This window comes from Engystomops pustulosus, chromosome 4 (assembly GCF_040894005.1).
Source record: "Engystomops pustulosus chromosome 4, aEngPut4.maternal, whole genome shotgun sequence".
Lineage (NCBI taxonomy): Eukaryota > Metazoa > Chordata > Amphibia > Anura > Leptodactylidae > Engystomops > Engystomops pustulosus.
This window is the reverse complement of record NC_092414.1, coordinates 116,366,377-116,438,465: the sequence shown is the minus strand read 5'-3', so window position 1 is coordinate 116,438,465 and position 72,089 is coordinate 116,366,377. Positions and strand designations below refer to the sequence as shown.

Here is a 72,089-nt window from a genome sequence, read left to right as displayed (position 1 = left end):
TTAGCGTGGGCTCCCAGTAGCCGCGGATGGGTACGGGTTTTCCGTTTGTAGCAATAATGTTCAAGTAAGCCTTTGGAGGCTGGACTAAGGATGCTCCTCCTCGGCATTTCTCGAAGGCAGCACTCCGGAGGGTGGTCACTTGAGAGCCGGTATCAATTAAGGCCGGTAGGATAACTCCATTGATGGTTACATGAACCATGGGGCGAGTCCCCACGAACCTAGGCATCCAGTTAGCATCTCGGGGACTTACAAGTTCTTCCCTTGGAGGTCGTCCCTTCGTCTCCTAATATGTCAATGGCAATTTCCTTAAACTCCAGGAAAGAGGCCTGGGCATGTTGGGAAGAGATGATCTTTAGTTGACACCTTTGATTTCTATCAACAAGTCAATTAATAAATTGTTCCCTTAAGGTTTGATCAGAGGTTTCAGCGTCTTTGGGCTCAAGGCATGTGATGGCCTTCCATGTCTCCTGTAGGGAGAGGGCAAAGTCTCGGAGGGACTCTTGGGGCTTCTGTCTTTTCCCGAAGAATTTCTGCTTCAACTCGGAGACAGTACACTTGTCAAAGGTGTTGCGTAGCCTATCAAGAATCCGGACCACGTTCTGACACTGTTCTCGGGGCCAAGACTTGACTTCCCGGAGAGCGGGTCCTTTCAACTGCCCGATGAGGATGCCCACTTTCTGTTCCTCTGTGAATGGGAGCAAGGCGAAGGTGGCTAACAACTTGTCCCTGAATTCAGGGAGAGTATGTGATTCTCCCTCGTAGTAGGGTAACCAGGGGGCCCCCAGATAGTAGGGCATAGTCAGAGGCATCATGGTGGGAGTCCCAGGGACACTAGCGGTAGCAGGGCTGAAGGGACTTTCTGGAGGACTTAACATGCTCCGGTACCCTGAGGAGGGACCAGGGGACGGGACTTGCTCCAGTCCCGTATCTTCGTCCTGGGCGGACATGACTGGCCTAGCTGAGGGAAGCCTGTAGGGTTACACAAAGTCCGTTGCTATGGGCGATGGCTAGAATGGGACGTGGGCACTTTAAGACACAGTCACTATTCCCTGGGAGGTGAGCCAATAACCTAGCGTCGGAAACAATCTCTACCCCCTTTAACTTCCCCAGCGGTACTCACTCAGGATCAGCCGCGGTGACAGGACAGCTCCGGTGCACGAAGGTCTCCGTTCCCGATGTCCGGCAGGCAGCAGGGCTCGGTGATGCTCAGCGGTGTTCTCCTCCAGTCGCAGGACACGTGCGCCGGATCTCCGGATGAGGCGCACACTGCTGGCAGGCTTCAGGCGCGGCCTGCGCCGAAATCCAAGATGGCCGATTAACCCTCTTCGTTGCCGGCCGCACACGCTCCAGCTCCTCCTCTACGGTACTTCGCGCCACTCGCGCAGGGGGCGGAGCCTAGTGACGCCTCTGGAGTTCCCGCCAGTGAGGATTTGGCAGGCTGGAAATACTTGCTGCGCCACACGCCTCTGAGGTAAATGCTTCAGGCGCAGCAGCGCCGGATGTAGCAGAGCTGAAACAATTCTTGCAGGAATTAACCTCTTGAGTGCTGGAGCGGCGCTCGACAGCACGTGGCAGCAGTATAACAGTTCAATGTGAAACACACAATCACTTGGGCCTAAACCCGGATGGCAGCAGGGTTAGGCAGCACAGTCTTTTTAATAAAGGAAAGTCTTTAATGCCGTAATAAGGCACAGAAGTATCAATCCTGTTCGTGACGCCACTTGCAACATCCCCCACCGGGGCCTAGCCCTTGAGGTGAGGCCTGGAGACAGCCGGGGCCCGCGGTACCGGAGTGGCTGGCGGTTGCGGCCTAAGCATGCTATTGTCACGGTGCTTGGTACGGGGGAACCGGAGGGCTGTCCTACAGCCTGGCAGGTCTCCAGCAGGGTGGTGTTGGCAAGAAATGATGAGGGAGAGGCTGCTATAGCGGATCTCCCTGGGGCAACCCCTTAATGTCCCGAGTGTGAGTCTCTGGGTGATGGACAGGGTGCCGGTGATGAAGGCAGCCGTATTAGCAAGGACCAGACGGAGACAGAAGTTGAAGAAAACAACTTACAGTTCTTTATTTGAACCGCAGGAACCGCAGCAAACATGCCTTTAACAGGTAGATGGAGTGCTGAGATGTGAGTTGGAGGGATCCTCAGGAGATAGTTCACCAGCCTGGATGTAGAGGGCAGGCTGGGAGGCAGCTGTGTCCTGGTAGGAAGCTTCAGCTTGTCCTGTAGGGCTTCAGGTATCACCTTTAAAGGTAAGATGATACCCCTTTCCTCACTACACTAACTCTAGTCTGATGCTCCACTCTTCAGAGGCAGGGGCTAGGCTCTTCCTGCTCTGGTATGGGCTAGACAGAGATTACTCACTCACTCACTCACTCTATAGACATACTAGAATAGTCATAGAACTGAGAGACTTCTCTCTAGACTAACTCCCTCAGAATCCTCCAGAACATTCCTGGCCAGAGGTTTTATTACCTCCCTTTGGTCAGGTGGTGGCTGCTCCTCCAATCACATCTCAGCTCACAAAGCACAGGATGTAACACATATCATTGGACAACAGCATCTTGCATTATACAAAATACTTAACCTCTGCCTTGCCAGGCAGGATTCACCACTGCAATGTCCCCTGTGTGATGTGGTGACATGTTATGGGGCTTATTCGCAAGCACTACCTCGCCATTGCATCGGCGAGGGTGTTGCACACTTCTCTCACAATTAACGGATTATGTGGGAAGGGGGAAAAAATAAGTGGACCCACATGGGATTTTGCTTGTTCTGTGTGGTGTTACACTAGAATTTTAATCTTGAAAAAACTTTCGTAATTTAATTTACAGGTCATCTTAAATAATATCTATTTCAAACCAAGTAAAGTCAAATTCATTAGTCATTGCAAAGTTACGTCCTTTTGTTAGTAATGACACACTGGCTGCATCCAAGGACAAGTTAGTCATATTAAAAATGTTAGTGTCACAAATAGGGTAACTGTCACGGGTGCTCCCGCGATCCCTGTCTCGGATTGCGGGTGCACCCGTGTCCCTCTGTGTGCCCCTGCTCTAGCCACAGCTCTGGACTCACCTGTCCCGGCTCATGCTCCCTAGTGGACTGCCATGCGCGCGCCCCGCCTCCTAGGGCGTGCGTGTCCCCGTCTCCTAGGGCATGCATGCACCGGCTGTCAGAAATTTAAAGGGCCACCGCTGAATGGTGAGTTGGGCTGAATGCCTCCACCTTATGAACCGACACCTCCCTTCCTTCCCCGCCGGACCTTTGAGCCTATGCCATTGAGAAAGCTCCCCTGTGACATTCCTGCGTTCCTACTCTCCTGTGTTCCCATGTTCCTGGGTTCCTGTTCCCGTGCTCCGGTGTGTTCCAGTCCGTTTCTGTGTTCCCATTCCCGCTTTGCGGCGGGCTCTGATGAAGACCAGTTGCCACTTAGATTCCGGTCCCAGGTTTCGGTTGGTACCACCTTCCTTGGTGCTCCAGAGGATCCACTGATCCCAAATCCTGACAGTGACCTGTCTCTTCTACTGCCATGAGACCTGTTTTTTTTCTGGCCAAGCCAAGGACCTCATCATCTTCTTTCCTCCTCTCTGGACATGTTCTCTAAAGGGACAATATTTGTGCTTTTAGTGGAATCCGATGGATTGCTCATGCCAGGTCGTGTATCTCTCTACTATGTCTTTTTTGAGTTGTCATCCGATGGATAGGAATCTGTGTTTTTGGATTTATTCTTTTGTGTCCTTCTTGTTGCTATCTTTTTCTGGACTGCCATCCAAAAATTGGTTTACGCTTTCAAGGTCACTCCTCCTCACTCAAAGCGGTTTTTAAATTGGCAGCTGTCTGAGCAAGCTGGAGAGAAGCCATGCTTCAATCGGGATGCCTTACCTAGATAGTAGGAGAGAGCTTATAGCTCCCTACTCTGCCACTTTCCTTGCAGTATGCCTGTGATATGGGGAGCTGACATCCTTCTGAGCATAAAACTAATAATACTGAGGACCCTTGGAGAAGGCAAAAAAATATATACAAATCCTCCCCAGCTTAAGGTATAAACTGGCTTTGTCCTGAAGGGGTTAATCAATACACTGATCCAAACGTGAGAAGAAACAGAAACTGCAACTCCGGGTAACCATACATGTAGGAATGCAGCAGGTTTAATCAAACAGCAATGGGCTGCACATCTGCTCCAAGTCCTTATCTGGCATATGATATTGCTTCAAAATCAGAATGGACAGCTCATTATACTTTCCAATTTGTTGAACATGAGTGATGATCCCCATAATAAATGATTGGCCTGCTTCCTCCAGTTTCTAGATGAAGGTAAGGATATCCAGATGATCCCTTTCAGTGACCAAGTGTAAAAAGCAAGCTTGCAGCTTCCTCAATCTCAGGCCTTACTGCTTACACTCCTAAAAAAAAAAACATTTCTGAAACTCACCAGAAATGAATACTGCCATCAACTTGTCTTTGGTTGGATCATACTGGTATGGTAAGTACAGATAAAAAATAATTGGGTCATCCATTGCTGAATTAAAATATCTCAAGTTTTACTTCACTGGTGCCACTTTTTGTGTCCCCGGGTAATGTTTACATGAGGTACAATCAGAGGTAGATCTCGTTTACCACACACTCAATCATCTCAGCAGATCAGGATGGTCCCTCAGACTCAAGAAATTCTTCATTCATTTGTCTTTTCAAAATTGATTCTCAATTTTAACTTTTTTGCAGATGGAAATACTCATCTGGCTTTTGTGCTATTAACCTGTCAAATTGTCTTTTAAAAATTGATTCTCAACATCCCTTTTTTCGAAAGGGCAAATCAACAAAGAATGTTAGAGATGTTAGTGGTGACAGATCTGAAGTAAAATGTGAAAATTGGTTATTGTGGGTACATGACTATTGGTTAGTGAGGGCTGCATGACTAATGCCTTAATGGTCTAATAGAGGATGTGTACATGTTGCTTAATGGAAGCTGCATGACTATTGGCTACTTGGAGATCTGTGACTGTTTTACTACCAGAAAGGACTAGGAACTGCATTTTGCAACAACATACAGTTACAGCCACACATACACACTCCCAGTTCTTTAATATAGCATTTGTAAAGCACATATCATGACAAATTAATTTGGATTTTATGGATCTTATTAAATTTAGTGAACCGGGCGCATTAAATTTTTGAAAAGTTCATTCATCTCTTCTTCCTCTAACTTACAAGTGGCTGTCATCTAGGTACCCTCTCAACCTCCTTTTCAATGATGAAAAGTGTGTAACACTTCCTCTCACACGCCCATTTAAAGTTACTAAGCATTTTTTCCCTACATTTAAAATTAGGCTTTCTTTATCACACCATGTAACATACTTGACTCATCATTGTTCTTAACCCTTACACACACCACAATGTAATAGTATGTCAAGGTGCGTTAGTGGGAGTATGCAGAGAGCTTTCTCCATACACGGAGGGCGCCTGCTGTATTACACGCTGACACCATCCTTTAACTGCTCCAGTCAATGTTGACATTGATCACATCAGTTAACCTGTTTTCGCATTACGCAACAATAAGTTTAATAAAAAGTAATTAGATGGTCTTACAAAACAAAAATGGTGTTAACAAATATGTTGGCTTATCCCACAAAAATTAAACAGGTTCGTATTCCGAAGTATAAAAAAGTTATTGCCAGAAGATGGCAAAATGGCACACTTTTTCAAATCTACTAAAACATAATTAAACCTGTATCTCTGTGATCTTACTGATCCAAAGAATAAAGGGGAGGTGTAATTTAGAGTGCACAGTAAAAGCTGTAAAAAAAGAGCCAACAAGAAAATCCTGCATTTTTTGTCACTTTTACCTCATTTGGAATTCTTTTTCCTGCTTCCTAGTACAAGGCGTGAATAGTAAGTGGCTCAAATGAAAAAATACAATTTGTCCTGCAGATAACTGAAACTGTAAACTGAGAAATAAAAAAATAGGTTTAGAAGGAGAAGAGTAAAAAACTGAAACACAAAAATTAAAAAGGGCTGAGTCCAGGAGTTAATATATGCAACCACCTCAGTGTTAACTGAAAATGTTTGCATAAAAAAGAGGTCCGTATTATGCTGGACATCTAAGTTGCATATAAAAATTAGAGAAGGTTCATATCACCCAACTGGATCTCTAGTACAGAATCATGAGGATCAGACTTATGCATGCACGTCATGTACTCCCTCTGTGACTTCTTAAAGACAATCAATCCTGTTATCCCAGTCTCTCTAAAATGATTGAAAATGCATTCCCAACTCATTCCCAATCTTCTTCAGCAATCTTAGCAGTGACACCTATAATCTTCTAAATCCCATCCCAGAAACCCCATTCTTGATGGGTTGCTAATTCATCATCCAGTTACCTCCTGTAAAATTCCATGACTTTCCTAATCTTTACTCTGATTTCTTTCTGCACTACCCAGTATACCCAAGCATTCTTATTTACAAATACAGTATTTTTCGGACTATAAGGCGCACTGGAGTATAAGGCGCACCACCATCATTAAATGCCTGATAAAATGTCTAGGTTCATATATAAGGTGGACTATAAGGCGCACTTGATTATAAGGATGAATGACCAGCAGGTGGCAGACCTGTGCACAGTTCAAGGCAGCTGTTGTCTGTAAGTAAGGTTCATATATAAGGCGCACTGGTCTATAAGGCGCACTTTTGATTTCTGAGAAAATCAAAGGATTTTTTGAGCGCCTTATAGTCCGAAAAATATGGTACTTTCCTCCTTTTATTCAAGAGTTTCTTCAAGTCTGGGGGAGTGCTAAAAATAGCTCTCCTGGTGACAGGTTCCCTTTAAAGGGGTATTCCCATGAAGACAAGTTTCTTAAATGTATTCAGGATAGCAAAATAACACATTCTCTAATTCAATGTTATTAACAAAAATACAGCATTTCACTGATATAATTACAACCGGTCTCTATCAGTTCTGGTGTGCACAATTTTGGTTGCCGCTGGACCCGACCCTGGATCTTCTGCTCACACACACACACACTGACTTCCTGCCAGCAAGCAACAACCCATCCTGAGGAGAGTAAAGTTACAAGCTACAGGCAGATAACGTCTTTATCAAGGGGAGAGGGAGGGAGGCATAAAGCAGAGCTGTGTATGTAATGGCTGTCATAGTAGAGCTGAGAATGTCATGTGTTAAAAAAAAAAAAAAAAAAGCATCACTGAAGGGTTTACATTTGAGAAATTTCTTTCATGGGCAAACACCTTAGTTACTCCATAAATAAACTACAGGGGAATGCTCTATTTTGGTCTGTTTGCTGTGCTAGTCTTTTGTCTAAGTTTGCACGGTGTCTTTGGAGCTTGCACATGAATTTATGAAGTGTTTGCACCACTTTTGTTTTGATGTTGCACTTTCGAAAACTTTGCACCTTACGGGGCCTGTTAGTGCTTAGTAAGAGTTTGCGCCACATTTATTACTGAGCTCCATCACAATTCTATTGCAACTGCATGAAGCAAAGTGCACCAAAAAAAAAAAGGTGCGACTGTGTGCAGAAACCAGATTTACTAAGAGTAAGCTGTAGGACAGTGCGACTGAGTCAGACAGATCGTGGGATTTAACTTTCAAATTGTGTTGCAAGCCCTAGCCCTAACATGAACCCCTAAAAAGATGGTTGGATCTGAGCGGGGAAGAGACACATTCATGATATCGGGCGCACTATCTTAGTGAATTGCGACATAGTGCATTATAGTCGGACAATGCACTTTCAGTGAACTCCAGTGGCCGGGTAAGTGCCCCGTAGTGTGCATTTAAACCTCAAATCACAAGTTTGAGTTTTTTTTGTGAGTGCACTATTTTTTTCACACAGAGCATTAGTGATGTCTCATCAGTCTTATTATGGATACTTTGTGTTGGAGTGTTTCATGGTCTGGATATGCACAGAGTAATGGTAGGTAAGTATATCAATAAGTGCTCTTAAAATACGTCCTGCAGGTCTATTACACTCAGCATAACACCCCATATTTCCCACTTCTCTTCTACACTGATCGATCCCTTTCTAAAAATATTGCTAACCCTATGTCCCATTCCTATGCCAGTTTAATGTGCTGGCTCATCAGGGAACCGACTGGTAGTGGGACAGGATTAAACAACGTAATGGCATTGTCGCCAACTGCTGTGTCTTTTTATGTCTACAGGCCCTACCTCCATTGTTTACACACCTCAGTTCCGTCCAATTACAGGGGCCGAAGGAGTAACCTGTGCTAAGGGAAAATCTTTCTGCTCCTATTACAAATCAGCTGAATAAACACACATGCAATAGTGTTTTTATCTGCATTTTTCTTGCTTATTGGTATGTCTGCTTCTATCCAAACCTGAGAGCCCAGCCATCCATTGTCATACTATTTTGATCTTCACCTTTCTTGTTTATTGGTATTTGTGAATGTATATTTAATTTGTATACTTAATCACCATCCCCCTGCCCACTCACCTAATGACCTCTGCTGAAACTTAATTAAGAGTTAGACTTTGGCTTTTTAAATGGACAAACACCTCATTCTCTATCCTTCACCCCAAGGGTGGAAGGGAGCGTTATCGGAAGTCAATACTCCCCACTGCAATCAGTCTGTCCAACCAATAAGGCCCAAACAGTATTAAGCTGTGCTCACCAACTAACCAGTCCGGCAGGTCCTGTCCGAAGATTGAATATCAAACTGACAATCATTTCTTGTCTTCTTCTTTGTCTTTTATAAAATATTTTTTCTTTGATTCACTTATCTCTAATATTATCGTTCGGTCATTACTTGGACTGCACTCGCTCTGCTGCTGTAAAGCTTTGAATTTCCCCGACTGTGGGACTAATGATTACCTTATCTTTGCTGATGGTGATATCTCTCCCAATCCAGTGTTCTCTAAACAAATCCCCACCATAACTTCTGCCTTCTGTCAAAGATCTATCTCCTCCAGATCTTGTAATCAATGCACTCTACTACCTATCCATCTGAACAACTCACTGCCGCCAACTCCTCTTTCCCTCGCTCTCTTAAATGCTATGGAACGAACTGTTTCTGTTTTCAATAAACTCTCGGATATTCATGGCTTTTTTATTTCTCAAAAACTAACAGCCTAACAGAAACATGGCTAACCACTGTGGACCGAGCCTCTCTTGCTACGGTCTGTAATGGTGGCCTTCAGTTTACTCATGCTCCCCTGCCCTGCAATAAAACTGGTTGAGGAGTTGATGTGGAGGGATTTACCCTCCCTCACCTTTTCCGTTTTTCACTCCATCCGCTTCTGTGCTACTTCTAACCTCCAAGTGGTTGTTATGTACCAAACCCCAAGCTCTGCCACTGCTTTTATTGACTACTCTAATACCTGGCTTCTTTACTTCCTCTCATCTGTCATCATGGGTTTCTTTCACATCCCTATCGATATAACTGATTCTGCTACCGCTAATCTCCTCTTACTTACTTCCTCTTTTGGCCTCTTGTAGGAATCTAAAACATCTGGACATCCGCAAACTCTCTGGGAATCTCCTCCTTATCTCTACCATATCATCATGCAATGAGATAGAAACTGTTGTCTCTATTTACAGAACCACTGTTTCTTCAACCCTGGACTCTGCAGCCCCCCTCACTCCACTCTCTACAACTAGACAACCCAACTGGCAACCCTAGCACACCCAACCTCAAAAAACGTCTAAAGTGCTGAAGTGCAGTAGTGCTGAACAGTGTTGGAAGAAATTCATCTCCAAGTAAGACCTTCTGTCATTCACCTACAAATCTGAACACTTGTGTTGTAGACAGGATCACTTGATTAATCTTTTATCTTCCCTATCTCACAATCCCAGACATCTTTCTTGTACCATAATTTCCCTTCATGGCCTCCTCCAGCTCCACCCACCTCAATTGGAATTTTGTCTCTTTGGCTCTTTGAACACAAAATAGGCAGCATCACGGTAAATTTCAACTTTAAAGGTGTTTTCCCATTACAGAAAATTCTCAAATTTCAATACCCTAGTGATTACACAATAAACAGGGACTCTCTAAGCAGACACATTATGATCCCTGTGTACTGACATATTGGTTAGATTGTCAGCATTCAGGTTTATCTACACTTTTATTTAGCTTCTGAACATTCACTAGTATCTAACACAGAGAAAAAGAGAGATGAGACAGGTCAGAGATGAGATCCATGAGAAGCATATAGCACACAATGGCACTCTCAGCCCTGCTAAATCTAACCTATATCAAACACTGTCAGCTGTGCTAACTCAGCTATATCACACACACAGTAATCTCTGCTGTACATTCTTCCCCTGATTTAAAGATCTTATCTTGCCTGTAGCTTACAGATTTACTCTCTTGCCGGCAGGAAGTGTGAGAGTCTGTGTGTGTGCAAACTCATCTTAGAACGCAGTGTAGCAGTAATGCTGCTGTGTTGTTGCCCTCCTATGGTCTCCTCTACATCTCCTGGTGCACTGGCCTGTCTCTTGGGAGCAACTCGAACCTCTGAAAACTATGCTGACAGACAGAGCAAACCTTCGGACCACAGCTCGCCTTGATTGCCATTCTGGATGAGCTGCATTACCTGAGCCACTTGTGTGGGTTTTAGAGTCTGTCTAATTTTACAACGAGTGTGAAAGCACCACCAACATAATTGACCAAGACATCAGCCAGAATGCATGGTACTGAGAAGTGGTCTGTGGTCCCCACGTGCAGATCGACTCCTTTATTGATTATGTCTTGCTTAGTGCCTGCAAAATTGATTGTCAATCAGTTTGGCTTCCTAAGTGGACAGTTTGATTTTACAGAACTTTGATTTACTTGGAGATATATTGTGTTGTTTAAGTGTCCCCTTTATTTTTATGAGCAGTGTAAATACTGTGCCCCTCTCTATTAGATATATGTATGTGATGACGCATCTGTATACGTATCATTAATCACATGCTGTATACCACTAAAGCATCACCCCTGCAGGGCGGGAGCGCTGCTCTGGTAACAAAAGGGAGAAAGAGAAAGAATCGAAACAACAAATATTCAGAACAGCTGCTTAAAAACATGATACCTTTCAAGTATAGTACCCTAGTACAGGGCCGGATTATAGGAGGGGCTCCCGGTGCTCGAGACCCAGGGCCCCCACCACTCCACTCTTCAAGGAGCCCCCACCAGTTTCCGACAGTCAGTGACTTAGCTGTCAGCTGTTTCTGTGTGCGATTTGCAGCGGCCCGAATCGCACATAAGGGTCTAGGATGTCAGCTGTCTCAGTTAGACACAGCTGCCATTGCTGGTGAAGATCAACAATGCACTGTTTCGGCAGCAGAAGGTTGTGATGAGACTCCAGTGGCGAGTGATGACGTCTCGCTGTTGACATCTGATCACTACATGCTGCTGCCGAAACAGTGGATCGGGGATCTCCCCCAGGGGTGGCAGCTGTGTCTTCAGAGGCCAACGGCTACCTGAAGAATGAGGAAGAGCCTGAAGCATCATGGGATCACTGGAAGGGAAGGTGAGGTAAGTATAAAGTTTATTATTTGGTGGCTATTTTCTACAGGGGGCTGGCGGCTGTATACTACAGGGGGATGGCGGTTGTATACTACTGGGGACTGGTGGCTGTATTCTACAGGGGGCTGGCAGCTATATACTTCAGGGGGCTGGTAGACTATATTCTACAGGGACAGGCAGGCTATATACTAACAGGGGCTTGCAGGTATATTCTACAGGGGGTTGGCTATATACTACAGGGGGCTGGCTATATTCTACAGGGGGCTGGCAGGCTATATACTACAGGGACTGGCAGGCTAGATTCTATAGGGACTGGCAGGCTATATACTACTGGGGTCTGGCAGCTATATTCTACAGGGGGCTGGCAGCTCTATTCTACAGGGACTGGCAGCTATACTCTACTGGAGGGTGACAGCTATATACTACAGGGGGGTGGCAGTTTATATTCTAAAGGTGGATGGTGGCTATAAACTACAAAGGGCTGGCAGACTAAATACTACAGGAGCCGTCAGTCTATATACTACAGGGGCTGGCTGGCTATATACTTTCAAAAATATTGTTGGAAGGGCCCCCATCAGTTTGCGCCCAGGGGCCCACACCACCTTTAATCCGGCCCTGCCCTAGTATATGGGTATCCAGCACACTGCAGTCCCCAAACGTTATATATAGGTAGCCAAAACACTGCAGCCCCCCAACATTATATAGGTAGCCAGCACACTGCTGCACCATCAACAGTATATAGGCAGCCAGCACACTGCAGCCTCCCAACAGTATATAGATAGCCAGGACACTGAAGCCCCCCTACCCCACTATATAGGTAGCCAACATACTGCAGCCCCCAACAGTATATAGGTAGCCAGCACACAAAAGCCCCCATCCTTCCAGTATAAAGGTAGCCATCATACTGCAGCCTCCCCACCCAGTATATAAGTAGCCAGCACACTGACGCTTCCCCTCAACCCCCACATGCAGCACACTGCATTCCCAGTATATAGGTAGCCAGCACACAGAAGCCCCGCCCCCCAGTATATAGGTAGCAAGGCAACAAACTGCCCCCAGTAAAAAAATCAAAAACAACATCATAGTGTGCGCTTGGAGCAGAGCACAGAGCAGGGTTGTGACACTCTAAAGTAGAGGAGAAGATGAGCCATGGGGGAGCCGGAAGGCGAGTACTTTGTTTTTCTTTTTTACTGGGGGCCGGGGAAGTAGAAGGCTTCCGGCACTCCTGTCTCTTCCACCGGTCTCATATAGGCCAGGCCAGGTTCTCATATAGTTTGTGAGCCCTCATGGGCAGGATTCACCATCCACTTGTCTCCTGATCACTGTAGTCTTGTATTTGAACTTGCTTTGTTCTTGTCTTAATGTTATGTATGTGAATCCCTTATTGATTGTACATCACCATGGAATTAATGGTGCTCAATAAATAAATAATAATAATCAAAATGAACATAAACTAGCAATAAATGTTTTGAACACCAGGGCTGCCATCAGGCGTGCACAGACATCACTTACTGCTTACATTTGGTTGTAACTGTTTCCTTCTCCCTCAGTGCTGGCCTTGCCGGGCCTGTTCTTCCTGGTGGATGCACCAAAGCGCTCCTTATAACATTTGACCTTCAAAACTGACCACAATGTGCCCGCACATGTGCCCATTAACAGTTATTAAAGGTGTCTGCAATTAAGCTTTATTGTTAATCCTGGTTCTTAGAGAATCCAACATTTTTAAAATTCAGTAGTCACAGTGACCAAAAAACAATTTGGCTGTGGTTATTATGAGGTATACGGTTCCGACTTACATACAAATTCAACTTAAGAACAAACCTACAGACCCTATCTTGTATGTAACCCGGGGACTGCCTGTATATATATAATATATATATATACCATATAGTTTCTACAGAAAACACATTATAAATGTAGTTAGCACAGAAGACCCTTACAAATGCAGCACAACAATCCATTAGAAATGCTGAACAGCACTCCCTCCAAAATGAAGCACAGCACTTCACAGTACTTAACCCCTTAACGCTCTGCGCCGTAGCTCTACGGCGCAGAGGTATAAGGTGTGTATGAAGAGGGCTCACGGGCTGGGTCCTCTTCATACACCGCTAATAACCGCGGTCGGTGCTTGCACCGATCGCGGCTATTAACACTGTCATCTTTTTTACGATCGCCGCGTCCCCGAACATCATCGGGGGCGGCGATTGGTTGCCATGGTAGCCTCGGGTCTTCTTTTGACATGTGGCTACATGAGCCAGTGGCTCATTGTAATGAATGACCTGCAAAAATGCCATATATTGCAATACAGAAGTATTGCAGTATATGGTAGGAGCGATCTGACCATCTAGGGTTAATGTACCCTAGATGGTCTAAGAAATAGTGGGAAAAAAAAGAAAAAAAAAGTTAAAAAAAGAAAAAAAATTAATAAAATATTAAAAATTCAAATCACCCCCCTTTCCCTAGAACTGATATAAAACATAATAAACAGTAAAAATCACAAACATATTAGGTATCGCCGTGTCCCAAAATGCCCAATCTATCAAAATATAAAAACGGTTATGGCCGGCGGTGACCTCCGAGGCAGGAAATGGCGCCCAAATGTCCGAAATGCGACTTTTACACCTTTTTACATCACATAAAAAATGGAATAAAAAATTATCAAAATGTTGCACAGACCTCAAAATGGTAGCAATGAAAACGTTGCCTGATTTTGCAATAAATGACACCTCACACATCTCCGTGCACCAAAGTATGAAAAAGTTATTAGCGTCAGAAGATGGCAAAATTTTTTTTTCTTTTTTGTACATATTCGTTTAATTTTTGAAAATGTATTAAAACACAATAAAACCTATATAAATTTGGTATCACCGTGATCGCACCGAACCAAAGAATAAAGCTGAGGTGTTATTTTGAGTGCACAGTCAAAGTCGAAAAGACTGAGCCCACAAGAACGTTTTTTTTTAAATTTTTCCACATTTGGAATTTTTTTCAGCTTCGCTGTACACAGCATGTTAAAACAAATAACATTACAGGAAAGTAAAATTAAGTAAAAGCACAAAATAAGCCCTCACACAGGTCTGTACACGTAAAAATGAAAAAGTTATGGATTTTTGAAGTTGGAGAGCGAGAAATGAGCGGAAAAACCCTGCGTCCTTAAGGGGTTAAAGTGTATAACAGCACTTCCCTTTAAAATACAGAACAACCCTCCATTTTAAAATGTAGCACAATATTCCCCTTTATAATGCAGCAAAGCACTCCACTTTAAAATGCAGGACAGCACCTGCTAATATCAGTATAGCACAGCAGACCATTAAAATAAATTTAGCATAAAGAAGCCCAGCACCCTACCCCTTTAGTGAAGTAGCTCAGCACCAACCTTTCTGTTGCATGGCATCACCCCCAATTTTAAAGCTCAGCACCCCCTTTCTGTAGTGCAGCCCCAGTTTGTACCTGAGCACTTTCTTTCTGTAGCACAGCCCCCCAATATGTATACCAGCTCCCCTAACAGCAACCCAACTTCCTACAGCGCTGTGGCCAGTAAAGTAAAAAAACTAAACAAAACTGAACACTCACCTGCAGCCTCTGATGCTTCCAGCTCTGTTGGAAACCCTGTGCTTCTCACACAGGACACAGGCAGCATGATGATACTACTGCCTGTCTACTACATGACTATATAGTCCACGGAACCACCGGTTGACATACAGAGAGTGCAGGAAACAAATCTATCGTACCACTTGCATCTTGTAATCAATGGCATGTGTGTCTTAAAGATGCACACGCTACTGATTACTTTATAGAGCCAGAACAGTGCCCTCCCCAAGGTGGATAAAAGGGTGCCACCCTAGGTGATCACCTATGATCGTCTGTCCATGGTCTAGGATCTGCTGAGAGGTTAATTTTATACCATTTAGCGTGTTTCTTTTAATTTTTAATTAGTAAAATTACCTTAATCCTAAAGATGTATACTTTTGTAACATGTTAACACATTGGGGCAGATTTACTTACCTGGTCCATTCGCGATCCAGCGGCGCGTTCTCTGCGCTGGATTCGGGTCTGGACGGGATTCAATAAGGCAGTTCCTCTGCCGTCCACCAGGTGGCGCTGTTGCGCTGAAGAGCATCGGAACGCACTGGAGTTCACCGAGCCGGGCTGAGTGAAGGTAAGTGAAAGCTCCGGAACAGATTTTTTTTTTAAATGCGGCGGTTTTTCCGACTCTCGGGTTTTCGTTCGCCCACGCCCCCCGATTTCCATCGTGTGCATGCCAGCGCTGATGCACCACAATCCGATCGTGTGCGCCAAAATCCCGGGGCAATTCAGGGAAAATCGGCGCAAATCGGAAATATTCGGGTAACACGTCGGGAAAACGCGAATCGAGCCCTCAGTAATTGCCCTTAGCCATTGTATTTTAATTTTTTACTAGTTGTAGATCCCGTTTTAAATAACTGTTCTTAGCTATTACAAAAAAGAATGGGGTTACAAAAAATATTTTATGTCTATGTATCTTTCTCTCCCTGTCTGTCTCTCACTTACTCTCCCTGCCTGTGTTTTACTCACTCTACTTGCCTGTCGCTCACTCTACCTGCCTGTGTCTCTCTCACTCACTCCCTTACTCTCCCTGCCTGTCTTTCAGCCACTCTCCCTGTCTGTCTCTCAATCACTCTTTCTGCCTGTCTTTCTGTCACTCACTTTCCCTGCCTGACTTTCACTCACTTACTTTCCCTGCCTGTCTCTCACTCACGCACTCTCCCTGCCTGTCTTTGTCTCTCACTATCTCTGCCTGTCTCTCTGTCACTCACTCTCTCTGCCTGACTCTCACTCACTCACTCTCCCTGCCTGTGTTTCTGTCACTCCCTAACTCTCTCTGCCTGTCTCTCACTCACTAAATCTCCCTGCCTCTCTCTCAGTCACTCTCTCGGTCTCTCTCTCATTCACTATCTCTCACTAACTCTGCCTTTCTCTCTCTCTCTCTCACTCACTCTCCCTGCTTGTCTCTCATTCACTCACTCTCCCTGTCTGTCTCTCACTCCCTCTCCCTGTATGTCTCTCTGTCTTTCACTCACTCTACCTGTTTCTCTGTCACTCACTTGGCCTGTCTCTCACTCACTCACTTTGCCTGCATGTCTCTCTGTTTCTGTCCCTATCCATCTTACCGCACACATAACCTGCATTATACTCATTGCCTATAGCAGTGATGGTGAACCTTTTAGTAACGTATTGCTCCCTTTCAACAACTTTCGATCATATTGGCCTCCTGAGGACAAGATGGAAAATTTGCATAATTTTAACTTCTTTCCAGTGTCCCTCTGTACACAGAGAATCATGGGGGCAGCAGGAGGTCCTCCAAAGATAATTCAGCCCTGTCTACTTATCCCCCCTCTTCCAACAGTCCCAAATAGCGAAGTAAGTATCACTTTGAAATATGCCCTGTCTGGTCTGCTGGGGTGATGGCCTGGGTGCCCACAGAAAGGACTCTGAGTGCCGCTTATGGCACCCGTGCCATAGGTTCGCCACCACTGGCCTATAGTAACCAATTACAGCTTGGAGCTCATATTAATGACCTGTGGTAAAACAGCAATAAATCACAGCTCAGCTTCTTTCTGCCATAGCAGCAGCAGTAGCAGACAATGGCTTCTTGTATATAGTGGTTAATGACTGTATTTTGGAAAGGACGGGGTGAGAATTTTGAGTTCAAAACCTAGGCTATGATGTTCCCTGATTAACTGAGAGTGGCTGTGCAAAATTTGGTAATTGTAAATGCGATGGTAAAGATTCCTTTAGCGGACAAACATACACACACGCATACACTCACCTTTATATATTAGATGTAGCCACAATATCTACAGGGTTAACTGTAATCCTGGTCTTTAAAATGTCAATCAATGCCAGACTCCCTTGTTGATCATGTGGACGCAACATATCTGAGATCATGCAAAATAACAAAAGCTGGGTCCTTGACATATGTAATGGTGGCTTAAAGAAACCATCAAAATCAAACATGATAAACCACCAACACGGTACTCATCGATTAAGGCACCAAGTCTTTGGTAATCTTCTTATATTTGTTACTCATGGCCCCTTCCTTCTAAAATCATTGTTTAAAATTATGCTAATGAGTCTGAAGGACTCTGTGTGTTTCCATAGCCTCTCAGTGCTGTAACATCACAGACCATTACAGTGATCAGAGCAGGTCTCCCCCCTGCACTTCCTGCTACTGCTATTTTAAACCGGCAGAGTGAGGAGGGAGAGAGCAAGAGATTGGGAAAGACCTGCTCTGCTCATTGTAACAGCCTGTAAAGCAACAGCATTAAAAGTCTCTGCAAACACCCACCAGAGCCCTTAAGATTCTATAATATAATTTTAAAAGTTGATTTTAGAAGGAAGGAGGCCATGCTTAACAAATATACTAAGATTACCACAGTCACGGTGCCTGGATCTATAAGTGTTGATTTTGATGGCTGATTTCCTTAATTATCCTTTATTAGTCCCACAGTGGGTAAATTCACAAGGTGTATAAATATGGAAAAGAATAAGTTTGAAGTAAAAAGTCAAAATAATTTGAATAAATGATCAGGTATTATAATAAAAATTATAAAGTGTAAATTTGTCTTTACTTTTACACAACCATGGTCTGACACAGTTTGTTATTGCGCCAAAAGGAAACTGTTATCACTTGGTAATAAATGGAAATAACTTTCCATCACTAATCTTATAACTGTACCTAAATTTAAACAACACTGTTTTATTGCCTATTTCAAAACAGAAGGTTGTATGACTATCAAGTGGAAAAAAGAAGCACACCATTACTTACTACAATCTCTTGCATCATAGTCATAATCATCTGAAAACATGGTTAACCCATTCTATCAGGCAACAACTTTTCATACCTGGTTTTAACTTTTAAATAACTATCATTATTAAAAGAAATAAAACTCAGAAATACTCACTTGTGCTCCTCTTGATGTTGATCCTGACGCTGTCCTCTGCTAGGACACGCCAGGACCACCTAGAGAAGAAACATATAATTAGAAGCGTGAGGACAAAATGTCCGGTGCTCCAAGGTGTGAATTATGCACAACCCTGCACCTCCCTCTCCCATACTCAGGCATGGGAGACGGAGGTGGCGAGGGCATGCATAATTAGCAGCCCGGAACGCCTGACATCTTGCCCCCGTGCTACTGGCTGCTAATTATAAGTTTCATTTTAGGTCTTCTTGGCGTTTCAAGAATAGCATAGGACAGTACCTTTTTTAGCCTCCCCCACAACCCTACAGCAATTAATAGCATAACACCAAACAGTTTTTATCAAAATACTGTCATTTGTGTATCATGCGGGTGCGGGTATTTAATATTCCATGGCATATTTATTTTATATATTTTTTCAGGTCCCCTAGGTCCTTGAACCCTAGAGCAGTGATGGCGAACCTTTTACACACAGAGTGCCCAAACTACAGCCAAAACCTATTTTTATGTCGCAAAGTGCCAAGATGACAATTTAAGCAATAACCTATTGATCCCAACTGTATCATAAGTCTTAATCGTATTGGTGTTCTGAGGACACCAATACAATAGAAAGAAAATTTGGATTGTAGCTTCATTCCAGTGTCCCCTGAAGAGGAAGAATCATGGGACCCAGAGCAGGAGCTACGACCATAATCCATCTCGGTCCATATCTTCTCGCTTCTTTTGTAGTCCTGGCAGCCAAGGAGGTGTCGCTTTAAAATAGCTTTGGACCACAGGAGGAAACCTTGAGTCATGTCTACCAAATTTTGTGCTGGGGTGAAGGCCTGGGTGCCCACAGAAAGGGCTCTGAATGCCACCTCTGGCACCCGAGCCATAGGTTCGCCACCACTGCCCTAGAGGGTCTTGCTGAGTGACACGTCTAGGAGCTCCTAGGCTCCTAACTGTCACAGTTATCGATCTGCGCTTGCTGTTGACTTCACAAGGGGAAGCCCAAGCACCCCTATTGATTAGGCTACTAACAGGGTAACTGTTGTGTCTGGTGCTAGTGGCAGGTGTCTGTTGTAAAATACAACATACATCTGCACTGTATGGAGAGGACTTAGCGCGTGAGCCTTTTCCTTATACTCTTGAATTTTATGTTTACCAGTTGTGAAAGGCTAAAAATTTAAATATGTACATACACATTTTAATGTATATAAACTAGTGCCCATCACAGGCCAGCCATGGTAACCTTATGTCCCAATTCCATGTCATATGACACGGCATCTGATCTGCAAATACATACGGCACATGAATGACACCTGTATTGCATCAAAACTTCCCACTTTCCACTAGAATACTATTGGAGGGCAGATCTGAAAATATGATCAAGAATAGAACCTGCTCTGAGTTTTTCCTCTCGCCCACTAGGCTCATACACAGGGCTGTGAAAATAACAGCCATGTGTATGAACCAACAAAACAATATGAGTCTAGCATGCGTCCTGCAAAAACATTCCTATCCAAGTGGCCTTCAATTTGAGAAATCCAACTTTTCTTTAAATAAAGAAAAAGAGTTATTGGGGGATATTTATCAGGACCTTTGTGCACCGCCAGTGGCGCAGAGGCCCTGAAATAATCGCAAATGCTAGCTTATTGCTAGCTTTTGCGATTATTTGCCCCGATCTGCCACCTTCACGCCAGTGGAGCATGAAGGGGCGTGAAAGGGGGGTGCGGGGGGATAGGAGTGGGCCGGTGCGGGGCGTTACTGTCCCCGCACCTGCGCACTTGCTGCTTCCAGCGACTTTTCATACGTGAAAAGTCGCCGGCTGCGTTTCTTTCTACGCCAGGCCCTGCCTGGCGTAGGATAAATGCTGCGCTGCAATCAGCCCCAATAAATCAAGAGCCTCTTGATGTATCGGGCTGCGAATTTGCAGCGGCGGGGCTATATAAATATCCCCCATTGTGTGTGTATAAAATAGTAAACATTTATCAAAAATGACATTAATGTGGTATCATGACAAAATTGATGGTTTTTCTATTTCCCATTAGAAATGGTCAATAAAAGATACTTTGTAAGATATGTGTAACCAAAAATAGTGGAATAAAACACTACCTACAGTTACATACAGTTACATTGATAAAAAAGTTTATATCTGGCAATGACTGAGGAGTTAAAGAGAAGCAAATGTACAACATGTTATTACATTTTACTGATAATTGTAGAGTATGGCAACTGTATTGTCCTTTTCTCCATTGTAGTTGAAGAGTTTAAGGTTTTCCTTTAAAGAAGACTTATCAGCTGTCATATTATGTTTTTTAAATTATATGAAAAATCTGGATCATATTTTTTTCCAATGTTGTGTCATTCCTTTGCTATTCTTTCTTGAAATTTAGTTTGCCAAGTGGTTGTTACTTACTGGATGTGTGTGTCCTGGCACGGTCCACCAATATCAATCAGCACTGTTTGAACAGTATCTGAATGTGCAGAGTTGGCTATAGGAATACCAGAGGGAATAGATAACTGATAATTTTGGGAAAAAAATATTTTTTCTGACCAAACACAAGAGTTGAAATGACAGCTCAAAAGAGTAATACCATTAACATTATACAATTATGAAGCTTGAGCTTTGATCATCTCCAGGAGTTGTAGACTTCTAAAATTTCCACATTATGCGGTTTTATTCAATACACAATATATAATGCTATCTCCTAGAATGTTAGTTGGATTAACAATAATCAATGATTGTAAATTAGTTTCTTAGACGTCGTAAACTTATCTTTAAATATATTATATAACAGTCACACGGAAAGGTTACATTGGGAGTCTGACTCAGAAAAATATTTTGCTTTGATTGGAGACATTCTTCAGAATCTTTATTTTTGCTTGCTTAGCTAAGAATACAACCTGAGCACACTGTATTTATACATCAGTAGGTACAGATACGGGTCTGTTCAAATATAGACTTGATCTGGGGGTTCCACTTCTGTTCAGGGTGTCTCACTTCTGACAAAACTTTCCATATATGTCTAATTACATCACTGGGGCACACTCTAGGTCTCATTTTAGCAAAGGTTAGTGATGGATATTAGTCAAACATAAATATTTAATATGTTTATATATTTATACTCTTTGTTGTGCAAAGGCCAGTATTCTCTTCAAGGTAAGAAGCACTTGATTTCACATCAGGAAATTCATACAAAGATTTATATTATGCAACTCAACTCTAGAAATTGATCTCAATTGCATACGAACTAATGACAGTACTAATGACATAAGAATAGTATCTGTCAATATGTTTGTGCACAGTAAATAGTGGAGAAATTTCATTTTCTTTCTGATATGGATTTTGATCAATAACTCCCTATAGTTCAAGTGGTATCCGTTCAGATTCCATCTCGAATATAGGGTATGCTCCCACAATGTTGCATGTAGGAAAACAAACAATACACTCTTCCATTGTGTGAACAAGGCCTTAAAGGAATCTTTAGGCTGAGTATATCTTTGAGGATAAGTGTTTGGTATTAGATAGGCTAAACTGAGACTAACACATTATTGAGCTTTTTCTGCAGTATCATGCATAGGAATCTATTCAGGGGTTGCAGTGGGATGCAGATGGCTTAGTTCACTGCATGTTGGCCATTCTTGAATGTTGCAGTAGAGCTCTCCTTAAAGTTAATAGGTGGTTTCTGGCTCTGTTCCCTCTATAGTTTTGGTGCTCAACAAATAACTATTGAGGGGAGAAGGTTACTAAACACATACTTCAATGCCTACATTGCAATTGCTGCAAAAGTTTTCTTTAAATCTTCATTTCTTTTTTTGCAATTTTCTGGGACTTTCAGTTCACCACTTGTAGGTCATAAATCTACTTATTTAAAAACCACTTAGGCCACGTCATATCTTTTATTCCACTACTCAGATTAGTAATGTCTAATAAAAATTCCATTTGTAACGTGTTAGTACATCTGAAAGTGTGATTTAATCATAAACACTTAAGATGTGCTTTCCTTATCAAAGGTTACTATTGATTTTTTACACTTCTTAGAGGTAATGGAAAATACTATGTTTTCAAACCATAACAGAAAAAAAAACTACAAGTTAAATTAAGACTTATTTGTGGATATGTAATATTTCCAAAAAGTTTAATAAAAGTGCTAAACATGTGGCTGTGCAAGATCGATTATAAAAATAACTTCAATGTATAGAAATGCATTTTTTTTGTGCTCTTTGCACAAACAATTTCTATCCCCTATTTTTTAATCATATTAATTTTTACCTTTCAGAAAAGACCCTTTTTCCTTTACATGTTCCAATGTATTAATGTACCCTGCCCAGAATACATTAAAGGAAACCTACCACCACGATTCTACCTATAAAGGTAGATCGGGTGGCAGGTGGATGAATGGGACGTGAGGATAGCCCTTTTTTGGGCTAATCCTCACGTCTCGGCTATCTTTCTGTGCATACTCCGGGCCCGGAGCTACTGCGCATGTGCAGAAAGCCGCAGATGCTGGGGGACTCGGACGAGGGAGCTACGAGGAGCTGCGTGCCGAAGATTAAATGGTAGGCGGAGAAAAGAGGCTACTGGGGCGTGGAGTAGCCGCGACTTGTAGCCTCATGTCCGGCTACTTCATGCCCCAGTAGCCGCTTAAAAATTTTTACATATCCCAGGATTAAAGTTTTCTAAATGATAGCCGGGACGTGAGGATTAGCCCAAAAAAGGGCTATCCTCAAGTCCCATTCATCCACTTACCACCCAATCTACCTTTATAGGTGGTAGGTTCCCTTTAAATGGGTTATCAATGGTTTACAAAGATGGATAACAAAAGGCCCAATCAATGTAAAATAGAAAAAAAGGAAAAGTAATCTAGGACTGTAGTGGAAGCCATCAATGAGAATCACCATAGCAGTACTCACTTATTGGCTGTAGAAGGTCCACAGTTTCCACAGTGAAAAAAGAGACACTTCCTGTCCATTTCTATAATGTAGTTTAAGATCAACAAAACAAACAACTATATTCATATGCTTAATAATAATAGCAATGGAACTGTTAAAAAAATACATTTTCTACATTTTGCACTCGATTTGGTTTAGATTTTTGGTTTAGTCTTTGTGCAAGTTGATTTTTTTTATTCCATGCCTATGCAACTTAACTTAATGGAGATATATTAGAAATATACAAAACAAGATGAAATCTAGAAGTAGATTGATATTTCTCAGAAAATGAGAGCGCATCTTAGAAAACACAATGTGTCACCAAGCACATCATTTATAATCCAGGACTGAGGGTTGAACATCAGAATTTTGTTTCAGAGGCCACCTAAAAGAGAAATCATTATCAGAAAATGACATTTTTAAACACAACCAATTAGTCTCTCTTCATATATACCCCCAACATACACATTCCATTATGATACCCACAAATGTAGTACCAAAACACCAGAGGAAAACTACAGTAACTTTACACTCACCTATAGATATTCAGTATGATTCATGCAATACATATTTATGTCAACCATGGTAGTAAATGGTAGTAACCATGGTAGTCTTCCGAAGACCCGAGGCTGTCTTGTTTTAACTCATTCATTACAATGTGCTATCAGCACATTATAATGAATGAGGAAAATCCCCATATACTGTAGTATGGCAGTATATGATAGGATCGATCAGACAAACCTATGGTTAAAGTACCCTAGGGACTCTGAAAAGTAGTAAAACTAAAAATAAAAAAAAATTTAGATAAAAAATATAATAAAAAAACTAAAATTTCAAATCTCCCCCCTTTCCCTAGAACTGATATAAATATTAATAAACAGTATATATCCTAAACACATTAGGTATCGCCCCATCCAAAAATGACAGATCTATCAAAATATAATAATGATTTTTTCACTGCGTTTAACCCCATAATGGAAAATAGCTTTTTTGCCATTTTGAAAAATATAAAAAAAATCAATAAAAAGTGATCAAAAGGTCGCACTGTCATAAAAATGATAGCAATGAAAACACCATCAAAAGTCGCAAAAATTGACACCATACACAGCTCTGCGCACCAAAGTATGAAAAAGTTATTGGCACCAGAAGATTTTTGTAAATGTATGAAAACATTATAAAACCTATACAAATTTGGTATCCCCGTAATCGTACTGACCCAAAGAATAAAGTAGACATGTCATTTGGGGCGCACAGGGAAAGCTGTAATATCCAAGACCACAAGAAAACGGCGCAAATGGGTTTTTTCAACATTTTCATTGCATTTGGAATTATTTTTCCGCTTCCTAGTACACTGTGCAGAATATTAACTACCATCATTATGTATTTGTGATGCAGAAAATAAGCCATCACAGAGCTCTTTATGTGAAAAAATAAAAAAGTTATAGATTTTTGAAGGTGGGGAGTGAAAAATGGAAGTGAAAAAACTTAAAAGGGCCAGGTCGTTAAGGGGTAAAAGGGCAGAACCAGTACCGAATTTGGTAAAGAGAGAGGTGTCAACTTTCATGTGTGGCTGCAGCTTTAAGGCACAATTCCTATGAGGTGGGTCCGGTGTAAAGGTTTTAATTCATGCCTGAACCTGCATCAATAATTGTAATGTGGAAATTTCAAGCCTGGCTACATACATTATGTATATATATATATATACCTTCATGATTTCTTAATCGTTGGCTGTTTGTCACACTTAAATGTTTAATATCACCAAATATCAACAAATTTAACCCCTTCAGGACATAACCAGTTTGTGTCTGGCATGTGTTGCTTTATATGGTTATAACGTTTGAGCACTTAAACTTACCGGAATGATTTTGGGACTGTTTTTTTTGACTCATTGTATTTCATATTAGTGGTAAATCTTGGTTGATATGTTTTGCATTTATTTATAAAAAAAAAAACATGAAATTTGCATAATTTATTAAGAAATATGTCATTTTCAAAATTCTAAATTATCTGCTTTTGAGACTGATAGTTATCCACCATAATGAGTTACTTACTAACATTTCCCATATCTCAAACTTTATTTTTTTTCATAATTTTCAAAATTAAAATTTTTGGGATATTTTTTTTCAATGAGTTGGAAAAATAAATTATTATAATGCCCCCCATTTTCAGAAGTACACCCCTCAAACTAATAAAAACTGCTTTTATGAAGATTTTTTCTGCGAGGTACAGAAGGGAAGGAAGGCCATATAGCTGCCAGATTTGTCCTAGCAGATTTTACTTTCCTCATTGGTGCCAGTTTGTAGGCTATACACTAGTGCGACCATCTGTCTATCTGTATCAATAGAATTGGAAAGAGTATACAGAAATACACCAAGCACCAATTCACACTGACTTCGGAACATTTTTTTTGAATATTTTAATCGAGTTGTAGCCTCTGTACATAAAAATGGGTATATACCCTTGTTCTCAGAGTATTGTACCACAACACTTCACATACCATAAATAAAATAAATTAACAAAGATAAAAATGTATTATAAAAATGATAAAAAAGTATTATACTTATCAGCGTTTTTTTCATGACTTCTATTTTTGAGGTATAGGTAAGCACGTGGGCATCTTCGAGTGCCACCCTACTTTTTGCCCTGCCTGTGATCACACATTGATGTCTTTTTACGTCTTAACTTTTTATAAAAACATCACATTTATTATTTTTTTGCAGCCCAACATTGCTGCTGATTTATAAAGGATCCCATTTTTTATCATTGTTTAGTATTTAGTAATGGTATGTACTCTAATTTATTTTATGTATGGTATGTGAAGTGTTGTGGTACAATACTCTGAGAACAAGGGTATATACTCATTTTTATGTACAGAGGCTACAACTCGATTAAAATTTTCTAAATTTTTTTTTCCGAAGTCAGTGTGAATTGTTGCTTGGTGTATTTCTTATACTCTTGTAAAGTAAAACATGTCCCACAAAAATCTCTCAACCAGCTCTATAGACAAAAGAATTAAAAGAATTGTACCACTTGGAAAATGGCGATGCAAAAATTATAAATTTTTTCCTCACATGAGGTTTTATTCAAGAAAATACAGTATAAGCCGACCCGAGTATAAGCCGAGACCCCTAATTATACCACCAAAAACTGGGAAAAACTACTGACTCGAGTATTAGCCGAGGGTGGGAATACAGCAAGCCCCTAGTAGTATACAGCAAGCTCCTAGTAGTATACAGCAAGCCCCTAGTAGTATACAGCAGCCCCTAGTAGTATTCAGCAGCCCCTAGTAGTATACAGCAACCCCCTAGTAGTATACAGCAGCCCCTAGTAGTATACAGCAAGCCCCTAGTAGTATACAGCAAGCCCCTAGTAGTATACAGCAAGCCCCTAGTAGTATACAGCAGCCCCTAGTAGTATACAGCAAGCCCCTAGTAGTATACAGCAAGCCCCTAGTAGTATACAGCAGCCCCTAGTAGTATACAGCAGCCTGCCCCCACGGCCCTTAAAAAAATAAACTTAAATACTCCGATTTCAGCGCAGCTCCCCGATGTCGGCGCGGCTTACCGATGTCCCTGATTTCAGCGTGTTCCGTCTTCTTTCTTCTCCGCGGCTCCTCTTCTCTCTTCTTTCTTCCGGCGTCCATGCCGGAAGAAAGAAGAGGAGCCGCGGAGAAGAAAGAAGATGGAACACGCTGACATCGGGGACATCGGTAAGCCGCGCTGACATCGGAGGGTGAGTATTTAAGTTTATTTTTTTTAAGTGGGTCATTTTTTTTTTTGTAATAGACTCGTGTATAAGCCGAGGGGACATTTTTCAGCACATTTTTTGTGCTGAAAAACTCGGCTTATAAATGAGTATATATACGGTAAGTAAAATGTAAGCAAAAAAATAGGAATTTGTTATCAATATAATTGTACTTACTTATAACATGTTACTTAGGGTATACGGTAAACACAAAAAAAAGTAAAAATCTTTTATTTTTACCATCTAAAATGGTATCACTGAACTCATGTGATCTCTAACTGGCGATTGTGCATGGACAGTTGGAGATCAAATGACCTTCCACCTGTGGCCATCCACCTGTGGGATGTCTGGATGATGAAGTAAAAGACAGGAGGTTTTACTTTACATATCAAGAAAGCAGTGCAGAACTTTTAATAGATGTATATTGGTAAATTACCTAATAACCTCCCCCTGACAATTAAACATGCATTACAAAAAACATGAGGCCAAACCCTTTAAGCTATAAACTGTCTGCGTCCTAAAGGGGTTAAATTTGTTTGGTGATCTGAAACATTTACGTCTGACAAATATTCAAAACAATGAATGAGAAATCATGAGGAGGCAAATACTTTTTCACACCCGTGAGCCCTCTCCATAATACTATGTCACATGTCGGTAAGGGGTTAAAATTCCTTGTAAGATGTCTAAGTTAGATTTCAGAGTGACCTGATAAAAATTGCATAGATTTGTGAATCTGACCACAGCGCACTCACTTCCTACAGGTGAACCATACCACACAGACTCTCCACAGAGGAGAACACAAAACATCATAGCAACTGCTGATGATGATAGGGGTTCTTTCATATAGTAATAATGATGGAGAATGCAGTACAGCATCATAATTGTATATTGCTGGTCTCTTACAGTAGGATAATATACACTCATCGGCCACTTTATTAGGTACACCTGTCCAACTGCTCGTTAACACTTAATTTCTAATAAGCCAATCACATGGCGGCAACTCAGTGCATTTAGGCATGTAGACATGGTCAAGACAATCTCCTGCAGTTCAAACCGAGCATCAGTATGGGGAAGAAAGGTGATTTGAGTGCCTTTGAACGTGGCATGGTTGTTGGTGCCAGAAGGGCTGCTCTGAGTATTTCAGAAACTGCTGATCTACTGGGATTTTCACGCCCAACCATCGCTAGGGTTTACAGAGAATGGTCCGAAAAAGAAAAAACATCCAGTGAGCGGCAGTTCTGTGGGCGGAAATGCCTTGTTGATGCCAGAGGTCAGAGAAGAATGGGCAGACTGGTTCGAGCTGATAGAAAGGCAACAGTGACTCAAATCGCCACCCGTTACAACCAAGGTAGGCAGAAGAGCATCTCTGAACGCACAGTACGTCGAACTTTGAGGCAGATGGGCTACAGCAGCAGAAGACCACACCGGGTGCCACTCCTTTCAGCTAAGAACAGGAAACTGAGGCTACAATTTGCACAAGCTCATCGAAATTGGACAGTAGAAGATTGGAAAAACGTTGCCTGGTCTGATGAGTCTTGATTTCTGCTGCGACATTCGGATGGTAGGGTCAGAATTTGGCGTCAACATCATGAAAGCATGGATCCATCCTGCCTTGTATCAACGGTTCAGGCTGGTGGTGGTGGTGTCAAGGTGTGGGGAATATTTTCATGGCACTCTTTGGGCCCCTTGGTACCAATTGAGCATCGTTGCAATGCCACAGCCTACCTGAGTATTGTTGCTGACCATGTCCATCCCTTTATGACCACAATGTACCCAACATCTGATGGCTACTTTCAGCAGGATAATGCGCCATGTCATAAAGCTGGAATCATCTCAGACTGGTTTCTTGAACATGACAATGAGTTCACTGTACTCAAATGGCCTCCACAGTCACCAGATCTCAATCCAATAGAGCATCTTTGGGATGTGGTGGAACGGGAGATTCGCATCATGGATGTGCAGCCGACAAATCTGCGGCAACTGTGTGATGCCATCATGTCAATATGGACCAAAATCTCTGAGGAATGCTTCCAGCACCTTTTTGAATCTATGCCACGAAGAATTGAGGCAGTTCTGAAGGCAAAAGGGGGTCCAACCCGTTACTAGCATGGTGTACCTAATAAAGTGGCCGGTGAGTGTATATTGAGAAGGTTTATTGAAAATTAGTAAAATAAGGTCTATTGGTTTGGCAGAAATCATTTGCAATTGGGTTGAAAACTGGCTGAAGGATCATATCCAGAGAGTTGTGGTCAATGATTCCTACTCGAAATGGTCACCAGTTATGAGGGGTGTACCCCAGGGTTCTGTGCTTGGCCCACTACTATTTAACTTGTTTGTTAACGATAAAGAGGTAGGAATTAATAGCACTGTGTCTATTTTTGCCGATGACCTACCACATGTTCATTAATGTAGATAGTACCGTTGGTAACGCCTTGTAGAGACATAACTGTGCCAGAATCCTGAAAAAAAGTAATAAGGTAGTAAATGTAAAGAGTGTGGAACTTTATTTGTAGCTGTTCAAAACAGAATAAAATGAAATAAAAGCATATTATAAAATATTGAAGGTGTTTCCATGGATAATGGTAATTTAGCCATAGAACTGATCAACAATACGAGTTCAAGTGAGCTCAACCTGGTATTATTTTTTCTTTTAAGCATTTTATTGTTGCTTTTTTGTGGAATGAAGTTTAGGTCATTTTTTGTGATTGGTGATATTTTTCCTGCCTTTTAAGAAACCAATGCGAATAAAAATGGAAGAAACACCACACCCAGAGCATGCTCCACTTAGTAAATAACCCTCCCCAAAACACCAGAAAATAACTCAGCATGTTCACTATTATTAGCTTGCTAAAGGGTTTAAAAATGGCAACATAAATATCCTGAGAAATGCTGAAAACACTCTTTTTAGATCTAGTATGATATTGTTGTCACAGCCAGCAGGTCATTTTAGATCCTATTTCTGGAGCTTTCTGACCAGGTAATCCACCCATACATACCCAAAAATGTAGTGTAATATAGTATATGAACCAGATGAGTGGAATAAAATACTATTATTCTGCTCTCTACTTTCGGGGATCTCAATCCAGTTCATTGCTATAGTTTTTATCTACAGTATAGCTCATATTCTATCCAGAAATGACCGGCATGTACAGTAGCGAAAGAGTGACACCCTCAGGATAGAAAATGAAAAAAATGTATAACCTTGGAGGGTGCATTGCATGGTAACGGATGATAAACACAGTGACACCACATGCTCCTAATCACCCCATGTAACAGAGATAGCATATATCTATATTCTACTTATTTACAACTATGTGTCTCAATAAGAGTAATGCGTACAGTGCTATGATTAAAATATTATTGTGTAACATACAAGAAAATATGACATTTATAGCTAAAACCAACTATGGTTAACTAATTTAAAATTATGAGAAAAATACATGATACTCTGTGACAGATTGTTTTGCTTTTTATATTGTACTCTGCTTCTCTGCTTTCATGCTAAGCATCCATAAAAATATATGCAGGGTCCTGTTTCACAGACAGACCACAACTCAGGATTCCTTACATCATAGCAATATATGATGCAAGAGTCCCTGACTCCCTGCTATACATTAGTGCTGACACTATAACTAGTCGGACATCCTTTTTTATGTATCCTCACAGTCTATAGTCTATAAGTGAAAAACTGTTCTGACTAGGATATGCTCAGCCTTTAACAGATCTATCTCATGGTCCGCTTAAATAATGTCCCTGGCCACTGATCCATTGTTAGGTTTTGCATTTGGTGCAGCTGTGTTCTGTCCATTCAAAAAGGTATGATACATAGCTGATTATTACTTAGTCTTAAGCCACTGTTTGTCTTTGGCAAGGGGCAGAGCTCATCCTTCATTTTTTGCAGCATGGGAAAGCAATTTGTATCCTTTCTACAGTGCTGCCTATGGTAATTGTTCCATGTTAGCAACAAGTAAATCCACTGCTGCTAACCTAAAGTGACGATGCTGAGTGTGTTTGTGACCTTACAGGGGTATTCAAGGGAATCAATATCAGAAAGGCAGATGCCTGACATGTTTTGTGATTTTGTGTCACATCGGGTATAGTGCAGCTGCAACCAAATGAGTTGTGTGCGACACATATGTGTCACTTCTTACATTTCTGTCACATCTTCTCACTAAATACGTGTGCAAGTAGTTTACACATTAAAGAAAGAAAGTGAAAAGTCCGACAGAAAACTGGGGCAGGGGTTTTGCTAAATGTGGCCCTGTGTGTTTCCCAGCTAGGGTTGTGTAATTCAGGGCCTAGCCAGCCAATTGCTGGGGGCAAAATCCAGGTGCTGGATAAATTGCTAATGCTCAGTTTACTCAGGGGCTGGTTATTGTTTCTTTTGTGACCTGTGTTAGTACTGACCATGTAACCTGCCAGATCTGGAACACTGTGGGGCTTATTTACTAAGGGTCCGCGGATCACACTTTCGTTGGATTTTCATACACCAGGAAGAAGAAGGTGAACTCTGACGGACCTGAGCGGGGAAGCAACACATGCAGGATATCGGGCGCACAATCTTCGTGAATCGCGGCTCAGTGAATTCCAAAAAAGATTACGCACTTTCGGGGATCGCCACAGGACAGGTGAGTAAATATGCCCCTGTATTTTGCCAGATCTAAAACCCTGCGTACCCCAGCCTGAGCCAGAACCCTGCTTACTTCCAGCCTGAGATGGAACCCTATATACAGCCAGCCTAAGACAGAATCCTGTATACCCATCCCTGAGCCAGGACCCTATGTAAGTGATCCTTTACCTGGCCTGTTCTCCTGCCTGTTCCTGACCAGGATGGTCCAGCCAACACCGATGATCTTTCAAACTTTTATTAAATCATCTTCATTTATCCACAGTGTCATTCCTTAAATCCATAACTCCTACGCGTTTCAAACGGACTAGCCATTCTTAATCATGGAAGATGAATAAGAATGGCTAGTCCATTTGAAACACATAGGAATTATGGATTTAAGGAATGACACTGTAGATAAATGAAGATGATTTAATAAAAGTTTGAGTTTGAAAGATCATCGGTGTTGGCTGGACCATCAGATTTTTTTCTTGAATTGTATCTTGCCGTTGCAAACAAGGCGGGTGCCGTGCCGACTCCAGAGTGCATTCAGAGGTGAGTTGGGAATCTTTTTCATTTTCCTGCAGTCTGGTTTCTGGCCTGTACTATTTTCTCTTCAGTTGATTGAAATATTTCTCTAGTAATACTTATGCTATTGGTCTTGTTCTAGGATCATGTGATCTATAATACTAAATTTAATTTACCTTTTCTGGGTCACATTTTAGTTCATCTTCCAAACCATGCTTCTCCAGTACATGTAAAACTGCATCGTGAACCGTGAGGTAAAATATTGATGTTTTAATATCTTTGTCAAAAAACTCACTTCTTTTCAATTTATCCAGTACAGAACCTATTGAGCAATAAGACACAATGTTCAATGTTAATAAAGTAACACAATTGCAGGTCATATTAAAAATTATTAAAATACAATAAAGAAGCTTGTTTTATTGAATAATATGCAATGACAAATAAAGGGTCAACATTGTAACATATAGCATAATAGTGTGTATCAGATAGTAATGGATTGTAATGGTTAAATACACGTCACTCCTAGTAGTATATGGTTAAGTTGGTGCTCATGTTAGGGAACCACCCCCAAAAGTAGGTATTAGATAACATACAGAACTTCTACATATGGCTACATGCCGAAGTAGTACACCCCAGAATAGGAGAGAGAGTATAAGCATAGAACCACCTAGCTTATATTTAAAGCCTATAGAATTTAGATCACAATCTTGGATGAAAATAGTCTGTCCTGAAAGACACCCTTGATATGGTTAAACTATTCAGGCACTATTTACATTTATACGAGGTAGGTGTACCAGGGCTACAACAGCATGATGCCACACATTAATCTGCATCAACAATTCCCTCAAAAAGATAAACGTCAGGAGCAGAAGGGACAGATGAGAGGGGTTGGCCACTTCACCTAATGTTTTTGTAATGTGTGTGTAAGTGTGGGTGATCAGGATATTTGGCAATTTACTAATATGTACCTTTTAAAAGTTTTCTACCACTTTTTTTAAAACGCAAAGTGAAGCATCCTGTCTTATACCTCAGTCAGACATTCCTGGCCATAAAATGGCCACAGATGGGGGTCCTGGCAGATCAATTGTTCATGCACAGATAAGATCACATGACCCATCCACCAAAACAAAACAAAAATTAACTAATATCCTGCCCCCCACCCTTACACACTTCACAAACCCCTGAAGGTCACTGACCTCCAAAAGCTTGCAATGGGTATACACACCGACACCAGTTTCTGGGCTTGAAATAGGTTGGAGGGGTGTGACCAAATGCATAGTGGTGGGGCACAGGGCATTCCTTTCCTGTGCCTGGGTGCCTTAATTTGTAGGCTTTTATGCAAAACTATGCCTGGTCGGGTCTAAGCCTCTTAATGTATCCAGGTAACGGGCAGGCTTGGTGCAGCCTAGTATATATGCTTATGCTCTGCGGGTGCCACATCAGGTTGCATCAGTGACTCTCTCCATTTCAAACATACCATCAGAGTAAGGAATGACTGTTGTATGATGTAGCGTTGAATCATGAGAGTATTTATGGACGGTGACACCGAGAGATGAGATGTCATAATGCCTATATTTTGTTTCCAGTTTCTCTATTCTATTACATATTAATAAGATATTCCCTTCCTGCAAACTTTTGAAAAACATGGATGCAAATACAATATCACTGACTGAAAAGTGATATTTATTTTGTGGAACAAACCTGTCTGAATAAGCCCTAAGCCACATTTATACATTTTTAACATTTAAGAGCTGCCTTGTCTAAATTTGCACTTAAGACTAGTACATACTCCCCATTGAATGTAGTGTATTTTATAAAGCATCTAACCATAAAGACATTTATGCAAAAACATGAGATAAAACATTTGTGCAAAGATGGCTGTTATAAAAATAACAGTTAATTTCAAGAACAAAGCAGTATTGTACAGAGTGAAAATAACTGAATGTGAGTGTTGTAATTCTTTACACCACACACTTATGTAAGGAATTTTTACTTACACTCGGCACTGGCAATGTATGTGTCAACTTCAACCTTGTTGAATTCCTTTAATATCTTAAAAAAATGTAACATATATTGTCAGGTCTAATGAGAGCTCTTATATGTAGCTAAATCTTAATAAACTAGCAGCATATATGACATTGTACAATACAAGTTTGTAACTTACATAATCAATCATCTGGATACAACTACCAACTAATCCATTTATGTGACATACCTTATACAGTATATAGGTACATGTATAGTTAAGCTGAATCTGATTTTATTGCACTTTCAAGCATATAGGCAACACAAAAGTACATATATTTCTTGTTAATAGTAAATTTGAATCTCTGAGCTATGTACCGGTAATCAATATCTTCATTTTAGTTATTTTAATGGATCTAATGGATTTATAAATACAGAATAATAGGAACATGAACAAGAAGCTTATCTGAATATTAAAATAACAAAAAATACTAGTGTTAACTTACTGCTTTCAGGACCTTCATTCCTGACATATCAATAAACGACACTGTTGAAAAATCCAAAATCAAGCTATGAAGTTCAATTTTTGGAACCTGGATATTTAGTGGAAGATCCTCACTCCAGTTTACAACAATGGGTAATTCTTCTGGTGGCTCATCCAGCTCTTCGACTCTGTTATTGTTTAGTTCCTCATCATCAGATACTTCATAATCATTTGATGTTGCTACCAAACCTTTCTTAAAAATCAAGAATGTGTCCGATCAGGAGAACAAAATAAAAATGCTCTTGTGGTAGAGTATAAGCAATGATTTAGACTACCCACAGACTAAAAAAGACATGCTAAGGTCGGTGTTTTATTTCACAAAAGTAAAGTAATTATTTTCAATACTGCCTACCATTCATTGAACCAGCACTCTAGCCCTTATATACTAGAGTTATGACTCCCAATAATCATAAAGTGATCGCATAAATTAGCCACATGCCATTACTTTGGGTGGAAATACTCAGTTAAGTAGTATACAGATTATCATGTTAAGAAGCAAATTAATAGAAAAAAAATATAAAAATTGTGTAACATTTAATTTATTAACCAAGTTCAGACAGTATAAACCTAGGCATTAAGAAAATGTGCCAGATTTGTTACAGAGGCTCAGGCTGGATGACAAATCTGGTAGCAATTAGTTGCCTAAATTTGTTGAAATGCATTGCATTATAGCCCATGTAAGCCTCACCCATTATTCCAAATCCCTTTTAAATTATGAAAACATAAGCATCCAAAATATACCAAGTGTCATATTTTGGTGCGGGTTATGCCAAAGTAAATTTTAGCCAGTCTTAAAATGGGGATTTTAATGAGCTTAATAACAACTACCGGTATGTTAACTCAAAGTTAACTCATTTTTAAATAATTTTTTGAATGCACAGCTCAGAGAGAACAGCCGTTGCAGCCACACTAGTAAAGTTCCCCAAAATCTTTTAACATATATAATATTTTAGGTTGTCAATCATAATTTCATGAACATATCACAAGACTTACTGGTGTCATACGCAATTCTCCCTTTTGCACTAATTTTGTTATTTTTCTTAAAGCTTTGTTGCGTTTTCGAAGCAACCACAAAGGATTAAAGCCAACCTGAAATATATATCATGTAAGTATTTAAAAAATTCTTTATGAACTAATAAATCAAAAAGTAATAATCTGAAAATGACTTACAGCAGTTATCAGCTTCTCTTTAAAGGTGTCAATGTTGGCAAAAAAAACAGCAGACGGACATCTGAAAATCAGCACTCCTTTTGGCTCATATTTCTGTGGACAATATAGGAGTCCAGTGAAAATGTCCATACATTATAGCAGTCAAAATGAATGAATATTTATATACTTACATCACTATAGTCTTTTCTGTCTTTATAGATGTCTGTTCGTCCAATATTAGCTAAAACAGCATACTTGGGGCTGTAAAGTCATATTAGGCTGCATTAATTTCATTACAATACATAGCTGCATTAATATATGTGCAAAAAAATTGGGAAAGGGGCTATGGTAAGATATATATACATAGACACACAGTGAGGTCATTTATGACAAGATGGAGACAAACAAAAGCTTCTATGGATCCATTTAAAAATAGCATCTTTGGAATGTAAAAAATGCAAGAAGAATTCACTTCTATGGTTCACATTTGCATGATTAGTTTCCGAACTAACAATGGTCATTCTGTGTCCCAGATAAATAACTGAACAAACAGGGAGTTTGACAGTGAGACTTGTTGATCTATTCACATGATCTTTTCAAATATTTTCTGTTACATCCATAAAACAAAACAAATTTTATAAAAAAAAGTAACAAATATGTTCGATGGAGGGGTAGTGATCAGTTTTTGTGGTATGTAGGATGCAAACAATTACTTACAATTGTACTCGTAATACTACTGTTATCAATTCAATGCCAACACCTACAGCAAGTCCAAGATCCAAGCCAAGAATAACTGACGACCAGAATGTTACTACCCATACCACCTGTGAAAGACATGAGGGTGCTGGTTATTGTAGTAACTAGAATGAATGTAGGAATAGGAAATAAAAGGAAAATGATACTGTATCAAAAACTATAAATATAACACTAAACCAAGAGATTAGCACTAAATAATGAAAAGACATTTGTCCATACGTTCTTTTGCATGAACCCACTCCATTCCTAGCTAAACAAAACCTTAAAGAGCACATGAGTAATATCTGGTCCATATATACTTCATTACACCATTAAAATTTGAAACTTCTTTTATTGATCAATACCATCTAAAAACATCAATGTAACAGTATGACTACAATATATTGTCCTCGGGATTCCACTATTGCATCCACGCAACACAAATCAGCAGTTTAAGCAATATAAACCCAGGTATCTTAACATGTATAGGTTAATGAAAAAATCCTATAAAGTGCCTGTGCAAAAAGAGTTAATAATCCAACCTAACATGGAGTTGTAACATTATAGGGGGGCCTGTGGAAGCGGTAACGCGAAACGCGGTTCGGGGTACTGGCGTCCCCGCCACACACAGCATGGGTAAGCTGATTCTGCCATTATTTTGTTAGGAAAGGCACATAGCACTTTACCATAATGTATAACTATTTAACTATAAATATAAGCACACAAAATGAGAAAATAGGAAGCCAGAATCTTATCTTTAAAAAGGTCACAAAATCTTTATTTTCAATCCATTAAAAATATTGACAACCAAAGTTGAGAGTAAAACAACAACAAGCAGCTTTACTACATGTATCGAACATTGCGTTCTTTTTCAAGCAAGCTAACCTGAAAAAGAATGTAATGTTCGAAGCACATTGCAAAGCTGCTTGTTTTTTTTTTTTTACTCTCCAATAAGTACTTAGGATGAGTTACAGTGACTTTGGTTGTCAGTATTTTTAATGGATTGAAAATAGAGATTTGGGGACATTTTTGAAGACAAGATGCTGGCTTCCTATTTTCTGATTTTTGTGTACCTACAGTATATTCCAGACATCAACAGACTGCTTTCAGGGAGATCGTGTGTCAAGGCATATTTCCTATAGATGATCTGAAATTGGAAGAAGGCAGGCATACACAAAACTTTATATGAGCGTTGTAAAAAGAATATGGAAGTCAAACATGTTTCCTAAGTTAAAGTAGGTCTAACTTTCTGGCAATGAAGCTTAGAGGAAATCTACCATCAAACTCAAGCATGATTAAACAGGGACACTTACTCAAAGATGCAGGCACCCTGACTGTGGTAATTTTCTTATATTTGTTATTCATATCCTCCTTCTTTAAATCAACTCTTAAAATTATGCGGGAGGAAGAAGTTCCCCTTCACTGTGTAAGCTACAGCATGCAGGGGCTCTGGTTATGCCCACTAAAGCCTTTCTGGCTTATTAGCAAAGTTTTAAAAGTTGATTTTAGAAGGAAGGAGGCCATGGATAAAAATATAACAAGATTACCACAGTCACAGTTACTGAATCTATATGTAAGCAGCCATGGTTTATCATGCTTGATTTTGCTGGTAGATTTTAATAATAATTTAATAATTGCATATGCACTGTAAGGCTCCAGGGGCAGATTAAGACTGCCATCCATAGGTCCTGGGATGTATGAATATTATACCCCCTACACGTCTGGAATTCGCTTTCTACATATGGTCCTAGAATCAAGCTTCTTGGGATTTGGAGGAAGCGTCTTTGTGCAGGACCTTTGGAAGACCTAAGGTCTCAAAATGGCTCTTGTGTACATATGTATTGAGAGCAGGAACTGATGTAAGAGGAGGGTGGGGCCTTCTTAGTGTAAAATTTGGTGGGTGGCCATAGGTCCCCTAGATTTCTTGGGCCCTGAGCTACCGCCCAAACCGCTCATATTATAACCCACTTCTGTATGGCACTGTGCTTGGTGAGACCAAAATATCCTGGTAGCCATATCGCCTTTTTTCAAACTATTTGTACCTGTATATATTTCAGGCTCCAAGAACATAATGTGAGGGCATGCAGAGGATACAATTGCACTTGAACGGAAAGAAGGATAAAACTCAACTTTTATTAGGCGTATCTCTAAAAATAGAAGGAAATCACTCAGTAAACGTCTGTCAGTGTAGTTGACAATAACCCTCCAATATGGGACTCTATAAACACTAAACCAGCCCTCCATACACTCAAACACCTATGATAGTTCGGTTCTAGGAAGCCACTACTATATGGAGATTCCAGCTGTCTGCATCACCACACTATATTATACTTGCCCAGATATTCCTTATAGAGGTAGATGCTGCTATCTCCCTCTATTAGCGAGTCCACAGTATGTGGTGTATCTGGCAGATTGCGTGTTGTGCAAACTACAATACGTGGGTAGTACCATCCGCCTGTTAAAGAAAAGAATTTCTGAACACATGTTGGATGCAACTAAACTGCCTGAGAAAAACATATCCAGCCTGTCGAGACATTTTTTACAAGCGCACGCAGGAGACCTCACTAGTTTAGTGGTTACCGGCATAGAAAGAGTTAGTGCTCCAAGTAGGGGCGGGGACAGAACCCACAAGCTCCGCAATTGAGAAATGTTGTGGATTCTGCAATTGGACACCCGTATGCCCAGAGGTCTAAACAGCAAAACTGACACAATGTATTTATATTGAAAATATGAACAATGTCACTTGCTATATTTCCGCATTTAAATATGTTATATGTAGAATACATGTTTTTGTTATATGTCTATCACTAGTAGACCTTGCGATTAGTCTGCACGTAGTGTTATACGCATGTGCTAATTACTTAGTTGTCCATATCACCTGTTACCAGCCTTAATAAAAGGTTAAATAGCATTGGCTTAATGTACATGTAGCTGGAAACTTATTCAGCATATTCATACACATATGTCAATGGTATCTGGAGTTACACATGAATACTTACAAGATCATACTTATCTCTTTTAAATAGGACTGGAATTTCATCAAACTTCATCAACATCCCTTTTAAGTTTATAATAATGATAGCAGCAAGAACAGCCTACAAAAAGACAAGAAGGATGAATAACAGCACCTGATCCCTGTGTGTTTCATAAAATCCAACTGCTGCTTAGATCACTTTGTCTTCACCTAATAACTGATTTTGGGTTGCATTTACAATCTTTTTCAAGGAATCTTTAAGCAATATCCATCAGTAGATTTTTAGATAATACAAATTCTAGCTATAATGGGGGTTCATACAGTCAGGGATAATGCCCCCGACCCACAATGAAAATAACTCCTGCTCTTACAAGGGAAGTCCCATAGGAATTTGTCCATGAAGCAACTGCCCTAGTAGTCCATAAACAAAAGTTGCGTAACCTGATACTTTTTCGTTTACTTCTCAGTCCATTTTCATTGGCTAAGAGGCTGCCAGCTCTGGTATGAGCTGTACAACGCGAGTTCCGCTCAGTGCCAGGCAACCCATAAGCATTTCAACAGATTGAGGGGGTTGACAAAGGCAGCACCCTACCTCTTTCTAACCACTTGAACAGAATAATTAAAAAAACTTGTTATTAAATTTAACATTTTACATTTAAAATTGTAATTAAAGTGTAACAAATATACAGAATAAAAATGCATGTTATACCTACTACATTTTAAGATGTGATGGTATTGGGTTTAATATTAAAGGGGTTGTCTGGGAGAAAAACAAACAACCGAAAGCTGTCTGAGTGCAGCTTCCATGTTCCTGTATACAAACAGGAGCACCGCAAGGATAGACTGCAGTACGGGACACCAGAAAGTTAGTACATGTTAATTTTTTTAACCGTCCCCCCTCGACCACATGACTGGTTTTTAATATCTCTCAGACAACCCTTTTAAAGATTATGGGTCCCTTTCCTTCTACGGACATGAGATAATAAAGTTATAATAACACTTACTTTTGGTAGAGGCTCCAGGAGATATCCAAGGGCTAGTGTTACTATTAAAACTATCACACCTGATAGTATACCAGCAATCTATAGTCATAAAATGTAGTGTATTAAATTCATTATCACATCTATAATTCAATGCAGTTTACAAAGAACAGTAAGTTAATCAAAGTCATAATATGGTACGCATAGATACTTATGGAGCCATACTATTTATCTGTATGCCTCTGATTTCAGGTTGGCTAGTTAACCATACAACTTTTTCAGACTTTAGAATTAGTACAAGAATCCATACAACATGATGATACCACACCCTCCCATTCATAAATACTATGGGGGATATTTATCAGGGCTTGTAAACCAGGCATACAAACCCTGAAATAATTACAATTCCTTACATGGCGCCAGAAATTGCTATTATTTTACCCTGTACACCACCTCCATATCAAAAGGCATGGTTGTGGGGGAATAGGTCAGCATGAGGCGCTCTTGCCCAATGATGCTAGAGCCTATTGATATATAAGGCTCATTGGAGGGACAGGGATGCTGGAGCACCAGAGTATGATGAATAACCCCTATGTGTGCCACTCTAAAGGCATACATTTTCAGACTCTTGCATTGTCAAGCAACAGTTTTTATAGTCATAAGAAATAATTTTGTACAACCTTGATTTTGAAGAGTCTAATATCTTAGAGGAATTTAGGATCTGGCTGTTTATCCAATTCTTTTACATGCTCCATGTCAGTTATTTGCACAGCTTCTTCGGGGGACCGTGGGCATGTAGTGATTACATAGATATTAATAGGAAAGACTTACTACTTGTTATTTGAGTCAGACTGAATGGTAGGCTGTACATCTAGATTAACCATATAGACTCTGAGTGCCCAAACTACAGCTAAAGACCCACTTATTATCACAAAGTGCCGACACAACCCCTTAAACAAAAAGAATCAAGGACCTCCAATGATTATGTAACCCTGTCCACACCTCCTTGATTCTCCTGCAGTCCTAGGAATCCCATTAAGTGTTGCTTTAAAATAGCGCTGAATATAATGCATCCTGGGCTACCCAGGCTTCTTGAGGCACTCAATCTGTCTAGCAAACTCTCTGCTTGGGTGAGAGTTACCTCTAGCACCCGTGACATAGGTTCACCAGCACTGGCCTAGAATGATTATTTCATATAGAGACCGATAGGTAGTTGAATCTACACTGAGAAATCCAGGTAGACTGAGCAGTCATGAGGATCAGAAAGGTCAAAATTACTATTAAGTGGGACACTATGGTGACTACATGTGATTGCCCTCAATTTGTGACCGGATCTAACAATCAATGATAATGATAAGAAGGTGTGAGAGACCTTCTCTATCATAAACATATATCCTACATCAGAATTCAATATGGACCCTCAGTATTAATCATAATTTTTTAAACACACCAGCTTATGAAATAATGACCCTAACAACTGTTTTTCCATGGACCCTTTGGCACACAAGCCAGCCTGGTTTCTTATCATACATATTAATCGTTTGAGGATTATTTACCCAATAGCAGATTTATAAAAGAAGCAGCAATTTCATACCTGGGTTTTGCCACCAGAGCTTTCCTGCACAGATGACCTGGCCAATGATGTACTTGCAACAAATCCTTTGAATGCTCCGCATACTACATTACATAGTCCAAATGCTATTAATTCCTGGAAAAAAATATAAAAATACAACATTGCTATCATTTTGCCATACCATAAGAATCCAATTTCTTATTGAACTGGCAATTAACCTTCTACCTTTAAACATTTTTAGAAAAAAAGTTTTGCGGTTGCACCATTTTATAAACAACAGGGAGAGATGTGTCCAACTTTAAAATACTATTAAGAAACCTAGAGAGAATATTGCAAGGCTATGTTATATTTTCAATTGGCAGAATTATAGTTTATGCTGCTGATTTTTATCATGGAGTTTAACCTTTGAAATTAAAATAGTGGAAATCAGGAGCAATCTGCAGTATTGCTTGAGTCAAATTAACAGCAAAAAAGGCACAATCGGAATAACCCTAAAAAAATTGTTTGGTTTTGTGGCAAAAGTCAAATTACTTTGTGCTGCCTTTATGTTTTAGATTAGCCACTGTTTCAAGCTTGTTTCATGTGTCAATGTCCAATCATGGACTTCAAACAGATATGCATTTTGTGTTAATCGACAAAGAGAATACAAACAGAAGTTATTGCAGTTTCTTCTGCCCACTTTTTTCTTGCTGAAGCGAACACTAATAGGTATTAAGAATCTCCCATTGGGGGAGATTTATCAGAAGTGTCTGAGAGCAGAACTGTTGTATGTATCCATGGAAACCAATCACAGCTTAGCTTTCATTTTCCCACAGCTGTTTATAAAATAAAATCTGAGCTCTGATTGGTTGCCATGGTCAACTAGAACAGTTCTGCTCTCAGATACATCTGATAAATCCCCCCTAATAAGTATTGTCAAATCATAGAAAATAATAGAAATGTATTTACCTGGTTACCATCAATGGTATAATTATGTTTAACTGCATACACTTGCGCTACAGAGAAAGCTACAGCAAAGCCAACAATACCAGTGGAAATAGAATTGGCTATACTCGCTTGGAACACAGCTTTGCTTGGGGCAATAGGACGTTGAAAACTATAAAAAATATAATAAATGCTATTTAGAATAACTATTGAATGTAACAATTATAATAATATTTTTGAAATACAAGTACTATTTAATTTTTACAATTTTATGCTAGAAATGCAATTATTACTCCGTAATATAACTCAACATTAGATAAAAAAATTTTTATAATTTAAATTTCACATTCAGATGTATAATTTATTTATAGATTGATTTATTGTCCGCATGGCTCTGTGTTTGCTCAGTTATGTATATGCACAAAATTATTCTCCAATCAATTTAATATGTGTACACAAGGCAAATACCAGAGTCCAGAAACCAGTCACATAGGAACGACAAAGGAAAGAAAAATTTGCAGATGAAACACACCCCGTCCACTATTTTTTTTAACCAGTATGTGTACAGCTGGTCACAGTAAAAGGCACAGTGCTCAGTACTTCTGCCTCATATATCGAAATCCCATCCCTGCAGTAAGGTCAGCCTGTGACACACAACTCTGCATGCTCTGTGATCATAGGCTGATCTGTGAAGCTGCACTTAAAAAATAAAAAACAATTTGCTTTCTTTCACAAACAGCATGACGCCAGTCTTCAGGATGTACTCCAGCTCTGTCCTATTCATATCAATAGAGCTTAGCTGCAGTAGGAGCTACAACCAAAGGGCTGGAGTGCCACTATTTCTGGAAGAAAGTGACAACCATTTTAAGTGGACACCAAATTCTTGTTGCAATTGTCGCTGCACACACATATTGGACAATAATTCTATCTAATTGAAATAAAAGTAAATCAACCTCTTACCCTCTCTGAATCGTTCCAACAATATCTACACCAAATCTGTGTTTGAAATCAAATGCATAAGACACGCCGGTTCCAATTATTGTCTGCAAAATTAGCAATGATTGCATTTATTTAGAGCACAGGCACATGAACAGTATAATAATTTCTCAGCCGTGAAAAACTGACATTTTCTTCTATTTTTCACAACTGATTTGCATCACTCTGGCATACATTTTTCATGGATCCTCATAAACTATAGTCTGTAAGTAATCCCTGAAAAACAGTTCAGACTAGGGCATGCTCTATTTTTTAATGAACCTGTTGCACGATCTGTTAAAATATCAGTTAAGGACACTGATCCATGGAAAAGTATTGTATTTAGTTCAGCTGTGTACAGTCCATTAAAAAAAAAGAGAGCACATGGCTGATTTTTACGGTCTATCATCTGCCCTGTAACTAAGAAGATGAGTTTTACTTGAATGTGTTGCTTATCTATAATAATTTCATGCAGGACCATAGTTCTTGTCTGCTTAAAGGGAACCTGCCAACACATTTTCACAAATACAGCTAGTGACAGGTTCCCATAGAGCCCTATTAACTGACTGACACCTTTCTTATGGCTAAATTTTTTTTCCTTACATCTGCGTAAATCAACTTTATCTTATATTAACTGGCATCAGAGGGGGCAAGTCCTGCTCGGGATGCCCCTCATATGTACTCTTCCCCATATCCCATGCCTCTTCTAAACATGTCATGTGACCAGGGTGATGTCATCTGAGGTCCTTTACACAGTTATGTTTGCAACATTTATCTCATGTATGTAGATGATCGTATAGCAGTAAAATGCTACAATATTCCTCATCCTCCATGAAGGCTGCTGTGATTTCATGTGATCAGCTATATACACGGGGTAGATTGCGCAAATGTAACAGGATTTTAGATTACCTCACCCTGATCACATGACATTAAGTGGTCAGTGATGTACCAGAGCTCTCCGAACAAGGAGGCAGGGCAATTCAAGTAACCTACTTGACTCACACAGTGCCATTGGACTCACATAGTGTCATTGGACTCACATTAGGTGAGTTGCATATAAGTTTACAAACTGATTTTTGTAACACTGCAGCCATGGAAAGGAACCATTTAGGGATAAGGGCAATGCTTTTTAATCATAATTTCTAATGTAGTATTTCTTTTAGGTAGGTTAATTTGCATGACAGGTTCTCTTTAAACCCTTCATTTTACAACCATAAAAATGTGGTATATTATCACAATTCTGAAGCACCACAGAGTTCATGCAGCAACAATCTGCAGTTTTTAATCAGAAATCTTAGTCATAATCTGCCCAAAATACACAGCATACAATTCTTATGTTGCAGAATTAATTTTTAATTATATATATTTGTGTGCTTTAATCTGTGCATCATTTTTCCGTAATGTGATGCTGTAAAATGATGCAAGCTTTTGCCCTGAAATTATCTGTAGGAATTACAATGGGAAGTTACAGGCCACACACAATGGTGATTGTCTGTAGGAGAATTCAGTAACATGTTCCACAGTAAAAAATACACCAGCATTTAGAAATGAGGTTGTTTGTGCTGTGGCTGAACAGCACAGTTGTGCACCAAAACTACAACTATAATTTAAGAATAACACAAGAACTATAAACTTACCAGAACAATTTCGATTGGGATGGGCACAGGCAATTTAGCTTTAAAATAGTCATTGATTTCTTTCACAACATAAACTAATACCATCACTACAATTGATATGATAAGGGCAGCAATATCTGTTTTTGTTCGTAATTGTGAAAGTATAGCATGTAGCACCTACAACAAATAAAAAATATATCAAACATTAGAGAATAATGCATGATCACTTCAGAGAAAGATTATAACTGCATTTTCTAAAGGTTTCAACAGTCACCAATCAATAAGAGGTGTACAGTAGAGATGAGCAAACATACTCGTCCGAGCTTGATGCTCGTTCGAGCATTAACGTACTCGAAACTGCTCGTTGCTCGGACGAATACTTCGCCCGCTCGAGAAAATGGCAGCTCCCGCCGTTTTGCTTTTCGGCGGCCAGAAACAGAGCCAATCACAAGCCAGGAGACTCTGCACTCCACCCAGCATGACGTGGTACCCTTACACGTCGATAGCAGTGGTTGGCTGGCCAGATCAGGTGACCCTGGGATAGACTAGCCGCTGCCCGCGCTGCTCGGATCATTCTGTGTCTGGATGCCGCTAGGGAGAGAGCTGCTGCTGGTCAGGGAAAGCGTTAGGGTTATTCTATTAGAATAGTGTTAGGCAGGAGTGATTCAACAAGAACCCAACAGCCCTTCTTAGGGCTACAATAACGTTATACTTTTTTTTTTTGTTTGTTTGTGGCTGGGCTTGCTGGCACTAGTAGTGCAGCTAGTACCATATTGTGAGGAATTTGCAGGGGGACTTGCTACCGTTGTGTTTAGCTCTTAGTGACACACATATCCACCTCAAACACCAAAGTGGGAAAATTTATTAGGGGTTTGATTTCAATTAGGCACAGTCTGCCATTTACTTTTTATTTTACGTTTATTTTTTCATAACTCAGCGTCATCTCATCTGGCATAGCAGTGTGCTTTCATACTTGGCTAGAAAATAGCCAAAGGAGAATCCAAACGGCTTACTTACGCCTACAATAGCGTTATATATATTTTATTTCTGGTTGATCTGCTGGTGGCTGTCCTTGCTGCAGTGCATCTACTACCAAATTGTGAGGAATTTGTAGTGAGACTTGCGACCTTTGTGTTTAGCGCTTAGTGACGCACATATCCATCGCAAAGACCGAAGTGGGAAAATTTATTAGGGGTTTGATTTCAATTAGGCACAGTCTGCCAGTTTCTTTTTATTTTACGTTTATTTTTTCATAACTCAGCGTCATCTCATCTGGCATAGCAGTGTGCTTTCATACTTGGCTAGAAAATAGCCAAAGGAGAATCCAAACGGCTTACTTACGCCTACAATAGCGTTATATATATTTTATTTCTGGTTGATCTGCTGGTGGCTGTCCTTGCTGCAGTGCATCTACTAGCCAATTGTGAGGAATTTGTAGTGAGACTTGCGACCGCTGTGTTTAGCGCTTAGTGACGCACATATCCATCGCAAAGACCGAAGTGGGAAAATTTATTAGGGGTTGGATTTCAATTAGGCACAGTCTGCCATTTACTTTTTATTTTACGTTTATTTTTTCATAACTCAGCGTCATCTCATCTGGCATAGCAGTGTGCTTTCATACTTGGCTAGAAAATAGCCATAGCAATAGGATAGCATCGTTTGGTTTTAAAAACTAAAAAACGCAAAAAAAAAAAAAAACACAAAAAAACACAAAAAAAAGTTTAAAAAAAATTAAAGTTATAACTTTCATTTTCAAAATGTTTAACCCGAGGGCTAGAGGACGAGGGTGGGGACGTGGGCGTCCAACTACTGCAGGGGTCAGAGGCCGTGGTCCTGGGCGGGGTAAGACACCACCTGCTGATGAGGGAGCAGGGGAACGCCGCAGAGCTACACTCCCTAGGTTCATGTCTGAAGTTACTGGGACTCGTGGTAGAGCACTGTTGAGGCCAGAACAGTGCGAACAGGTGATGTCGTGGATTGCCGACAATGCTTCGAGCAATTTGTCCACCAGTCAGTCTTCCACGCAGTCCACCCATGTCACCGAAATCGGCACTCCTCCAGCTCCTGCACCTCAGCCTCCTCCCCCCCAGTCTGCCCCCTCCCACGAAAATTTGGCATTTGAACTGGCATACTCTGAGGAACTGTTTTCTGGACCCTTCCCACAGTCACAAACCACTTGTCCGGTTGCTGCTGAGCAATTTTCCGATGCCCAGGTTTTCCACCAGTCGCAGTCTGTGGGTGATGATGACCTTCTTGACGTAGTGGAAGAAGTGTGTAAAGAGGTGTCCGACGATGAGGAGACACGGTTGTCAGACAGTGGTGAAGTTGTTGTCAGGGCAGGAAGTCCGAGGGGGGAGCAGACTGAGGGATCGGAGGATGATGAGGTGACAGACCCAAGCTGGGTTGAGAGGCCGGGTGAACACAGTGCTTCTGAGACGGAGGAGAGTCCTCAACCAGAACAGGTTGGAAGAGGCAGTGGTGGGGCCAGACGGAGAGGCAGGGCCAGAGCAGGTGCATCAGCGCCAAATGTGTCACGTAGTGAAGCTCCCGTGGCGAGGGCTCCCGCGGCGAGGGCTAGATTTTCAGAAGTCTGGAGGTTCTTTAAGGAAACACCGGATGACCGACGGACTGTGGTGTGCAACCTTTGCCAAACCAGGATCAGCAGGGGTTCCACCACTACTAGCTTAACTACCACCAGTATGCGCAGGCATATGAATGCTAAACACCCCACTCAGTGGCACCAAGCCCGTTCACCTCCGGCCGTGCACACCACTGCTCCTTCCCCTGTTTCAGCTGATAGTCAGCCCCCTGCCCAGGACCCTTGCACAAAAACCCCATCGTTGCCTCCACGATCCTCCACAGCATCCACCAGCGTTCAGCTCTCCATACCCCAGACGCTGGAGCGGAAACGGAAATATAGTGCACGCCCAAGCCCTTAATGTCCACATCTCCAGATTGCTTAGCCTGGAGATGCTGCCCTATAGGCTAGTAGAGACCGAGGCCTTTCGCAACCTCATGGCGGCGGCCGCCCCTCGGTATTCGGTCCCCAGCCGCCACTACTTTTCCCGATGTGCCGTCCCAGCCCTGCACCAGCACGTGTCAGACAACATCATCCGTGCCCTGACCAACGCAGTTTCTGACAAGGTCCACCTGGACGAGTGCTGCCGGGCAGGGCCACTATATATCGCTGACGGCACATTGGGTTAACTTGGTGGAGGCTGGGACCGAGTCTGACCCTGCGGCTGGTCATATACTGCCGACGCCGAGGATTGCGGGGCCTACCTCGGTCCAGGTCTTTCAGGCCTACTATGCCTCCTCCTCCTCCCACCCCTCCTCCACCTCCTCCTCCGAACTACCATCCGTGGGCATGCCGCCATCAGTCGCTAGCTCTAGGCACAGCAGCAGTGCCGTCGCTAAGCTACAGCAGGCGGTGCTCAAACTGCTGAGCCTAGGCGATAAAAGGCACACCGCCCAAGAGCTATTACAGGGCATTCCACATCAAACTTGTTAACTTTGTCGCCACCCTGCTGTGTAATCCACAAAATATACTGGCAAACTTTTATCATTTACCGATATTATTTCAGCGCTTCTTGCGCATCTGTTTACATTCCCCTCACCCGCCATATCCCAAACTTATAAGAACGCTACTACACTTGATCTTATACAAAAGGTTCTTAGAAGTGCTGTTTGGGGAGTAGCCTAGAGACAGGGGCTTGGATTGGCGAAAGCTCGTCTGGCAGCGGAGCGCCAGCTCCATGCCAAGATCCAACTAACATAGTTTTAACTGCAGCACCTTTAATCTACTACTAGTTCACTGCCTCCATACATGGTCCCCTTATCAAACGAGCTGTGTCAGGCAGAATTTTGGGTTGCTTTCATGGCTTCCATGTTAACTTTGTCGCCACCCTGCTGTGTAATCCACAAAATATACTGGCAAACTTTTATCATGTACCGATATTATTTGAGCGCTTCTTGCTCACCTCCTTTGGTTCCTCTCTGCCACCCATTGGTTTGAAGCCTGAGTCCATTTAGGGTATGTCGCCATGCCACTCTCTAGCCTGCCGCTGCTGCCGCTGCCTCTGCATGCCGTCCCCTATAGTGTCAGGGTCAATTATTGGATGTTTTAGATGCTATCTTGCTTCATTCTGTCACTCTGTCATGGCCATGCTGTTGCCCATAATTTTGGCATAATGGTGCATTTAAGCAGCCTCAGAGGCATCCATGCATGCTGCCCCTGCTGTTTCCTGTCCATTTCCGTGGTGTTTCCATCCTTTTCTGAGGTTCCCAGGTGTTTGGCCAAGCTTCCCTGTGCAGAGCCTTGGTCCCCTTGAAAAATGCTCGAGTCTCCCATTGACTTCAATGGGGCTCGTTATTCGAGACGAGCACTCGAGCATCGGGAAAAGTTCGTCTCGAATAACGAGTACCCGAGCATTTTAGTGCTCGCTCATCTCTAGTGTACAGGCCTTTGCTTGGAATGACTTCAGCACATCTGCGGCCACAGGACATCACTAGTCCTTCACACTGCTCTGGTGGGTTTCTTGTCCACTCTTCTTCCAGTCTGTTTCACAGTTCTGTAACTGTTGTGTGTTTCTTATTGTAAATATATTCCCTTTTTTTCTTTAGCAACTAGCGCTTTCTTACTCGCATACATTTTATTAATTATGTACCGTAACATGTACACTTTTTACTGAATTGGTGTATGGTTCATGGGCCCATGAGAGTGTGAATGTGTGTGGTGTGTACACAATAGGAGACATTTTTGTGAGTCTCTCTCTTAAACACAGGTTCACTGGATTACTTTGAAAATTTAATGACACTCACCATTTACACATAATTCGGCAGGAGTGGGTCTAGATATCGGGGCTAGATATCGCCACACGGAGGAGAGGTACATATATGGGCACACCACATTAGGATATCACCCCTGAGGAAGCTACTTTCAGGTAGTGATATGCGTTGGATGTTCATCCCCAGCTCCCTGATCAATGGCCTTGATCACAGGGAATAGATGCTCTTTATTACTCATTTGACCTCTTTGGATCGGGTTGTAACTTGGGCTCATAGCTATTGATTGTGCTATGGGATTTCTACATTGTTTCTTGATATTTTTTGCACCTTGACAGTTCATATTTACAGCCTGTCATTATTGCACTATCCATCTTGTTATACTAGAGGTTGGCCAGGAGGGGGAGCTGGAGTACCAGGTTAGTTAACATTATTGTGTGCTGAGCACTGCCCAGGGGAGCTGTTTACTGGTGACATTGGTTTTGTGTTTTGTCTTGTGGTGTAGTTTCATTAATAAAGTATTTCATATTATTTTTGACCTCCTTGCATGCTTCTGCTTTTTTTTGTATTATACTATTTAATTTTCTGACATGTTATGGTCTGTATACTCTTAGGTTGGGTAGTGCTGGTCCGCTATCTTAGTTTGGATGTTACGGATTTCTTGGCCATAACTTTGTCACCAATGATTTAAACCCAATAGAGGTTTTCTGTTGGGTTTAAATCAGGACTTTCTGGCCATTTCATTGTTTCCTTGTTTTCTGTTTCAAGGAACTGCTTTACCAGTTTTGCTGTGTGATAGGGGACATTGTTCTGCATGAAAATTGAAGTTAAATTGCATGAAGAATGCAAGGAAGGAACCATATGTTGCTGAAGAAGGTTCTGATACAAATGTGTTTTAACTCTGCCATGTAGGTGTATGAGAGATCCAACTTTTGCTACAGAAAACATTTGGATTGGCAATAGCAATTCCTTGATTTTTGGTTCTTTTTCAACTATTGTGTTGTAGATATGCTGGTGGACTTAGGATCCAGTCATCCTCTTGTATTACCCAGCATAACTTGGATAGATGGCTTCACATATTAATCAAGATGACTTTATATATGTCTCTAGAGCTGAGGAGTTCATAGTTGACCCAATGACTACAAGGTGCCGAGGTCCAGTGTATGTGAAAGAGGCCCAAATCATCAAGCCTCCAACACTGTACTTGGCAGTTGGTATGAGTTGTTTTTGCTGATATTCTGTGTTTAGTTTACGTCAAAAATCTCTACTTTGGTCTTGTACGCCTGAAATACGTTGCAGAAATCTTGTGGTTTAATCAGATGCCCCTTTGTACAATTCAACCATGCTTCCATGTTATTTTTACAAGTAAGAGGCTCTTGACAAACCTTACAAATGATCCATACTTGTTTAATATTTCTATAATTGTATTATCATAAATGTGAACAGTTAAGATGCTAGTTTAACCCTTCAGAATTTAAGATGTCAGTTATGGTTTTTCTCTAAGCATTGCATTGTCTGATGGTAAGGTGAGTTTGTTGGGATGTCCACAACTGGGAAGGTTGTCAACTGCCTTCAGTGTTTTCCACTTTTTTCAATTTTTCTCACTGTAAAATTATGATTTTCTAATTGTTTGAAATTGACCTTATAAACCTTTCCAGATTGATGGGCCACAACATTTGCTTTATTAAGGTGGTGGCTAAATTTCTGCTTTTATAAAAGTGGACCAACTTGATGATCAATTACTCAAGGACATTTGATAAACAGCATCTGGTTGTTACTTACCCTCTTAATTTCTATGCAAGCATTAAAGGTACACTCATATTTTACACCCTGCTTATGTATTGCTTAGTTCTCAGAAAATTATAAAATAATAATGGAAAGTTGTAATGTCATGTGATGTTAATCTTGGTTTGTCTACTTCTCATTTTTAGAACCAGATGTTTTTGAGAATGTTAAAGACGGTGTATGAGAAATTTAAAGATGGTGTATTTTTCTCATACAACATTGTATTCAGAATAATATTGCTGCAGTAGGATAGTTGTCAGTGAAAAAAGAAGCATTTTCAAACTATTATGGCAGATATTAGAATATATATGTATGTATTAGATATTAGAATATAAATTGGTTATACTTACTCTGAAATTGGCAAGGGGCCCATTAAATGCAGGGATCTTAATTCCAAAAACATACTTTAGTTGTGATATTACAACCTCAATGGCAGCAGCTGTGGTGAATCCATTAATTAAAGGTTCCGATAAGTATATGACTATAAATCCAAACTGCAGAAATCCAAGAATAAGCTGGATAAAGGAAGAAAATCAGAATATAATATGGGTGCTATAGAGGATAAGGGTGCTATTACAAGTCTGTGGTAGAATCGTTGTAATCACAAACAAAGGGAGATGTAACCTAGCCCTAGTTATTTCTTTTTCTTCAACTGTATTGCTCTCCTGACTCCACTCAAACAGTATGTTTATTTCTATATGTATAAGTTGGGATGGGGGGTTTTAAGGTTGTTGCTTTTATGAAGTATTCTTCACGAATGGGGAATAATTACATAATGATATAATGATGTATGTTGTTATCTCTAATGTACCTCAACCTCTAATGTACCTCAACTGCTCCTTGTTTTGCAATGCTGTTCTGTTTCATGCATGTGTCAATAAAGTGATTATAAAAAAAAAAATATTGAAGGTTTTAGACACAAAAAGTGGTGTTTCATCAGTTTTCTATGTTACAATTTGTACTCCATAGTGAAAGTATTTAATATTCCACGCCGTGTACTGGAAAGTGGGAAAAAACTGCAGTGAAATTTGGTCGGTATGATCACAGGGGGATAGTAAATTTATATTTAAGTTTTATTGTGTTTTCATACATTTTAAAATTGAAAACCTGTACAAAAAAAAAATTCATTTGTTTCTCCATCTTGTGACGCTTATAACTTTTTCATACTTCAGTGTATAGAGCTGTGAAGTTTTATTTGCTACCATTTTGAGGACTATATGACCTTTTGATAACTTTTTACTAAATTTTTGAAACAGCATTTAACATTTTTTTTCATTTTTTGTTAAAAAAATTTGTTTTAAAATATTTTTTAGACCCCCAAGGTTGCCTGATCGATTCTACCATATACTATCATGCTATTGTATGGCAGTATATGGAAAATTGCTATAGATTTGTACCACAGGCATTACAAATTTGCAGCAATGACATGTCCTGGTGACTTCAGGCTGTCATGGCAACTGATCGTCGCTCACAGGGAGCGACGGTCACAGCCAATATGGCCAATATGATGGCGTCCAAGTTGGCTAAAACCCACGTTAACACCAGCTATAAAGGATCATGGGTGTTACTGGTGGATGTTTGCTGTACTGTGCACCAAACACCTGGCTTGTATGGATAGGGCAGAGCCCGTGAGCCCTTCCACACTCCCGTAACAAACATGTAATGTACTAGTACATCACACGCTGTTACGGGGTTAAATACCACACAAAAAGAAAAGTTAGTTAAGATACAGCTCATGCCTGCAATATTTCGAGGGTTGGCATTGTAGATCCAAAGCCTGTTGAACCTCAAGGGGTATCCAGCTGCAAAAATATAGGGAATCCCAGCACTCTTTAAAAGCAACTTTGCTCCTGTGCTCACACAGGTGCTCCTGTGACATATGTTGAGTAATCTTTAATACGTTTTTTGGTGAAATGATGCCGTTCTGGATTATAATAAAGCAAGTTCCAAACAGAAGAAATCTTAAGGAGCATGTGAATAGAACTAGTCCTCCATCAGTCATACCTCGAGCTTTCAAATGTCATAGTATACTGACTACACTAAACTAAGACTAATGTTGTTTGTATGCTAGAGATGCTTGAACTGATTTAAGTACTGCATGGATATGTAATTTTAAACTGCAATATAAAAAAGAAATTGTTTAGTGTATTTTTCTACATTAATACATCTCCCCCACAGAATACTGCTAATTTCTGTGCACCATGGTACAGGATGTAACAATTTCTGCTCTACTTACTTGAACTATTCCAATAAGAAAGGTTAAAGATGCTGCAACCATAACTTTTTGATCATTTAGCAGCGTTTCATCAGTGCTGTTAGCTGCAGTGGCATTACCCGCACTTGTGGATGCACCAGAAACAAGATTAGTCACTACTGAGCCAATCATCAAACAAGTAACAGGAAAAGGACCTACGGTACAAGAAACAAACCAGTCAATTTAAAGGACTAAATGACAAAACTTTGTAGATGGATGGATAATGATGCTTGACCAAAAAAATATGAAATATTTACACTCACCAGCAGAAATATGTCTAGATGTTCCAAAGAAAAAATAGACAATAACTGGAAAAAAGGCAGCATATAGTCCATATCCTGGCGGAACGTTTGTTAAGAGGGCATATGCCAAACCTAAAATACACCAACATTTTAGGGAGTAAAATGAAAAACGAGAGAAATATATGAATATAGAGTGCAAGAGAAATATATGAATAAACAACAAATATTGCATATGTAAAGACAAAAGTATGTAACTGGCTAATTTGCTGAGGCATCTGTAGGTGGCTACTCAATTGCCTTTGTGATACGCAAATAATTCAATGCCTCACTTTGTAATATATGACAATGCAATGGGCCACATTTATTAAAGTATTTGCGGCAGTTTTCTGTCTGACTTTGCACGAAAAAAGAACGTGCAAACTGCTTGCACATGTCTTTATCTAGTGTCTGTGCCAGTTTTGTGTCGCGGCTGCACTGTGTCCAACAAGATAGAAAAAATGTGTACCAAAAGGGGCTTGTTAGTGCTAAGGCAGGAAGATAAAAACATTTTTCGCAAAATGAGTGCACGTGGAGCGTTAATAGTAATATTTGCCCAAAGGATGAAATATACCAGTAAATACGCCAATTCTTTCGGTCATAAATATTATTTATTAAAGCTAAAAAATATATAATATACCTATGAAATGGTCCAAATAACGCGTTTCAGGTCGCAGACCCTTTATCAAATTCAGGACACAAGTAGATACACAATACATAGCATTACAGAGGTGTTTAAATAAAATATGTTTCGTTTACTTACAATTAGGATGCTGTGAGGTGAATGGGTGAAAAGAGGTGCGAAATGCGAATACTGGCTCTTTTCACCAATTCACCTATTACATATATAAATGTTCATCATAACAGGAATTTTAATTGTTATTTAATTCACAAAAAGAGAGAACATATTGATCACCTTGTAAGACTGATACAAGTCCTGTGGTTAAGCCAGAAATGATGTCACTTAAAAGCCACTCTTTGATTGGATATTGAGGAAGCCATGATACAATCGGGAAGAAAGTGAAGGCAATTTTCTTTGCTTTCTGTGCAGAGCAGCTTCAAGGAAATAGATGTAATTTTATTAAACAATTATCTCAGTAGCATCATGTGAAATAAGGAAATAAGGCATTAAGGGATTTGCATAACATCAAATCCTTAAAAGGAAATCTACCATCAGCAGTGTCAGACTGGGGTACCTTGGGCCCACCAGATAAACTGTGCTAGGGGCCCAGCCTCCACTTCTAGAAAACAGACTCCAAATTAGTGTTATTCTGCTGTACCTTTGGGGTCCAGTACTGGTTTAGAACCTGGACCCACCGGAGGATTCTCTGGTACTGTGGTGAGCCGGTCCAACACTGACCATCAGTATCAAGCATAATAAATCAGGGACACCATGACTATGGTCTTCTTTCTTCTCAAATCAACATTTAAAATTATGCTCAGTGGTGTTACCAGAGCCCATCCTTAGTTTCACAGGCTATTACACTGCTCAGGAGAACTTCCTCCCTCTCATTGTGTACTGAAACTTCCTGTGCTGCCATTAGCTTACATCAGGCAGAGGGAGGGAGCAAAGGGGGAGTCAGTGAGTAACACCCCCAGAACCCTACAGGGGCATTACCATAATTTTAAAATATGATTTTAAAAAGGAGGCAATGGATAACAAATATTAAAAGATGACCATGATCACAATTCCAGGATCTATGGGTAGGTGTCCTTGGTTTATCATTTTGATAAAAGATGGAAGATTTCCTTGAACACCTTGGCCATTTTTTGTTTCTTCATTTCCATTTTTCACTCCCCGCCTTCAAAAATCTATAACTTTTTTTATTTTTACACGTAAAAAGCTCTGTGGTGGCTTGTTTTCTGCGTAACAAAATGCACTTTTAAATAATCCATGCCATGTACTGGGAAGCAGAAATGACATGTGTGTCCTTTTTTTTCTTTGGGTCGGTGCGATCACGGGGATAACAAATTTGTATAGGTTTTATAATGTTTTCATACATTTACAAAAATGAAAACCTCCGGTACAAAAAATCTTCTGGTGCTAATAACTTTTCATACCTCGGTGTACGGAGCTGTGGGTGGTGTTTTTTTTTTGCTACTTTTGATGACGTTTTCAATGTTTACGTTTTTAGGACTGTACGACCTTTTGATCACTTTTCATTGAAATTTTTTTATGACTTCTAGAGAAAGTGGATGATTTGAATTCTTAGTTTTTTTTAATTATATATATTTTTTTAATTTTTAATTTTTACTATTTTTCAGACCCCCTAGGGCAGTGATGGCTAACCTATGGCACTGGTGCCAGAGGTGGCACTCAGAGCCCTTTCTGTGGGCACTCAGGCCATCACCAGAGATGACTCCAGGTATCTTCCTGCAGTCCCAGACAGCTCAGGACTTGCTGTGCACAGAGCTATTTTAAAGTGACAGGACTAACTGGGACTATTTTCTGCTTTATTGGTGTCCTCAGGTGCTGGTATTAATGAAAACTGTGACAGAGAAGGGAGTATAAATCACAAATTAAATTTCTGTATTGGCACTTTGCGATAAATAAGCGGGTCTTTGTTGTAGTTTGGGCACTCGGCCTCTAAAAGGTTTGCCATCACTGCCCTAGGGTATTTTAACCCTAGGTTGTTTGATCAATCCTACCATATACTGCCATACTACAGTATGGCAGTATATGGGGATTTTCCTCATCATTCACTAATTCTATGTTTATTACTTTCTCAACATATATTTATGGTGGTTTGATGTAATTTTAAAGTGGCTCTAGCTGCTCAACTGTTCGCTATACCTTTATTTTCTATGGTATCACATTGTTAATCATTTATTGCTTAATTTTTCCTACATTTTAACAGGATGTTACCAGCAAGGTACACTTGAGGCACAAGCACTAAACAATAAACTGATTACAGCTCATCACACATTCACATTGGCCCACATTTACTAAGGGCGGTGCGCCAAACTTTGCACATTCTTTACAAACTGTATGCACAAGTATTTGTAAAGTGCCTGCACTGCAATTGTGCCGCACACAACCCTTTTGTGGTTCAGCTGCATTCTTCGTGCTACATAAATCTCTGCTCCAAAAAAAAAGAAAAAGAAAAATCCTGAATCTGGTGAACTCTGCACTATATGTAGGCACACTGCACATAGTGCTGTTTCCACTGTTTTTAGTGAATGTGGGCCATTTTTTTTCCTTTGTAAGGCTATGTTTGGAGGATTCCCGTTGTATAGTTACAACAGGGGCATCCCATTGAATAGATTAGGATATGTCCTCAGTAAAACTTCTCTCCCTTGAAAGCTGCTGTAGTGTTCATGCTGTCCGTATATAGGCACTTACCTTACTGAGGGAAAACCCAAAGTGTTCAGCAAGATATCTGTCCGCCATTGCCTCTTATGCCCTTCCCTAAGCATATACTGTTTGCTCCAGGAGATAGCAGGATGTAAAAGTACAGTGTTCTTCTCTTTTACGGTACATTCTTCCTGCTAAATGCGATGTATCCTGAACCTACAGCCTGCATGCTGGAAGCTTTCCTAGTGTACCTCCTTTACGTATTCACAGCCTGTACTAGTCCTAGCAAGTGCTGAATCTTGTAATAATGATTACCTTATATGTCCTTAACATTCGGTATTCTTTAGGCTGTTGTCATAAGTCTAATTATGACATTTGTGTGACAGTTGTGTGACCCAAAGCCAAGACTGGATTCAGACAGAATACAAAATTACATTGAAGAGACTGAAAAGATCAATTCTTACATTTATTCCTTGCTTATTTGCAATGAAAAACGGTTGTGTACTGTCTAATTTTTTAAAATTACCACAGGGCTATAATAAATGCAATGTTTTTCAATGCCTCAATTCACATAGTCCTTGGGGGTTACATATCGTTGGTTTTGTCTGGCTTTTCTCGTGTAAAAAAGTCTCTAAAAGTTGCATTGAGGTTTTTAGGGACTTTTCATTGCAAAAAGTCTCAGAAGACTATTTTTGCCACTTCACTATTCTGACATAAAAATAGAACTACAGTTAGTGCAGTACCAGATTAATGGCTTCGGACTTATAAAAGTCCCATACCAAATCGCATAGTCACTCCAGTCCACTGCTGGTTTATTTGCCGGGTCTTTTTATGCATTTTCCTGCTCTGAGACTTTTTGAAAAAAAAAATCCTACACAGCAGTTAGAGCATAAGAACATTTATTAAAGGACCAAAGCCACTTTAACCCCTTCCCGAGCCAAGGGCCGAGCCCTCTCCATAGCCAGTAAGTCTTTGCTGCATATTGCAGCAAAGGCTAACCAGTAACACCCGCAATCTATGCTAGCACCGATCACGGGTGTTTTCCCGCCGATCGCCGCCAGCAATGGTGCATTGCGGCTTCAAAAACATGGCGCCCCATGGGCATGAGCGGTGATCTGTTGCCATGACAGCTTCAGGTCTTACCAAGACACAAGGATGTCTCATTTTAACCCATTTATTACAATGTGCTATTTGCACATTGTAATGAATGAGGAGGAAAATCCCCATATACTGCCATGCTGTAGTATGGTAGTATATGATAGGATCGATCAGACAACCTAGGGTTAAACTACCCTAGGTAGTCTGAAAAATAGTAAAACTACAAATTAAAAAAAGTTTAAAAAAAAATTATAATAAAAAAACCTTAAAATTCAAATCACCCCCCTTTCCCGAGAACTGATATAAATATAAATAAACAGTAAAAATCATAAACACACTAGATATCGCCACATCCATAAATGCCAGATCTATCAAAATATAATAATGGTTTTTCACTGCGCTTAACCCTATTACGGAAAATCAAAAATGGCACTTTTTTGCCATTTTGAAAAATAAAAAAAAATCAATAAAAAGTGATCAAAAGGTCGCACAATCCTAAAAATTATAGCAATGTAAATCACAAGTCCCAAAAATATGACACCACCCACAGCTCCATACACTAAACTATGAAAAAGTTATTGGCGCCAGAAGAAAAAACTTTTGTACAGGAGGTATAATAAAAACATTATAAAACCTATACAAATGTGGTATTCCCGTGATCACACCGACCCAAAGAATAAAGGAGACATGCAATTTGTGGTGCACAGTAAAAGCTGTAAAATCAAGCCCACAGGAATACGTCACAAATGCGTTTTTTCACCATTTTCACTGCATTTATAATTTTTTTCCCGCTTCCCAGTACACGGCATGGAATATTAAATACTGTCACTATGAAGTTCAATTTGTTACGCAGAAAATAAGCCATAACACAGCTCTTTATGTTCAAAAATAGATTTTTGAAGGTGGTGAGTGAAAAGTGGAAGTGAAAAAAATAAAAAGGGGCAGGTCGTTAAGGGGTTAATGAATCTGATGGGCAACGGAGCTCCAAAAACCTAGAAATGTTACAAGGAGTCCACCTCATGATGAATAACTGCCCCTGTGTCCATTTCATAGAAGTATAGCATTTCCTGGTTTTATAATTTAAATTTCAAGAGAGAAAGCAGATGTAATTTCAAAATTACAGATAAATTTTATTAGAGTTCAACAATACATAAATAAAAACATTTAAAAACCCACAAAACGGGTCAAGACTCAGGTCCCCCAGTATTCAAGTATTACAAAAATTCATAATTTTATAATAAATATTTAGTCATGCTATGGCGTACTTAGAACAAATAAAGTGCATTAAGTCATAAAGGGTACCACATAATAATTAAAGTGCAAAGTAGAATGGTTAAAGCAGTTTAAGTGCAGAAGATACAAAGGTACTAAAGTGCAATAGCAAAAACAAGTATTACAAAGAGGTATTACCAATCATCTAGATCCTGGGGGAGGAGGTAGAAATGCCCCACGCGTATCGCCCGCTAAACGGGCTTCCTCAGGGGATCCCCTCCCCCAGGATCTAGATGATTGGTAATACCTCTTTGTAATACTTGTTTTTGCTATTGCACTTTAGTACCTTTGTATCTTCTGCACTTAAACTGCTTTAACCCCTTCCCGACGCGCGCCGTACTAGTACGGCGCGCGCCGGGTCCCGGTGCATGGAGAGGGCTCGCGGGCCGAGCCCTCTCCATAGCCGGTAAGTCTTTGCTGCATATTTGCTGCATATTGCATATTGCGGGTGCTTTCACCGCGATCGCCTCCGGCAACGCTGCCGGAGGCTTCAAAAAGATGGCGCCGCATGGGCGCCGCCATCTTGGCGCGGATCTCCGCTCCCCGATGACGTCACGGGGAGCGGTGATCCGTTGCCATGACAGCATCGGGCCTCACGAAGGCCCGAAGCTGTCTCGTTTTAACCTATTCATTACAATGTGCTATCAGCACATTGTAATGAATGAGGAGTAAAATCCCCATATACTGCCATATTGCAGTATGGCAGTATATGGTAGGATCGATCAGACAACCTAGGGTTAAAGTACCCTAGGGTGTCTGAAAAATAGTTAAAGTAAAAGTAAAAAAAAGTTTAAAAAAAAAAAATTATATTAAAAAAATCTAAAAATTCAAATCACCCCCCTTTCCCTAGAACTGATATTAATATTAATAAACAGTAAAAATCATAAACACGTTAGGTATCACCGCGTCCGAAAATGTCCGATCTATCAAAATATTATAACGGTTTTTCACTGTGTTTAACCCCGTAACGGAAAATAGCGTCCAAAGTCAAAAATGACATTTTTTTGCCATTTTGGAAAATATAAAAAAATTAATAAAAAGTGATCAAAAGGTAGCACAGTCCTAACAATGATAGCAATGAAAACGCCATCAAAAGTCGCAAAAAATGACACCACCCACAGCTTCGTACACCAAAGTATGAAAAAGTTATTAGCGCCAGAAGATGGCAAAATCAAAAAAAAAATTTTTGTACAGGAGGTTTTAATTTTTTTAAATGTATGAAAACATTATAAAACCTGTACAAATGTGGTATCCCTGTGATCGTAGCAACCCAAAGAATAAAGTAGACATGTCATTTGGGACGCAGAGTGAAAGCTGTGAAATCCAAGCCCACAAGAAAACGTCGCAAATGTGTTTTTTCACCATTTTCACTGCATTTGGAATTTTTTTCCCGCTTCCCAGTACGCGCCATGGAATATTAAATACCGTCACTACGAAGTGCAATTTGTTACGCAGAAAATAAGCCATAACAGAGCTCTTTGTGTGGAAAAATAAAAAAGTTATAGATTTTTGAAGGTGGGGTGTGAAAAATGGAAGTGAAAAAACTAAAAAAGGCCAAGTCGTTAAGGGGTTAACCATTCTACTTTGCACTTTAATTATTATGTGGTACCCTTTATGACTTAATGCACTTTATTTGTTCTAAGTACGCCATAGCATGACTAAATATTTATTATAAAATTATGAATTTTTGTAATACTTGAATACTGGGGGACCTGAGTCTTGACCCGTTTTGTGGGTTTTTAAATGTTTTTATTTATGTATTGTTGAACTCTAATAAAATTTATCTGTAATTTTGAAATTACATCTGCTTTCTCTCTTGAAATTTAAATTATTCAACTTCAGATGTAGTACATATACTTATACCCCACTTTTCTCTAGCTTACATTTCCTGGTTTTAGGCATCAACACAATCCAAAATGCACGAACTATCAAAATATAAAAACTGTTATTCTTGGTGTCAAATCCCATAACAGAAAATATTGTAAAGCAGTACGGAATTTGATGGCGCTATATAAATAAAGATTATTATTATAGTGCCCCAAATGTCCGAATCATTTTGCAACTCATAAAAAATGTAATAAAAAGTGATCAAAAGGTTGTACAGTCCCCAAGATAGTAGCAGTGAAAATGTCATCACATCCTGAAAAAAAATGAGACAATAGACATATCTGTATGCTGTAGTATGAAAAAGTTATTAGTGCCAGAAGATGGCACTAGAAGATTTTTTCATGTATAACTTATAAAAAGGCAAAAATACAGAGCCTACAAAAAAAATGGCGCAAACATGTTTTTTTTTTGCCAATTTCACATTTGGATTTTTCCCCCCATTGCAGTACATGGCATGGAATATTAGATACAATCACTGGAATATACAATTTGTTACACAGAAAACAAGCCAATGATCAGTTAAAAAGTGCTTAACCTAGTCACAACCATTTTGACAGATCAATCATTGACTATAGTCTATATTTTGTGTACAGAAAACCTAGGACTAAATGCACATCAATGTTGTTTTTGTCCGAGTGCGCTATCCATTCTTTTTACTAATGGCACACTGACACATTACGTGGAACCATACATATGAATTTATTTTTCATGGATCTACAAAATTACACTATATATATAAAATGGCACTAAAAACATCACTAATTACATATAAAAATGCCTAATTTTCTTTTTCTTGATTACGATTTTTCTTGTACACACAATTATGGATAATAATGTGAAAAGCTATAAAAGTTATGTACACAACTTATTTAGTTCTTTTTTTATTGTTTTTAAAAACTATTTAAAGGGAACTTGTCACTAGGTTTTAAGACACAAAACTACTAATCCCGTCATGTAGAGTATAAAATGTCATTTCTTAATTCACGCTTGTATTTTCAGCAGATGGCAGGGGACTGCACTAAATATAATACTTTTTAATCAATAATGCACCTGATATTTTAGCAGACTGTGTGTTCATTCAGTTAAAAAGTAGAGTGTGTCCTAGTCAAAGCCACTTTCAAAGATTTGCTGTTCAATAGAAGTCAATGGTAAAACAGACATCACTCGGATGCCATCCATGATAAACAAGTGGTTTCTTGGAAACACTCATGTGTGTCAGAAAGTTTACTATAAAAAACATCCATTTTTTAACATGCTAAAACTGATGACAGACAGGTGCAACTCATCCATTCCTCAATCACGTTACCTAATATACCTCACAAGGGAATCAATGGACAATCCATTTTTACTTTGCAGTGACCAAGAAACAAAGACATAATTACCATTGTAATCAAAGCACTACTCACCCACAAGTTCTTTTCAAATGGTCCAACATAGTGGTGTGATGTCTTTCGACTAGTTCATTTTCAGAACTAAATGCGTCCTCTGAGAAGATGGGTCTTGCCACCAAATATTTATTTTCCAAAACAATCTTAACTTTTTCCACTGGAGGTTCCTCTGGAGTTTCATCTCCTTTACGCCTTAGCAACCTGTTTAGTAAGGCCCGATAGTTGATCATTTTGCAATCTAAATAAAAATAAGAAATGGGTTATTCAATTTAATTAATGAAATATTAAGCTTAATATATGATACTGTAAAATGTAAAATCTTTGAACTAAAGGACTAGTTTAGTAAAGCAATTCTTCCAAAACTGCTTTGTAGTGAAATATTTAGTAATAGAGAAGGGCCCTCATGAAGAGGGAAAGATCATCTCTAAGATTCAGTTCATAAACAGAGTCCATGCACTAGATGCATTTCTCTGACTGTTCATTGATTTACAGTACATTGATTTATAATGCAACATGCTACACTCCCCAAAGTGTGAACACAACTGTACCAATCTCTCAAAAACAGATGTGAACTTGGTACAGTAGTGCTCCGGTCATTTAAGAGCTCAGCACATCACAGCTTAGTATGATGCAGAGAGATTGGCTTAGACAGCGGCAATCAGCGATGATCCAAGGGAAATGCCTTAAGCACACAGACTATGTTTCTCAAACTGAGCAAACCTGCCTAACTATGAGCTACCTGGCATGTCCATGTGGAAGGGCATCCAATGTATTCCAATGAGAACTTTTAGACTGAATAATCCCCAAACTGTATTTGAAGGATGATAAAACTGTACAATAGTATATAAACATCCATAATAAGCCTCTAAACATACTTAAATATGGCTATAAACATGTAGACATATGCAACATGTTTATGTTATGGCAATAATACTAACGCATTTGATACTTTATTGTAAAGATACCATGCTTTCTTCAACATATTGTAATATTTGTAATAAAATTATCTTACCTTTGCTTTAAATCCAACAGTTGATGTCTGCATAACAGTAGTCCCGGATGGGTATGCTTGTTATCAATCAGTAGGCATTTCATATACTGCTCCAGATGTTGAGAGGTGTTACCATATTGATTTACTTATCTGTTCAACCAACAAGAAAGTTTGGTTGACCTTTGATAAGGAGACCTGTCATCAAAAGTATATTTATTAGAAAATAGTTTGATGTATGCAATGCAAAATTATTTTTTTTTACAAATGTACCTATGCATTGAGCCACATTCACAGTACACTGTGTAGATTATATACAAGTTTGTGTACTACATAAATTACTATAAAGCACATCTGACTTGATGCTAATCTACGGCAAATGGAAGTCTAAAGGGGTTTACAAGTGAAAATATAAAAACCAAGAGGGGTCGTGGCATTGGGCAAGAAAAATAAGAAAAGCTGTGGGTCTGTTCACTTTGTTTTTAATAACTGGTCTGGTGGTGTCTGTGGTCACATAAAACAATTATAGTGATGTCACTTCACCCAGTCACCAATAGACAGTCATCAGACACTGCATTGTGGGAATGGAGAGCCAGAGCAGGTTTATTAGTAGATTTATTTAACCCACTGGTCCACATGTGTAAACTCCACCCCACAGATTCCTGGGCCTTTGGTAGTTTCTTTCTCACACCATTCTCAAGTAATCCAATTGGCTCTGTCAAATCTGCTTGGTTTTGGGAGCCAGTTAATATTAAACTAACAAAAATAAGTACTGGATTTTTAAAAGGGGATTTATTAAAGGCAACCCACCCTTCTTTTTTGCTAAAACTTGTTTCCCTCAGATCCTAATTAAATAAAATTCATAACCTTGCCTTTCATACATCCATATCTAGAGCAAGTTAAGGGGGCATGGTCTCTTCAGGCTGAATCCAGCAGCTCCTCTCTACGTCTTCTCAGCATCAGCAATTAATTTCATCTGACCGGGGTGACATCATCTAAGGTCCTTTAGCCTCATTTGCAAACATTACCCCGTGCATATATCTAGAGGAGTAGAATTCCACGGAGGCTGCTATAATTTTTATGTGATCAGATACATACCTGGGGCAGACAATGTACAGTAGGATGGCAGGACTAGGGATCTTTCATCTTTAATTCCTGCCATGTACTTCCCCCATGTAGTTTGCTGCTACTGGAACAGATCTGTATATAAATCTATATAACAGTGCAAAAATTTGTATAAATGTATAATTGTATAAATGTGTGAGTATACAAATGTGTATATATTTTCTAAAGGGGGAAGGGGGACCCATTAAGAAGTCTGGTACGGGGTCCTGCCTCTCCTAGTTAATAATACTAATAATAATCTTTATTTATATAGCGTTTTACAAATAATAGAGGATATATACAAATAAAATAACACATTACAGAGTAGAAATAGTAATAAAGAACAGGAGTGAGAACCCTGCTGGCAAGAGCTTGCAGTGTATGAGGATGAGGGGGACAGTTACTCCCCAGCTTGGATGTTGTCATCCTAATCACATGACATTTATTGCTGATGCTGAGAAGGCATGGTGATGAGCTGGATTCAGCCTGAGTAGGCTATGCACCTTGTCTCACTCTAGATATGGCTATATGCAAGGAAAGGTTATGAAGTTGATTTTATGGGGCTCGAAGGGAAACAATTTTTAGATAAAAGAAGGGTGTCAGTAAGTTAAGTGGGTTCTATGTGAACCTTCCCCTGGATGTTATTAAAAAAATGTTCCTGTGTGAAGATAATTTCTTATAAATGTAGCCATGTTGTCCCTTAGAAACGAGATAGCTTCCTCAGATACGACCACCTCACACTCTGGTAGCGGTGGCCAGACATGCACTATTGAACCCTGCCTGACCACCTGGATTCAGCGTTCATTACCACAAGACGTCTTTTTAGAAGATCAAACCAACTTGCAAGGAAAGGTTACTTGAGGTGCTATAGAAGAATGTATAAAAACCTTTAGTTTATTGTTGCATATTAAAAAAAAAAACAGACAGGGTAACAAAAAAATGTGCAAATGAAAAACAGGACCCCTAAAAGCAGGTCCTTATTCATACCATACCATGAATAGGGACCTGCTTTGAGGGGTCCAAAACATGTCACCTGTTTTTCAATTTCTTTTTATCGTGCCTATGGACTACACCATTTTTCTACAGTCCCTATTTCCTCTTGGGACTGGACCGAGGATTTCTGTCCATGGAGAACAGCATACTATGGACCGACCAACCACTGCGAGGGTGAGCCACAATTTTTTCCATGTCTGTTTACTTAAGGTGTTGCTTTCCCCCAGATCTGGGACAATCCTCAGAAGTTAATGGCAGGCACCTGTCCTCAGTTGTCTTCCTGTGTTGATGGCTTTTGACTCTCCAGGTGTAATACCACCTAGAGTCATTTGTTATCAGTTGCAGGCTGTTTATCTAGTAAGATTTATTAGTAGCATTACAGACAATTATGTCCTATTTCTCCTTCTGTGCATAGAGACACTTTCATTGTCTCTAGTCACATCATATTGCCCACTCCAACAGGCTCTCGATTGTGTGATGAGTGGACCTAGAATGCAGAAGACAACCTGACTCCACCCGCAATGATATTGACTTCTCAGAAATGGCTGGTGGGTACAAGTAGGGTGGCTACAGAACAATTTGCAGTCTCCTTTTAACAGACCATTTTTTCAGTAGCCCTCTGGCCCCCATTGAGATGCGTAAGTACAAGAACATTATAGATTAAATCTGAATCTCTGATATGAACTCCAGCCGTGGTTTGTTTTCCACAAACTTGGTCACAAACTCCTCAAAGAGTGGTTTCATTTCTGTCCAGAAAATCAAGATTTTGTGTATGTACCTCAGGTAAAGTCTCTGTAAGAAGTGCTCTTACTACATCCTGACCCTAGTAAAAAGACTCTCACTCAGCTGAACCAGTTCCTTACACTGTACTGAAGAGATGCAAGATATGCTATCTCCTTAGACTAGGAGGTATCTGTGCAATGACTGCCTCCCAGGAAAGCTATAAGTACTGCTGGAGATCTCACCGTGGACTTGCTGTAGCTCTACCATCTCTGACCTGAAGAACTGGCATTCCATCTCTCTTCATAGACGTAAACTAAAATGATCCTGGCTAAAGCCCTAGAAAACAGACTGAAGGTTGTTTGGGAGAATCATCCACCCAGACCAAACATGTGGCATGCCTGGCCGTAGGATTGCAGACAGTCTTGCCCACATGAGAGAGTGTACACTACATCAGAAGCTGTCATGTCTGTACAGGGCAAACAAATAATTATAGAAAAGTTAGCCGCTCACCTGCATCCTTGCTCGTGCTCAGGAGTACGTCCGGACCTTGACGTGTCCGTAGATTGGAAGGAAAAATAGGGTCACTCCGGCACAGAGAGCTTCTTAAAAACTTGCAACATTTATTAATATTAATATTTATAATATTGCAAGTTTTTAAGAAGCTCTCTGTGCCGGAGTGACCCTATTTTTCCTTCCATGTCTGTACAGCCCTGGTCACTCTCAATCAGGAGATGGCCTTTGATTGAGTCTCACATGAATTTATGGGTAAAGTATTGCACAAGCTTGGTCTCGGGAAGATATATTGCACCTATGTTAACCTGATGTACTCTGACATTTGCAGCATGCGGTGAACTGCTGGAAGACTAATCTCTTTTCCAACCTTTCAGGGGGTAGACAAAGTTCTCCTCTTTCACTTCCCCTTTTTGTTTGTGTTATAGAGCTGTTCACAGAATCTGTCGCCAGAAGGAAGAGATCAGAGGGATCACCGCACCAGAACATGCTGAGGTCAAGTGCTCACTCTTCATGGATGGCGTGACCGTCTTCTGCCTTGAACAGCATTCGGTGACTGACCTTGTCTGGACCTGTAAGGAGTTCGGACAAGATTTGAAGCAAAAGTCAACTGCAGAAAGACTGAAGCCATTCTGTTTGGAGACTGGCAGCTTGCTTCCTCTGTCCCGTTCCCTTTCACCATCTAGCAGGACTTTATCAAGTTACTGAGAGCTTGGTTTGGAAAGTACGGAGCAATCTTTAAGTCTTGGGAAGAACGCTTGACCAAAGTCAATCAATGGATTTGACTATGAGGCCTCAGACAGCTTACCCTCCAAGGGAAAGAACTAGTCCTACAGTCCTGGCAGGGGATATACCATGATGGCAAAGGTGGTTTTTTTGAATATGGTTGTTTGCCCTGCCTAGAGTTATAACCTTATTGCAAGATTAGGCAATCTTCAGGAAAGAAAATGAGAAGGAAGAAGCATGCTCCAGCAAGAAATCCAAGGATCTCTGCTGAAGAGGAGGGAAGAGAGAAATCACCTACCTGGAAAGAAGCCTTGTAAGACTTATTTCAAGCCCCAAGAAAGATCAAAGCCCAAGAAACATGGAAAACCCAAGATAAGAGTCCCTACTACTGTGTTTTCCAGTATGAAGAGAACAAGAAGATCCAAAAGAAACAGGATGGTGTTTCTCCAGCCCCAGCAGTAGCTTCAAGCCACGATTTTGCCTCCCCAAAGCAACAGCAGACCAGCAACACCAGCCAGGACTCCCAAAGCCCGCCCCCTTAAATGAGGGCATCAGAGTTAAAGATAGAGTAGAGGGGCATTAAAGTGTTAGCTTGGAGATCACAGAGAAGAATATTGATGTAGTCCAAGTGGGAGATGATGGCATGGGCATCATGGGCAAGTGGGCATGGACTAGCAATTTTGTAGACTGGGTTGAGGAAGGGTTAGATGTGAAAGATGTTCTTGAGGTTGGCGTGGTAGGTTGTAGTAAGAACCTGGATTTGAAGCTCAACCCCTTCCCAACATTTGACAAAATAGTACTGCATGGCAGGAGGTGTATTCCTGCATTATGCAGTACTATTATGTCATGCTTCTGGGACTGACTCCTAAACGGAGCCTGTTTGAGAAGCTGTGGGTGCTAGCTGTATGTTACAGCTGACACCCGTCCCTAACACCCGTCTCTGACTGTGGCATGCAAAGTCTTTCCCTCCATATTGCTAACCAGGGGGATCCGTTGCTCTGATGGGCTCCGGGGCTGTGCGATGATGCCAGTAGCCATCCCTGCCTCCAGGCAGGAATCAGCTTTAACACACTGAGCAAGCGCAACTTGTTGCAAAATATTGTTTTTTTCATAAATAAACGCCAAAGATATCATGCAAATTTTTTAACTAACATGAAGTACAAAGTTTCATGAGAAAACAATCTCAAAATCACCTGGATATGTTGAAGTGCTCCAAAGTTATAACCACTTTGTCAGGAAGGTGAAAAGTGGCTTCGGTGGCAAGGGGTTAAAGAATAAGGAAGAATTGTTATGTTATTCGGGTGAGAGGGATGTGTTTAGTGTAGGAAAGATGGCGCTATATAAATAATGTTTATTATTATTATTAATTTTAGATGAATGTGAAGGCTTCTTTAGCATGGATGTGACAGCTACATGTTTAAATGAAGATGAAACAATAATGGTGGATAACGAAAGGTTAAAGAGGTGAGTTGAAGCTCAGATAAACACAGAGGTGAGGTTGAGGAGTGGTGAGGATCCAAGACTGTACATGATAGATGTACAACACCTTTAAACAGGATTCACTGTATGATCTTAGGATGCAGAATAACTTTACATTTCAAAAGATGGTTCTTTAACTATAGACAACAGTTACTACGGCTATTAACCCCTTTCCTCCAAAAAAACTTCACCCTAATGACACACCCCTATTTTTCAAATTTGACATGTATCAGTTAATATAGAGATAACTTTGGAATGCTTTAACATACCCTGCTGATTTTAAGACTGTTTTTCCTGACACGTTGAACTTTAGGTTAGTTGAAACATTTGGGTGGTATCTTTTGCGTTTAGTTATAAAAATTGAAAATAAAAAATCGAAATTTGGTAAAAAGTTTGATAAAATTGCTATTTTTAGGCAGATAGTCATACTCCTCAAATAGCTTAAAAACTAACATTTACCATACATATTCTTTATGTTAGCATGAATTGTTTGAGTGCCTACCACTTTTTTAGGAAGGCAGGAGTCTTATAACTATATAACTTATAACTACAGATGAGGTTATATAAACTCATCTGTTCCACGCATTACACATACATCCACTATAGTATGGATTCTGCCTGCTCTATACTATCTTTTCTCCAGTACCCCATACCTGCATGATATTTTATATATTATATTTTATATGTACGAAAAACCCATCAACTACTTCTATACAGTTTACCCTATTACCATATTTTATTATATATATTATATATTTATATTTATATTTTTATTCATCATACGTCCCTACATGAACCACATGCATTTTCTTTTTATGAATTTTCTTTTATGCATTGTTTTTGGTACTATGAACTACATTCTGTACATGAACCACATGTATTTCCTTTTCATGTATTTTCTTTTATGTATTTCCTTTGATGCTATGAACTATTTTTGTCAGTACTTGTACAATATGGACTTTATTCCACCAAAAAACGACGAAATGACCTGTACTCTATAGACACGTTTTTATTCTTTATATAATCCTTTTGAAAAAAACAAATATCATCTTTCATATGTATATATACTCTAAACCAGTTTTAACCATGTTATTTTGCTTAGCATTTGTCACGGACCTGAGGAAGGGGGTAGACCACCCCCGAAACGCGTAGTCCTTTTTATCCTTCAAGTAAATAAAATCCTGAACTTCACTACCGTGTCGGATACAACTCAATTGGGGCAGCGCGTCTTATACCAACCCGGTTTTTTCAAACCTTTACATCCCTGTGATTCCCTATCCGGCACTACCACTGTAACGGACTCCGGGAAGACGCAGCACACTCTATCCACAACTACCGGAGAACAAAAAGTATCTACTCTATACGCATAAGACACAAGGTGTCTTCAGGTGAGCAGATACTCTCTAATACTTCATCTTACTTACACGTGACCTATTGCACTAGGGGCGCCACCCGTGTCTCTTTCTATTTTTCTCTATTTCTTCTCATTCTTCTCTAGCCGGCAGAGTCGCATCCATGTGATCTGCCAGTGCACACTATTATGGTGTTGCTGCTGATGACGTCATCATAGTGTGGGCCAGCCGGCAGATCGGCAGCTATTACAGCAAAGAGAACAAAGAAGAGAAGCCAAGCCGAGGATTGAGAGCTGCGCCGAGCATCGGGGTGAGTGAGTATCGCTGGAGGGTGAGTGTTAAGTTTATTTTTTTTATGTGCTTGGCATACAGGGGGCTGGCTGTATACTACATGGGGCTGGATGTATACTACAGGGAGCTGGCTGGCTGTATAATTCATGGGACTGGCTGTATACTACATGGGGCTGGCTGTATACTACAGGGAGCTGGCTGGCTGTATACTTCATGAGGCTGGC

The 72,089-nt window shown here is 40.2% G+C and overlaps 1 protein-coding gene across 2 annotated transcripts; it reads right to left on the bottom strand.

The window, feature by feature from the left end:
- Positions 1-22,534: 22,534 nt before the first annotated feature.
- On the bottom strand, positions 22,535-64,879 carry LOC140127004 (chloride anion exchanger-like). 2 transcript variants are annotated; one of them, XM_072147135.1, is made up of 21 exons: positions 64,712-64,879; positions 63,718-63,937; positions 55,676-55,815; positions 54,745-54,855; positions 54,464-54,636; positions 52,578-52,742; positions 45,679-45,834; positions 44,027-44,109; positions 43,091-43,238; positions 42,164-42,277; positions 40,594-40,671; positions 39,615-39,710; positions 36,598-36,704; positions 36,072-36,141; positions 35,902-35,994; positions 35,725-35,820; positions 34,694-34,924; positions 34,220-34,274; positions 32,399-32,544; positions 29,482-29,547; positions 22,535-23,729 (listed from the first exon to the last, which is right to left on the bottom strand). In XM_072147135.1, exons 2-21 carry the CDS (start codon positions 63,927-63,929, stop codon positions 23,706-23,708), a joined length of 2,364 nt encoding a protein of 787 aa, XP_072003236.1. In that variant the 5' UTR covers positions 63,930-63,937; positions 64,712-64,879; the 3' UTR covers positions 22,535-23,705. The 2 variants fall into 2 exon arrangements, with proteins under 2 accessions (XP_072003236.1, XP_072003237.1); XM_072147136.1 differs by lacking the exon at positions 35,725-35,820.
- Between the last annotated feature and the right edge of the window lie 7,210 nt (positions 64,880-72,089).

What these genes read in the sequence shown, in the direction of transcription:
- LOC140127004 (XM_072147135.1), bottom strand. Translation starts at nt 63,929, where the DNA reads ATGATCAACTATCGGGCCTTACTAAACAGGTTGCTAAGGCGTAAAGGA. An exon ending in TCCTGGAGCCTCTACCAAAA is followed by an intron (nt 39,711 to 40,593) that starts GTAAGTGTTATT and finishes GTCTTTTTGTAG; the next exon opens with GCTGTTCTTGCTGCTATCAT. An exon ending in GTAGTATTACGAGTACAATT is followed by an intron (nt 36,142 to 36,597) that starts GTAAGTAATTGT and finishes ATGACTTTACAG; the next exon opens with CCCCAAGTATGCTGTTTTAG.